This window comes from Miscanthus floridulus, chromosome 13 (assembly GCF_019320115.1).
Source record: "Miscanthus floridulus cultivar M001 chromosome 13, ASM1932011v1, whole genome shotgun sequence".
NCBI lineage: Eukaryota > Viridiplantae > Streptophyta > Magnoliopsida > Poales > Poaceae > Miscanthus > Miscanthus floridulus.
In genome coordinates this window covers 53,945,690-54,017,598 of record NC_089592.1, presented here as the reverse complement: position 1 = coordinate 54,017,598, position 71,909 = coordinate 53,945,690, and the positions used below count along the sequence as shown (strand labels likewise).

The 71,909-nt window shown below is 45.8% G+C and overlaps 3 protein-coding genes, 1 long non-coding RNA gene and 2 pseudogenes across 4 annotated transcripts; 3 read left to right on the top strand and 3 right to left on the bottom strand.

Moving 5' to 3' along the window:
• The first annotated feature begins 4,441 nt into the window (after positions 1 to 4,441).
• Positions 4,442 to 5,232, top strand: LOC136502056 (uncharacterized). Its single transcript, XM_066497538.1, has one exon. It carries the CDS (start codon positions 4,498 to 4,500, stop codon positions 5,230 to 5,232), a length of 735 nt encoding a protein of 244 aa, XP_066353635.1. The 5' UTR covers positions 4,442 to 4,497.
• A 6,846-nt stretch (positions 5,233 to 12,078) lies between these two features.
• Positions 12,079 to 18,375, bottom strand: LOC136498927 (uncharacterized). The gene is made up of 3 exons (XR_010769837.1): positions 18,263 to 18,375; positions 18,105 to 18,153; positions 12,079 to 12,283 (listed from the first exon to the last, which is right to left on the bottom strand). It is a non-coding gene; the product is annotated as an uncharacterized lncRNA (long non-coding RNA).
• Positions 17,308 to 35,367, top strand: LOC136498924 (protein HOTHEAD-like; annotated as a pseudogene).
• On the bottom strand, positions 26,660 to 32,242 carry LOC136498926 (uncharacterized; annotated as a pseudogene).
• Positions 35,368 to 37,131: 1,764 nt separating the features above from the next.
• On the bottom strand, positions 37,132 to 40,704 carry LOC136500717 (uncharacterized). Its single transcript, XM_066496133.1, has 3 exons — positions 40,351 to 40,704; positions 38,306 to 39,275; positions 37,132 to 37,912 (listed from the first exon to the last, which is right to left on the bottom strand). Exons 2-3 carry the CDS (start codon positions 39,253 to 39,255, stop codon positions 37,393 to 37,395), a joined length of 1,470 nt encoding a protein of 489 aa, XP_066352230.1. The 5' UTR covers positions 39,256 to 39,275; positions 40,351 to 40,704; the 3' UTR covers positions 37,132 to 37,392.
• Positions 40,705 to 69,882: 29,178 nt separating this feature from the next.
• Positions 69,883 to 70,845, top strand: LOC136499833 (uncharacterized). Its single transcript, XM_066495346.1, has 2 exons — positions 69,883 to 70,245; positions 70,459 to 70,845. The coding sequence occupies exons 1-2, from the start codon at positions 69,883 to 69,885 to the stop codon at positions 70,843 to 70,845; spliced, it is 750 nt and encodes a 249-aa protein (XP_066351443.1).
• The last annotated feature ends 1,064 nt before the right edge of the window (positions 70,846 to 71,909 follow it).

Genomic DNA, 71,909 nt, shown 5'->3' with positions numbered 1-71,909 from the left:
CCCCGAGCCCTGAGTGAAGGGGACTGTCGCGCTTGGGCTCGGCCAGATTCCTCGGCCCGAGGGTACACGCGAGTGTACCTGATGGGTATAACCCCCGAGCCCCCAGGCGATCCTAGAAGGGTCAGTCAGGGGTCTCTTGTTCGGGAACCCTTGATCCCGAGGCTTACCCATATTGTTAGGATCTCGTCAGTTTGTCTATTAAAATTGTTTTTGTAGTAGTGATGATTGAGCATCATATAAACATATCGTAGCATAAGTAAAAGTAAAATCGCTAGTGTCAATATTTTTGGAATCGAGCAACCAAATTAAAATCACATCGTATTCTTGTGTTTCTTGTTACAATTGTTTGAAAACAAGACCACACTCTCTAGTGTATTTTAGTGACTTTTCATAAATAACTTCATAGCAAAAAAAATGCTTTTGCTACATTACAATTAACTTGCATAGTGGAGTTCAGAAAAAAGTTAGAATATGGATGTCGATGGTGTAAAGAAGCATTAATGGAGCAAACAAAGGGTGAGCATGTATATATATGCAAAAGTGGATAAGCAACGAATTCCCAAATGAGTTACCCAGTTATAATCTATGGGAGAAGCTTTCTCTTTTCTCATCTCAATGGCCAATACCAAATGTCATCTCGGAGAAGAAGAATAGTAAGAGCTAGAAGATGCCCGCGTTGCTGCAGGATTCCCTTAAAGAACCTTTTTTTTATATATGAGTTAAATCATCTACACGTTCTTACATCTATTTTATCAAAATTGGTTGTATTAAGAGGTTGAATGTTAGTGGGATGACATGGCTATTACTATTAGTGGGGATGATGCGGATAGTTAGTGGAAGATGATGTTGATGACTTGTATGTTAAGATAGAACTTGTAGTGGGGATTAGCTTTATAAGAGAGATATAGATATGAGTAAAGTCCACTAGCAATTTTCAAATTTGTTCGGCTGTGTCATCTCGGTTCCTAAGCTGGTAAATCATCCGTTTAGATCATTAAACTTGTTCATATGTGTCACCCGATCCCTAAACTCATAAATCACCTATTTAGGTTCTCAAACTTGTTCGATTATATCATCATGTTTTCTAAACATGCAAATCATCCGTTTAGGTTCTTAGACTTGTTCAGTTGTATCATTCCGGTCACTAAACACGTGAATCGCCCGCTAAGATCCTCAATCTATGTCCAGGTCTGGCTATCTCGAACAGAGTACCCATAAGGGCATCCAAACCTAAAATGGGTCTTCGATGGTAATGTATTGGCCTCCACAGAGTACCCATACAGAAGATCCATTTTAGGTGGCAGTAGAGGCATAATATAACCCAAATATGAACATCATCTCTCCCAGAAACCTATTCTGCAGAGATGGTTCTCTTTTGGATCCTATTGTTGGAGAAGACAAAAAATGAGTATTGAACCTTTTACATGTAGCGCTACCCAAACGTTGAACGAGTTTTGTATTTTGGGTGCCGTTGTTGGAGATAGTCAGCCGATCTAGATGGGTCTTGACCATTATCCGTATGCAAGAGCACTTCCATAGATCCATGGGTTGTAGCACCCCAAGCCTCCAGCCATGCTGCCCCAGCTCGCTACCAGCCCCAACCGTGTCTCCCAAGCTATGTTGGTCCTGAGCCGTGAGCTAACTAAGGCATTGTTTAAATTCAGGATGTAAAGTCTTAGGGTGTCATATCGGGTGTCACATGGAGGTGTCGTATGGGGTGTTCGAATACTAATAAAAAAATAAATTACAGAATCCATCAGTAATCCGCGAGATGAATTTATTAAGCCTAATTAATCTATCATTAGCACATGTGTACTGTAGCACCACATTATCAAATCATGGACTAATTAGGCTTAAAAGATTCATCTCGCAAATTAATCACAAATTGTGCAATTAATTATTTTTAATCTATATTTAATACTCGATACATGTGTTCAAACATTAAATAGGACGTGGAGCAAACTTTAATGGGACGTGTAGTAAACTTTAGAGAGAGGACCTAAATAAGGCCTAAGAAGAGCGGGGAGCTCAGTGGATAGAGAGGATAGACAAGTTAGATGGAGTTGACACGTGGGTGCCACATGCTGTTAGCATACCACATCAGTATATACGGGTATAGATCTAGACCTATTTAAATTGACTATAAGATCCGAACATCGATTGATAATCTAAACAGACAATTTACGATTTCGAGACTCAAATGGCACAACCTAACAAATTTGATGATCTAAATTATATTTAATTATTAAAATTAAAAATATTTAACTTCTTGATAAGCAAGAATGAGATTTTTTTTAGGGATGGAGGGAGTACACGCTAAACAACGGCACCGTTGCATACTGCTTGAGCATCATTTTCAAATGTTTCAGGCTCGGGGGCCAATAAAAAGCTATAATATGGTACTCCTTCCATCGCAAAAAGAATATAAATCTCGTTGCAGATGAGTCAATGGATCTTAAATTTGTCTAAGTTTATACAAGATATTATTTATATTTAGATCTCCAATTAGGTTTATTACCAAAATATATTTTATAATTAATTAATCTACATCATAATCATTAATATTTTTAATATATATTTGGTCAAAGAATCTATGATTTCTTGGAAAGCGAGATTTATAATTTTTTTTGGGACGAACGAAGTAGGAAGAAGGATGTGCCACGCCAACCGTAGCAGTAATAAATTTACGGCAGTGCTAGCCTCCGGACGTCTGCCCATACAACACTCCGTTTTCTGCGCTCGGGCCAGCACGCCCCCGCAAACATGCATTTCGTGCGCCCACGCGGGGCCCATGCACCAGACCGCATGCAGCGACCGCTCGTGCCCCCTTCGCTTCTTGTGCACATTGCAACATGTGTAATATCCGATCTACTTTTGCAACATACAGATGAAACACTTGCAACATACGTCCAAAACAGCTGAAACACTTGCAATATATATTTGAATCACCTGCGGAACACCAGAAAAACTTGAAAACACATGTGTAGCCATTGCAAAAATATACAAACATCAAGATGAAACACTAGCAATATACGTATTAAAACACCTGAAACAGTTGCATATATATGCAACATCATCGTCTAGTTTTGCAACATCCAAATGAAACACTTGTAATATATGTCTGAAACAAATGAAACATTTCGAATATACATTGAGACATACGTGTATAGCCCATTGCAACATGTGCAACATCCCGATCTACTTTTACAGTATCCTTACGAAACACTTGCAGCATACCTCTAAACCTTCTGAAACTTTTGAAATGTACGCTTGCAACATGCATCGTATCTCGATATGGCCTCCTTCGTTGTCTGCTTCGGGGCACCACGGCCGTAGCAGGAGGCGAGACCGGAGGGCTTCTACACTAGGGCCCGACGCTTCTCCTTGCACGGCGGCCTTAGTGGCTAGCTGGCGGCCGAGGGAACAGTTGCCACACGTGGGCGTAGCGGTGCCCGCATTGTCAGGCGAAGTGGGTCGCAGAGCAGAAGCAGCGGGGCGGTGTGGTGGAGCAGGAGATGGAGCAACGTGGGGTGACCGTCGACGGCGGAGGAGGCCGCAGAGTAGGAGCGGCGGGGCGACCGGCAGAGCTGGAGCAGGCGTGGTCGTCGACGTGCGGAGCAGGTTTCTCGTCTCCTCTTCCTTTCTTTATGTAACCGGCATAAAGGAATAGATGAACGCGGATGTTGTAATAAAAAAACACGAGCTAGTGCTGAGCAGAGATCTATTAAGGTGGTTGTTTAGTTCTCCCAAACTCTCAACTTTAGCACTATGTAAAAAGAAGATTCCTCGTCACATCAAACTTGCAGTACATGTATGGAGTACTAAATGTAGATGAAATAAAAAACTAATTGTACAGTTTGGTTGAACTTTACGAGACGAATCTTTTGAGCCTAATTAGTCAATGTTTGGACATTAATTCACAAATACAAACGAAATTGCTACAGTATTTATCGTCACATCAAACATTGTGCAAATGCCGATTCCGGCTGAACTAAACAAGGCCTAAGCTGGTACTCCGTATGCAGGACTAAAAGGGGCGTCCTGACGGAGGACGCCCTGCACGATAAATTTATGATTCAAGATAGGCATCGACAACGCTTCTGTGTTGCTTCATTCACCGTGTGTACGTACTGGTAAGTGAAGCAGACACGTAATTTGGAGCTAAAGCAGCGGAAAACTACGATCCTAATCCCAGGACGAATCTTCTCGGTGGTCGCCATGGTGGCTGCCAGGCCTACTCGGTTGGATTAGACTAGTAGTTAAACTGAAAGCTCGTGTGCCACACATGCAAAAGAAGCGAAGGGACAGCGACGCCAACCTCTGCTTTTGCCGTTCCGAGTTGGGACAAGGACGCGGCGGATCTACGCGGCTTACCTGTCCCGCCCGTTCACACGTTCCGCGGCAGCAGGCTGTCACCGAACATATATATATATCTCCTACGACAACTCACAAACCACAGCTCGCCTGAAGCAATACCAATACTCAAGCAGAGCTCGGATGGCGCTTCTAACGCTACTATCGTGGTGGCCGCTGCTGTCGCCGTGGCTCAGCCCCGCCGCGGCGTGGTTCATCTTCTTCAACGCCGTCGTCGGCGCCATCGCCGTCATGTCTACCAACGGCGCGCAGGCAGGGCAGGCTGGCGGTGGGGCTGCGGCCACGTCGTCGCCTCGGCGCAGGCTCTGCCGCAGCGGGTCATCTATGGTCCTGGATCGTCTCAGGTCCTTCTTCATCTTTCCCATGGGGCAGCTGCCGATCGATGAAAGCAGTGCTGCCTCGGGCTCGCACTGCTACCACTGCTGCTCGAGAGAAGCAGAGGCGACGTCCGGGGCTCAGGTTTGCGCGCCTGAGCGCAATCCACAGGCGGTGGTGATCGCAACAACCGGCGATACGGCAGCGATCAGCGCCGCGCAACCGAGCGCGCCTCTGGCGATGGCAACAGCGGAGGACCACGCGCCTCCCGCGCCACCATCGGAGGAGGAGCACAAGGCAGAGGCAGAGGCAGAGAAGGAGCAAGATCATGATGAGTCCATCAGCTTGGACGAGGCGTACGCGCTAGCCCAGCGGCATCGCACGCAGCCGCTGGCGTCGCCATCGGCCGTGGCAGCTTCTGCCACTGCCACCGCTGCCCCTGCTGCGTTGCCGACGGCGCACAGGAAGAAGCCAGCGAAGGTGGTGGCGGACTGGCGGAGGGTATCAAACCAGGGGAGGCGCTTGGAGGGGAAGGCGGATTGAACGCGCGCGGCAGAGCTGTCATCGGCAGTTCCGGGAGGACTCAGGCTTGCAGAGGCTCAACTCCATCCTCAAGCACACCCACGCCCTGGGTCTCGCCAACGGCGGCGCGGTTAACCGGCCCGCGTGCCCGCCGCGGCGCCACATATAACTTATTCTGTAGCCACGTTGAGTTTGATAATTACTATATTAATTTACGAGATTATAGTAACTCCTTACTAAGTGGTTTTAATATAACGTTATGGTAAATATCCCCATGTTTTTATAGTAACCCAACTATCTAAATATGTAATGATATTATGGTCATTAGTATATAAAATTTAGTAAATGGAGGTGGCTACAGAATAACTTATTTTTTGTAGCCGGCTACTGAATAGCCCTCTCACCTATATATAATATATATATAATATCTATATATATATATATATATATAATATATATATATATATATATATATATATATATACTAATATGAATCTACTATCCTGTAGCTGGCTACAGAAAACTTATTCTGTAGCCACTTTGAGTTATGATAAATTACTATGTTAAATTTATGAGATATTATAGCTAACTCTTTACTAAGTTTGTTTAATATAAGTTATGGTAAATATCCCCAGTGTTATAGTAACCCACTATCGTAAATCATATATGGACACATTATGGTAAATTAGTATATAAAATTATAGTAAATTGGATGGTGGCTACAGAATAACTTATTTGTAGCCGGCTATTGAATAGCCTCTCCCTATATATATATATATATATATATATATATATATATATATATATATATATATATATATATAATATATATATAAGTTGTAGTACTTGACTAGGGTAACAACTTTTATTTTTGGGTCAAGGTCTAATTCAGTGCATAGCATGTTCAAAAATAGCTCACAAGTTAAAAGGAAATGTTGTTTTGTGACCTAGGAAATTTTCTGTGTGGAAATGGTTTTCAGTTTCAAAGTACCTCACTTTGGAGCAGTATAGTTTGTTAACCAGTGAGAATTAGATGATGGTTCTTAAAGAAAAGTTGGAGATCTTACGTAGCTCTACAATAGATATTAAGGAAGTTTTTGCTAATTCGCCACGGATTAGGAGTTATTGAGTCACCAAGTTGCATTGTCAGTCGGTTTCAACGGACTGAATCACGTGGACGCGCGCGGCGTCATGGCCGACCGGCCACAAGCCGTGGCCGCCGCGTGGCGGCAGCACGCCGGCGTTGGCCCGACCGGTCAGGCCAGCGTGGGTGCATAAACGCCACGCACTCGCCGCTCACTTCACTCACCCGCCCTAACCCTTCTCCCTCTCGCTCTACCTCTCCAAAGCGCAGCACCACCGTAGCTCCACCGCAGCTGTTCGCTGCCGACGCAGCCTCGCCGGCTGATTCGTCTCGGCCACAGCTGCTCCGACATCACCTCCACCTCCTCGAGCCACTAGCACCACATACCGACCACTGGTAGAGCGGCATTTCGCCTCGCCGCAGCCGCCGTTGTCATCGGAGCGCCGTCGCGCTTGTGGTTCACCGTGGCCCCGCCGTTCCACCGCACCGCATGCCTTGTCCAGCACCGCGCTAGAGTCTAGAAGCTTAGGCCGGAGTTAGGAATGACGCCACCACTTGACCACGCCGGAACGAGTCGTCGCTCCGCCCGCGTCCGCATTGGCCGCCACGGCACTCGAGCTCGCCGCCGCCGAGTTGGTTCACCGTCTCCCTCCTTTCTCTCGCGCCTTAGGTCGAGTAACCCTATACCTTGCTAGTGGCATGACGAAGACTCGCCTTTCATCGCCGTCTAGCCAGAACAGCGTGAGCACCGTCGTGCTCCATGCGCCGTCGCACGGCCATGCACGTGGCCAAGCTCACCGACGCCACCTCGAACCCTCACCTACACTGTGTAGCTTCCCTAGGTCACCAAAATGGAGTAGCCATCCTCGCCTGAGTGTGCCATAGCCGGAGATAGCCGGCGTACCACCGCCGACCTCCGTCGTCCGCCATGGCCGCCGTCGAGCTTGCTCCGGCGAGCCACCGAGCCAACTAAACCTACCAGTCGATGCATTGGGGTGAGGAGAGTACAGTGGTGAAGACACTACCGCCGGAGACCTCGCCGGTCAGCGCCGTCCTCTATTTTGGTCTCAGCTGACGAGTGGGTCCCCGTTCACCGCGGGTCCTAGCTGTCAGTCGGATGTGATTTGATTTTCTAGATTTATTTCACAGATTTAAATGCATGTTTCAAAAATTCATATCTCAAGATAAAAGTGTCCAATTTTGGTGAACCAAATTTTGTTGGGTTCCTCATAAAGTGTAGTATTTGATAAAAATATGAGATGCACTGTTTTTGGTATTTTCCTAGGAGAATAAAATATATCTATAAAAATGCTTTTTAATTGGTTTCTATCTTGTATATTGCATAACTTGAGCTAGGAAGGTGATACAATTATAATTCTAATTTTTCTAGTCTTGTATTGACATGCTCTAGCTAGGAAAAATATTAAACCTATAATAACAATACTTTGAATATAGTCTTCATGTTTAATCCTAATTAATTGCTAGTTTCTAGTAAAATTAATTAGGGGTAAAAATACATAACATATGATCATGTAAATTTTTTTATAGTATTCTTATGCTGGGAGGAATGTATAAAAAATATTAAATTTGTTGCTTGACACTTTTTACTATGCTAAACTATTTTTGCTAAAATAAGCCTATGTAACTCGTCATTTTTGTAAAGGCAGTTATACTTATCCAAATGGCATGAAAATTGTATAGTAGACTATTAAGGTCATTTGTAGACTGCTATAATTTTCTCAGAATTTATTAAGCACTATAAATATTTATCCTTTAAATCACCTTATTATTTAAGGAAATTAATAAATGGATATAAATAAATTAATTATGTTTAACCATGATATTTTCTATGGTGCTTGTGATGCATATGATCTATTGGTGTTATTAGTTAGGCTTAAAAGCAATTGGTTGTATGCAACTAGTTAATTATTGCTTTATAATTTAACTAGATGGTTGCATGTATAGTTTCGGTTGTGATGATAATTTCGTGATGATAATGGTATTTTCTGTAAAACATGTTAATAAAAAAGTTGTATATAACTTACTTATCTACCTTGTGTTAAATTTTAGTAGTCATAGGCCTTATGGTTTAAGAATTATGGCTGTTGGAAGTCTGTTGTCCGAAATGCTTGCTCTCTGGATAGATTTGAATGATTGAATTGTTTGACTTAGATAACTGTTGGATCACATTAAGATGATTAAAAGAAAGTTGTAGACAAGTTTATAAACTTTCCAGAATGTCCTTAATCATATTATTTTGATGTGCATAACTCCAGTTATGGTCAAAACAAGTGGCTGCTATCTTGTAGCCTAGAAAATAATTTACATAAGTGTTTGTTTAGTTATTAGAGAAAGATAAGCACCTACTCAATAAAATAAGATGCAACTTGTTATTACTTTAATGCAAAACTGTTGAAAACACTTAGAAGGATGCATTCATCACATCATATCATATTAAAATATTATACATGTCAACATATATGCATTCGTGATATCTTATTTCATGCTCATACATATAGGATCGTCCAAAGAAATAACTCTGTTGGAGTTCAACAAAGAAGAGGAGGAGGATCAGCAGGAGATGCCTCAGGCCGCAGCTCTAGGAGAAGAGGAGCAAACTCTCAAAGATCTCCCTGAGAGCCTAGATCACCGACCAACCACTTTCCTCAAAGGCAAGCCCCGGAGCATTCTAAGTCTCCTATATTTTACAAAAACTTCACTTGAGTTTCTTATGTTTGATGCATTAGGTTATAAGAGTTGAATTGAAACCACTTGATGCATAGAACTACCTTGTCTAGATACATACACCTTTAACTCTGTGTAGGTCCAGGATCGAATATATGCTTAGCCATGCTTAGACCGGTAGAAATCGAGTGATTTCCTATCACCTGCGAGATATAGGTGGATACCGAGACACGGTTGGCTATATTTGCTATCGTAAAAAAGAACCATGGGGTAATATAAATGGAGGCCGAGCGGAGTCTATGTGTAGGTTGACTCATATGATTCCGTGTGTACCGATTAAGGACCGTATTGTTATTGGGCACTTCTGACAAGATTGAATGCATGCCTCTCACTTAGCTGGTCGGATAACTCGTTCCGACCGTGAAGCCGAGTAGCTCAACTCAGGCCAGGCACCGTTCTGTAAAAGTGCGCACTCTAGATGATAGTAAGGATGTGCGGGGAGCCAAACGTGAGCCCAAGGGTAGGGTAGTCCTGATCGTCCTAGCAGCTGGTTGTTCCTGATTGTGCGGCGCTAGTCGAACCCGCGAAATGTATACCTGAGTTATACCAAAGATGACCTAAGGTGATCGTTGATCTAGTCTGTCTAGGTTTGTGTTAGGAATAAATTCACAGCTGGTTGAAATCTATTCGAATCGCCATCTCTCCCGGACAGTGAGAAAACTTGGCTAGTACCAACATCGTAGTAACCGTGTTATGAAATTTGATGGTTCGGATGAACATAGAATTACTACACCGGATATGGTTACTATTGTATGCTATTAAATGATATACTACATGTTTGACACAGGTTAGTTGCTAATCTAAAGATGAATAGCTATAATTAACTTGATGACCGAATTATAATTATATCACTGAAATAGTCGCTTTTATGAAAAATATTATCAAGCTACCTCCACTTATAAAGCCTTGCATAATCCTTGGAGTCACCTTATTTTTTGTTTATGACGGGTAAGTCTAGCTGAGTACCTTCTCGTACTCAGGGTTTTATTCCCATTGTTGTAGATGGTACAGTTTATTACGGCTATTGCAAGAACTGCTTCTGTCCCGCCGTGGACGAGGAGTGAGCCCTGGGCAGGCATCTCTTATTAATCCTTCTTATATGCTTTTGTGGGAGTGTGATCACGAGTTGGCACTGTATTTGAACTATAATGGCAGATGATAGTTTTAAACTTTAAATTGCTTCCGCTACTATTTACTGAACTTGATTTGTAATAACCTTAATTCGTACTCTGATGAATGAACTGTATTTGTGAACCTTATGTAACATGTGACATGTATGTTGAATCATGTACGATCTTGGTTGTATGTTGATGGTTAATCGAGACCCGTCGTGGTACTCGATGGACTACCGGATTTATATGGGCTCAAGTATGACAATGTGATCGTTTACGGACTGCCATTGTACTTGTGCTATAATAAATTGGTCGGTTCTGCTACAATAAATCTTTAATTTCAAGTTAAGAAAGATAAAATAGAAAATCAAAAGCAACCATCACTCCAATCGACATTCTAGATGCTGATTACCTGAAAACATTATTCTAAATTTGATAACTTAGATATTACTTAAAATTAAATTCCCTAAAAAATAGGCTAATCCAATAGTCTCTGTAGAAATTGCTATTTAATTAAGATGAGCCCACTCTGTATCGTCAAAATAAAAAATCCCATGCATCTTTCCCTTTCTCGAAAAAACACAAATTTTATAAACCTCTTTTTTGAGATTCACAAATTTTATAAACTTTGATCCACTTGCGTAGTGTGGGCAAGCGGCAAGCCTATGGAGGACTTCATATCCTCGCTCTTATAGAGCCTGCAGCACCCCCTGCGGCCTAGATGACGACGACAGTAATTAACATCAATTCAAAAAAGAAAAAGAAAAAAAGTAATTAACATCAATGGGAAGAAAAACAAAACATAATATGAACAACAGTAGGGATTCGAACCCGGGTCAGTGGCAGGGTACTATTCTTCCACTAGACCACTGGTGCTGATTTTTTTTTCGAATTGTAAGATTTCTATTGTAAAACTATTTCCCTTTGGGCAGTCAAATGCCGTTTTGGGGAATCAAAAACGAGAAAAGCTCCGTTCTTGAAAGAAGCTGTTCGTCTGCTAATCCCATGAGTCTAATTTAGAACGTAGACATTTTCCCTGTTTTTTTACATAAATCTGTGTTAAATTCGTATAAAAAGCCAATGCTCCAATTAGAGGCTCAATTAATTTATAACCAAAAACTAAGTTGCTCTTGCCGTATTCATTGACTGGACCATTGCATGTGTTTTTTACCTGTCATCTTCTGGGCCGGGCAATCTCAGTACCGTGGAGTTCTCTTAGTGTTTTAGCATTTAATATTTAGTATAAATTTTTCATGTCAAATGTCTTCTAGTGAGGATTTCTATGTGCTATGACTAATGGTAGTGTCTTATCAGTACTTAAAATATCAGTACTTAAAAACAGTATGAGATCTCCACTATTTTGGCAGTGACAGTTCTAAATTTGAGCCGCCACTAGTTTCTATGTAACTGGTGATGGTTCTATGTGGCCACTCAATTTGCCAAGACATATCACTGAACGGAACGAGATTTAAGTGTTAGGATCATGATTTTGCACATCTAACATTTGATTTAGTGGAACAACTTAACATGGATGTATTAGCAGGCAAGAAAGCTTTGCACAAGTCCGTCCTAACAGGCAAAAGAAACTTGGCAGGAGACAACTCCTCTACGTTTTCTGATTAATAAGAACATACGGTGTTTCCATGGAACAGTGATGACTTGTCTCCAATCAACCTTAATTCACATGGATTAGGGGCCATGTTTGGCTGCACTCTGATCCATTTCAATCAGCATGCTCCTAATGTTTTAGCATTTAATATTTAGTATAAATTTTCCTTGTCAAATGTCTCCTAGTGAGGATTTCCTTATGCTATGACTAGTGGTAGGGTTTTATTAGTACTTAAAAACAGTATGAGAACTCCACTATTTTGGTAGTGACGGTTCTAAATTTGAGCCGCCACTAGTTTCTATGTAACTGGTGATGGTTCTATGTGGCCACTCAATTTGCCAAGACATATCACTGAACGGAACAAGATTTAAGTGTTAGGATCATGATTTTGCACATCTAACATTTGATTTAGTGGAACAACTTAACATGGTGTTTCCATGGAACAGTGATGACTTGTCTCCAGTCAACCTTAATTCACATGGATTGGGAGCCATGTTTGGCTGCACTCTGATCCACTTCAATCTGCAAGTGTTGGGATAGGAAACTAGTTATTTTTTCACTCCAACCACCATAATACATGATGATTAGGATGAATTGAAGTGCAGCTAAACAAGCCCATGTGGAAATTAGTCTTTATTATTGATGTGAGGAATAACAATGTTGACACAAACAAGTCAAAAACTTCTCCAAGAGCCTTTCTAAAATCTACTCTCTAAATCATCGTTTGGAGAGTCATTTCAGTAAAAATCGTTTTCTATATTTTTATACTCTCCAACAGCTTTTCTAAATCTTGTGCGCAGTCTAGAGAGCCATCCTCGCTCTCCATCTTTGGCTAGCGAGAAATCCGAAACGGATGATATCTATATTTAGATATTCAATTGAAGAGGCAGTTGGAATGTGTTTTTTCACCAAAATCTCTATTCCTGTAAATTAAGAAAGATATAAAAAGTCACTTGAGATGATCTTAGGGGGCGACAACTTTCTCTTTAATGTCTAGATCTCCACTAGTGCACTTCTCTAGTCGCTTCCGCCGTCGCCCAGTGAGCAGCTGTTGTTACCAGTGTTAGTGAAATCACCTTTTTCTCCCCATCCCTTCTACCTCCCTCTCATATCTAATTTCCTATTTTGATCATGGGTTCAGGAAGAGGCATGCGCAAGGGGGAAGAACGTCAACACATGGGCTCCTTTTCGAGGTCCTATGCCTCCCTCCCAGGAGGGCCCCATGTGCAGTCCATCTGGAGCATGCACCATTAAGGATGATATGTAGAACCCTATCGTCATTGCGAAGGGGTTGGGCCTGAGAGCTTCATGTGGCATGGGGTTTGTATTGCCGGAATTGGGGTCAGTGGATGTGTGAGTAGTGTCCACGGCCTATGGTATGTAGTTCCTAGTTTTCTAGATCCTATTGCAGGAGGCCTTCTCAACTGGAATCTCTCTCTATCTCTAGGTCTTCACCGAGGACTGACATCATTCAACGTTGGTTTCCTTTGCACATGAGGGTTTGGTGCTATTACCATATTTTAATATCTGAAGTCTCCAATGGTGATGGTATTTTTCAGCTTGATGGTCAGGGTTCAACAAGTGTTTGGAGTTGTTCTTCACCTATGGTTTTTTTTTTTTTTTTTTTTTTTTTTGCTTGAGCACCAGTTCTATTTTCTTCAAAAATGTGGCGAAACTGGTTCTTTTGGACTCTACAACAAGTGAGAATGCTAGAAATGACTCTACAAGTTGCTTGTTGGTGATGTTATTTTCCTTTTGTGTCCTTTGTTGTTAGGTGCATCAGTGTTGATTTCGCGGTTCCAAAAAGATTGTACTCTTATGTTTGGATTAAGTCAAACTTTTTAAATTTAACTAGATATATAGAAAATATATATAGTATATATAAACGTCTATACCGGAGGGAGCACGACAAATACAGATTAGGCGTGGTGACAAAGAACCGGACTCTATTTAGATCCAGAACAATGCAGTGGTCCATGTCCATCCATGGCATACTACGTGATGTCCACGGAAAAACATGCTTCTCTGAATCCGATGTAAAACCTGGCATCCAATATTTTGATTTTTCGCATGTGCAGTGGTAACTCGTCCATGACCATGAGCCCAGTTCTGACACACCAAAACTTCCACGGGAAGTACAGAGCCAAAAAAAAAAACCCGAGGCATCCGCTTGACCCACAGGGCACATGAATGGCCTCCCCGGCCACATACTAATAAGAAGCTCAATTGCACCGCTTGAAATTGAATGATTTGCTGGGAGAGGTTGCTGCTGCAATAAATGGATAGCCAACAGGGCCAGATCACGCTAACTATGCGTAGGCCGGTACAGTCTTTCAGAGGTGCTCGTATAGCTCGGTTGGGTGGGTAGGCACTGCAATTCGCAAAAAAGAAAAAGGTCCAGATCACCACCTCAATACTTTCATGATTTCTGTCTCCTCATGATTGTCTTGCCTAGCGCTTATATTACTAATATCAGCATCACATTAACATGTGTATTTTATGGTTGTGGAGGGTGTTAAACTGCAACCATCAGCCCCAGTGCAGAGTCCACTTCACAATCACAGGGAGATCACCTCCTAACAGAATTGCTTTCTTCTAGACGAAAAAGGAGGATGGACGGCCACCCAAGGCCTGCTGAATTGGCGGGTGGAAGAAGAGTTGTTGCTGTGCTCACTTGAACTTTCTTGCAAGCTGGCATTGCAGACAGAATATTAAGTGCACAATGAATATCATTTGAACTCTAAACTCTTGCTGCCTACAGTAAAGTATTTTGACCATATCTTTTCCTTAGGTTTATTATGAAGACAGTCAAAAAAAAGAAAAGAAAAGAGATTTTCAACAGCAATGCAGTTTTATGTGGTATCATACTGGGTCTCAGAACACTATTAATCCCTTCAGCAAAAGAAAGTAAGAAAACGACTGCAGTTTTATGAATTCTGTTGCAAAGAAAGTAAGAAAGTAAGAACACTGTTAATTCTATTGAACACTTGAATCATTGTGCAAGAAACTGTAATTCTGGTATGGACACTTGATTAATGGGGCACAAGCTAAACAGTTTCAGATCTTCAAAACCAACCTTGCTCATGATATGCTAACTCCAGACCATGTGACCTGCCCTTTTGGTTTAAGGATACGTACTGTAATACAGCTGGTCTTCTTTTCTTTTTCTTTTGTAAGGGCTGTTCTGCGCTGTATATGTTCTAGGACTTGTGACAAGTTGAGAAAGAGAGGTCTAGGCATCCAGGTTGTATGGGCTAGGAGGTCCTCTAGGTCCCCTACACATTTCAAGCCATTTAATTCAAAAACGGGCGGAGGAAGTTGTGATCTACCCACAGAGGTTCAGAATGGGGTGGTCTACTGGTCTATACACAGAAACAAACTGGGACAAGAACAGCTGACCTTGCAAACTACCTACTCCAGTAATTCATACCAGTTCCCCTGGAAAGACTGATTCCTCGTCTTACCCAAACTTTGTTCCTGCCTACAGCAGAAACCTCAGAAGGTAGCAGGGTAATTCTTGGCCGCCTGAGTCCTGATAGCTTGACCTATGAACTAATCCAACCATGGTTTAAAAGGATGAGGTGGTAACTAATTGGCACACAGTTAAGGTATATGTGAGATTAAGATTTTGCTTAAAAAATCTTTTACTTCTCTTGTTATTTGGCCTGTTCGCTTATTGGTTTCAGCCAGCCCAAACCAGTCAGTCAATAGTGTTTTCCTCTCACAATAAACCAGCACCAGCCAGTCCAAACTAGCCCAGAAACCAATCAGCGAACAGGCTCATTGAGCATCCCTGTTTTGGCCATTGATGTGACAGCCACAAAAGATATATATTTCTTTTAAGAACAATTGTTATGCAAGATCTCTTGTTGGATCCAGAGCCATTTAGAGCAACGGAAATCACTATTACTATGTTTATTATCATTTGGTATTTCAGTTAGTTTAAGGGCCTATATTAGAATTTGGCACAGGGTCCATATATATATATATATAATATGTTCAACCAATGCCGTCCCTCCGTCCATTGCTGTCAAATTGAATTTCCTAGGCAATCTAGTGTACCCTCATCGGCTACCCGAGAGACATAAATACCTTACAATGACAATGCATTAGCAGTACAGAATCATAATAATCTGTCCTTGAACCGTATCTAGGCCACATGATTGGATTATTCAAAGAAGGTTTGTTTTGATCTCTCTTTCGTGTAAGGTATATGTCTTGTTGCATTTATCTGACTGGTATGGGAAACGATGTTGAGATATGTGGCTCTTCGGGCCTGTTTGGCAAATATGTTTTTAGCTTCTACCAAACAGATATTTTGAAATAGCTTCTCTCTAAAATCTGTTTTTCTCTCACGTGCACAGGAACCTTGTGAAGCTGAAAATACTAGTTTCTCCCAGCTTTTTCTCTGCTACCTTCCCTGAGAAGCTGTTTTACCAAATGTTTTTTTGAAAACAACTTTAGCTTCACTGGTAAAGCAGAGTTGTACCAGGCCCTTATTGTGTCTCGTTATCTTCCATCATGTTGCCACCGCCTTGTAGACGTTCCTAGTCAATACCAGTCCGATGGTCATTCTATCTATCTGCCAAAGAGTCTGTTTTCCACACCAACTATGCATTTCGCTTTCTTGAAAACATCTCCAGCCTTCAACAAACAGTACAAGGTAACATGTCTAGGGTAGAGATATAGCCAAGGTAAAATGAAATTGCATAGGCTGGAGAAGATTGAGCACAAATTATTTTCCTTTCCGGTATATATGCTCCTTATTTTGCATCTTTTAGATACTCTCTGAATTATGTTGCCATGTAACTGATATTCAGATCCCTAAAATGCATTTATTCAACTCAATGAATTTGCTAGTACGTACTTTCTTACCTTATATATATAATTGTTATTATTAAGATATGCTAGCTGTATCCCCGAGTCATCTCAAAGATGATTGTATCCGCCTCTGTTACATATGGGTATACAATGCCCGTATGCGTATTTGGGCAACATAGACAAAGACTACTTTCACTTCATGACCAATAGTCCAATACCTATGCACCTACGGAAGGTGCAAGGAAAAAAAACATTTTCCACCATGCATTGTACTTTCACCTATTTAAAAAGATGCTCGGTTAGTGCCTTATGCCTAGTAGGCTGTTTATTGGGACAGAACGACAGACTAATCTTCTTTTCCATAAACCCTCTATGAATGCTAATTAGCTTGCATCCAGGCACTAACATAAAAACGACAATGCTCTAAATGATGCAAAAACGTAACTTCGGTACTTGCGAGGATTAGTACCACTATACCAGGCATTATCTGCCAACAATATTTCGACGTTGTTGAATGTGGCAGTGACTAGTGATGAAGGACGAAATTGCACTGAAAAGAGGCTCTTCTAGTTGACAGCTGCCAACCATACAGGCACAAACATTGGGAAAGCACTCAGAATTTATATAGAGAGACAAAAATGAGAGGAAGCACGCCTGTCATGCCTGTAAATCAGGGCTGGTGGGTATATTCACAGGAGTTTAGTTGTGGTTTGTTGGCTGATGAAGTTCATAAATTTGAGTTGTACTAGAACAGTGCCGCCTGTGCATTGAATGGCATTTAAATGGTGTGGGTGAGCTCTCTTGAATGTGTGGACAATGGCACCCCCCCTATCCCCCAATTCTGTTGCCTACAAAAACCATTGGAATGCACTCATGGTTGTGCGGCGGACGAAATCACAGGGAAACCAGGAAGAAGGAAAGTACAGAGAATCAGAGCTGTCTGGGTGAAAGGGCAAAGGGACTAAGGGCAAAGGCAGGTAGAGGCCAACTGGCTGAGCTCGGTGTCTCCTCCAGGTTCCTCTCGGGGCTGCCATGGATTTGATCAGCAGAGGGGCTGTTTTCAAGGCCCTGGTGTTCCTCTGCTTCATCAGATCATCTCATGGTACATTTCGCCTATCCCATTCTGTAATCTTCACAGAGACTTGAATCATCTCCCTTTGAAACACTTTGTTCAGCTCCAGTCTTTTGGAAGGGCCTTAAGTGATCAAAGTTTCCCCCTCAGCCATGTTAGAGTTTGATAATTGACAACTTTCTTTCATTATTTCTGTCTGTCTGTCAGCTTTTTCTGTTTCCCAAGGTTTAACTTGACATTTTGGTTTCACTCAGAAGTCAGAAGTTAAGACTTACCATGCTGCTTGGCATCAGTACTGCCTTCTTTTCCCCTAAATTTTACTATTGTTTCTTAGTCCTTTAAGTGACACATGTTTATAACATCTTAATTTAAAATAATGAGACATACAAAATTGTTAAGAAAAAGCACAGAGAAGTTGGAGAGGGAAAAGAAGGGCAGCAAAAGGCGCACCTTTTTGGCATTTGTAACCTGTAGAATGAATAAGTAATAACCAGGGGACCTAAAGAATGGTTATTAAGTGTTAACATAACCAGAAACAAATAGTAACAGTTCAGAGAATAAAGAGATTGAAATCTTTACTCTGGAACCAAGCAGCTTCAGAAAATAACCTGGAACACTTGAATTTGCAGGAAGAGATCATTTAACCAAACTGAATCTCCCTCCCTTCCTGAAGGCAAGCAGGTTTCCCACGTTTCAGCATGAGGCATATGATTATATCATTATTGGTGGGGGCACAGCCGGATGCCCATTGGCAGCCACGCTGTCCCAAAAGTACAAGGTACTCCTGCTGGAGAGAGGTGGGTCTCCATATGGTAACCGCAACATCACGTTACTGGAGAACTTCCACATTTGCCTGGCCGACGTTTCACCACAATCGCCATCACAAGGTTTCATCTCCACTGATGGCGTGATAAATGCCCGTGCAAAGGTCCTGGGTGGTGGAACCTGTATCAACGCCGGCTTCTACAGTCGGGCAAAACCAAGGTACACGGTTCTCATGTGCTGCTTTTACAAACAAAGTCAAATGACAAATAATCTATATGGAATTATGGATAATGAAATACAATAGGCCTAACTAGATTGTAGGTGTGGTGATGTCATATTCTCTAAACAGTGTGCATATCTTCTTTCTTAAGCAAGATTGCATTGAATTCTAGTCTGTAAACTATAAAACATAAATTGGCCAGCGGAAGAAGCCTAACTTGGTCTAGTAGACACAATGTTTCATACTTCCAACATGTTTAATGGAAGAAGCCTAACTTAGTCAAGTAGACACACTTCTTCAGCATGTTTACTCATGAACTAACCAGTCCTACATCAGCTGTTGTTTACACTATAAACTACATGGAAGCCATAATGATCATACCAAGATGGATCCAGCTTCCAGATTTCACACTTAGCATAAGAATATTTATCTCTACACCTGACTGGATCTCTACAGAACTTTTTCATATCACAATTTGAAATTTATTAGGAATTTCAAGAAGCAAAAATACACAGTGATTGTGGAATAATATAGCATATAAATTTCCATGCTGGTAGTCAGTTGAATGGTTCAACTCGTCTGGAGGAAAGTAGGTAGGGCTGTCTTGCCATGTGGAAGCATAGATGAGGAAGAATCTAGACAAATTTTGGTAAAATCAAGTATGAATGACTTCCCAGAATTCCTTACGATACTAAAAGTTCTGATGAATTTTTTTTTTCTCGAACAGCGCAGGAGAACTGCGCGTCATTTCATTAAGGGAGAGAAAAAAATTACAAAGGTCCAAGTGACCCAACACCCACACCCCACTCCCCAGAACTAGGTTACAGACTCGCCACACAAAAAGGAAAAGGACGACCAAACTTCTCCAAGCATTAAGCTCCAGAAGGCATCAACCTGAAAACCAGCTCCTGGAGTTTGGAGGCCCCGGCCGAGCACCAGAGCCCACCCTCCGAGCTAATAGCCCTAAGGACTTCCTGAACACTTGACCTCTTATTATCAAAGACACAAGAATTGCGATGCTTCCAAATCTCCCAAGCCACCAAAATTATCAAGGAGTTGAGGCCTTTACGCAAATCCTTAGGGACAGCCGCAGTTGTTCTCTTCTACCACCCTGAGAAACGAATCACAGTAGGCTGTGGTGCCAACTGTAGCATTCCCAACTGATGCAAAACCAGGGCCCAAACTTGCCGGGCAAAAACACAGCCCACTAGCAAATGGTTTATTGTTTCATCCTCTTGATCACATAATGGGCAAGCCTCAGGATGGGGTAGATTCCTCCTTGCAAGTCTATCGGCTGTCCAGACCCGGTTGTGAAATACCAACCAGATGAAGAACTTGCAGCGCGGTGGAGCCCAAGTTTTCCAGATCCTTCTCCAAGACCCAAACTTGATGGTTCCCTCAAAGAAGGCTGCATAAGCTGATTTACTGGTGTAGGAACCATCCTGAGTTAATTTCCATCTATATTGATCTGGAATCTCCGGATGCAAAATAAAACCATCCACAATGTCCCAAATACGAAGGTACTCAAGGATGACCACAACTGTACGTGCTCCTTTAAGGCTTTAATATCCTGAACCCAACTATTATGATGCAAGGCTTGCGCCACCGTCCTTCTCTTGGCTGTTCGATTTGGGACTGCCCTGAACAGGTTAGGAGCTATTTCAGCCATGGTATGCCCCCCCAGCCATCTATCTTTCCAGAACAATATCTCCTCCCCATTTCCTACTATGGCATCGACTGCAACATTGAAGAGAGCCTCGGCTTTATGAGGAACAGAGATAGGAAGGCCGGCCCAAGGCCTTTCAGCATCTGTCTTTTGCGCCCACAGCCACCAAATCTTCAGTGCACATCCCACAAGTTCAAGATTATGAATCCCAAGACCTCCATACACAAGTGGTCTTTGCACCTTTTCCCAAGCTACTAGGCAATTGCCACCATTGGCCTGCTGGTGACCCTTCCAAAGGAAGCCTCGCCGTTTTTTGTCAATAGCCTTAATCACACATTTTAGAAGGTCCAGGGCAGTTAAAAGGTATATTGGGACAGCAGTCAGCACAACCTTCACCATGACTAGCCGCCCAGCTCTGTTCATAAGAGAAGCCTTCCATCCAGGGAGATAATCTGCCACTTTATCCACTAAAGGTAACAACACCTCTTTAGTTGGTTTTCCAATTGAGAGCGGGAGGCCAAGATACATGCAGGGAAAAAACTTTATAGAACATGAGAGGATGTCTGTCGTGAGAGCCAATTCCTCATCAGTACAGTGAATAGGGGAAACTGAGCTCTTAGCTAGATTAGTTCTAAGCCCAGAAACATGTCCAAACAGATCTAGGAGGTGCTTGATGGTGATCAGATCCAAATTATATGGTCTCAGGAAAATTACCACGTCGTCAGCATAAAAGGAGACCCGATGCCTTGCTTGCTGAATGACTAGAGGCTGCAACAAACCCATCGAAGTAGCGTGATTGACCAAAGAATTTAGGACATCCATAACTAGAATAAACAACATTGGTGACAGCGGGTCACCCTGTCTGAACCCACGGTGATGGAAAATAGAGTCCCCAGGCTCTCCATTAACCAAGACTTGTGTCGAAGAAGTGGTCAGGATCAGACAAATGAGGTCCCGCCATCGCTGACCAAACCCCACCTTGCACATGACCTCCAAGAGAAAGACCAAGACACAGAATCAAAAGCCTTGGAGATGTCCAGTTTAAGGAGGATATGTGCCTCTTTCTTCTTATGCAGGGTTTTAACTGTTAGTCGCTGAATTCTCACTCTTGGTAGTAGGAGAATTCTTACTCTCATCGAGAGAGGATGACACTAGGAGTGGGGCAATTTTCTTGTCTATTTCTCACACAAGCTCACACAAATGCCATACCAACCTGAGGGGTTGGGGTTACATATTTATAGGCTGCTAGCCAGCCAAGCATATGCCAAGATGCTAATCTAAGATGCTAATATGCTGTCCTAGCTAAGATGCTGTCCTCTAGTCTAAGATGATGTCCTAAAAACAGAAAAACAGCCACAAGGACCATGACCATGTGAGCATCATAGCCCCACAAAGACCAGCCACACATGAGACTTATCCATCATTCTCCCCCTAAGTCTTGTGCGTCGTCTTGTGGGAGAGTTGAACCATCCCGGTCCTGGAGCAGAGCTCAAGGAACTTGATCCTCCCAAGGGGCTTGGTGAGCAGGTCCGCAAGCTGGTCCTTAGTGTTGATGTAGCTCGCCTTGATGCTCCCTTCCTCCAAACAGCCTCGGATGAAGTGGTACCTCACCCGGATGTGCTTGTTGCGTTCGTGGAACACAGGGGTTCTTTCGCCAGGGCCAGAGCGGACTTGCTGTCCACCCTGAGCTCCACCGCTCTAGTGTCTCTGCCGAGGAGATCACCAAGCAGTCGAGCGAGCCAGAGCGCCTGAGTCGAAGCGGTGGAGGCCGCTATGTACTCGGCCTCGCAGCTGGACAGGGCCACCACCTGCTGCTTGACCGAACTGCCAGCTAACGAGGCACTTGCCAAGGAAGAAGAGGATCCCGCTCGTGCTCTTGCTGGTGTCGATGTCGCCGGCGTGGTCGCTGTCGCTGTACCCGACGAAGTGTGCCGCCCCAGGGCACCTCGGGTAATAGAGGCCGTGGTCGAGAGTCCCCGCAACGTAGCGGATGATCCTCTTCACAGCCTGCTGGTGCTCCGTCGTCGGTCGCTGCATGAACCGACTAACGTAGCCGACGGAGAATGCCAAGTCCGGCCGTGTGTGGGCGAGGTAGCGAAGGCTCCCCACAAGACGCCGGTACTGTGTAGCGTCCACCTCCTCCGTCGTGCTGTCGCGGCTCAGCTTCAGCCTCTCCTCCATCGGATTGAGAGCTGGGTTGCAGTCGGTGAGCCCAGCTAGCTCAACGACGCGCTTGGCGTAGACGGTCTGTCGAAGCGTGATCCCAGAGTCATCCTGGTGTACCTCGATTCCCAGGTAGAAGGAGAGAGGCCCCAGGTCACTCATCTGGAAGGTGGCCTTCATCTCTTCCTTGAATGCCGCCACCTCCGCATCCTTGGTGCCGGTGATCACCAAGTCGTCGACGTAGATACCCACCAGCAGGGCATTACCTCCATTGCCCCGTCGGTAGATGGCCGCCTCGTGCGGGCTTTGCTCGAAGCCCATCCCCTTTAGCGTGGAATCCTAGCTTGGCATTCCACGCCCTCGGTGCCTGCCACAAGCCATAGAGGGCCTTGCGCAGGCTGGAGCACCTTGCCCTCCTTGCTGGGGATCGCAAATCCCGGCGGCTGGTGCACGTAGACCTCCTCCTTCAAGTCGCCGTTAAGGAACGCCGACTTGACGTCCATGTGATGAACACGCCAGCCCTCCTGGGCAGCTAGCGCAAGGAGGAGTCGCACGGACTCCATCCGTGCCACAGGAGCAAAGGCGTCGTCGAAGTCGACCCCCTCCTGCTGCACGAAACCTCGTGCCACCAAGCGAGCCTTGTGGTTGACGATGGCGCCGGCTTCATCCCTCTTCAACTTGTACACCCACTTAAGGGTGATCGCGCGGTGACCACGAGGAAGGTCAGCAAGCTCCCAGGTGCGGTTCTTCTCAACCGCATCCATCTCCAACTGCATCGCGGCGCGCCATGCCGCGTGTCTCTCGGCCTCTGCAAACGACCGAGGCTCGCCGTCGTCACACGCAAGGTGCAACTGCGCCTCCAGGTCGTGAGGCACCGGTCCCGGCACCGGCTGGTCGCCGAGAAGGTTCTCCACCGTACGGTACCGCAACGGCTCGCCGTCGTGGTACGCGTCGACGCGCTCCTCGTCGTGAGAGAGCGGAGTAGCGAGCTCAACCGGGCCGTGCTCGACACGAGCTGGTGGTGGAGTAGACGTGCCCGGAGTGGTGCCTGTCGGTGCTGGAGTGCGTGGCGTTGCCGGCTGTGGTGGAGCCGGCGAAGAGCTCATCGCAGCCGAGGTCCTGGCTGGAGAGCGTGGTGCTGTCGGAGTAGCAGGTGCCGGGGTCGGTGGAGGCTCGGAGACTGGGGTAGACGCGCTCGCCGAAGAAGAACTGCCTACTCCCCCAGCTCCCTCGAAGTGGACGTACTCGACAGTGAAGTCGTCGTACGTCGGAGCCGAGCCGTCGTCCACTGCCTTGTCCCACGCCCATCCTCGCCCTTCGTCGAACACAACGTCGCGCGCCGTGCGCACACGCTGTGTCTTCGGGTCGAGGATGCGGTAGGCCTTCGAGCCCTCCGCGTAGCCGATGAACACTCCCGGAGTGCTCCTGTCGTCGAGCTTGCTGATGTGGCCAAGCTTCCTTGGCGAATGCGAGGCAGCCGAAGACCCGCAAGTGGGAGACCGCTGGCTTGCGCCCATGCCAAGCCTCGTACGGCGTCCTGCCGTCGAGCGCCTTGGTAGGCAAGCGGTTGAGGATGTAGACGGCCGTCACCACCGCCTCTCCCCAGAAGACAGCCGGCATCCCCCTCTGCTTGAGGAGGGCCCGAGCCATCCCCACAACCGTCTGGTTGCGCCGCTCGACTGACGCCGTTCTGCTGCGGGCTGTACGGCGCGGAGTAGTGGCGCTGAATGCCCTCGTCAGCGCAGTACGACGCAAATTCAGCCGCCGTGAATTCGCCGCCGTTGTCGGTGCGCAGCACGCGCAGCTTGTGGCCGCACTCCGCCTCCGCAGCAGCCTGCGCGCGTCTGATGGCGTCCGCAGCCTCTCCCTTGCTGCCGAGGACCATCACCCACATGTAGCGGGAGAGGTTGTCGACGAGCAGCAGGAAGTAGCGTCGTCCTCCCGGTGTGGCCGGTGTCACCGGGCCACACAAGTCCCCGTGCACGAGCTCGAGCCTCTCTTTGGCTCGAAAGCTCGCCCGCTGGGGAAAAGGGAGTCGCCTCTGCTTCGTCAACACGCAGACGTCGTAGAGCTGCTCCACATGGTCGAGGCACGGCAGGCCTCGCACCATCTCCGTGGCATGAGCCGCTTCAGGGCCTCAAATTGAAGGTGCCCGAAACGCTCGTGCCACTGCCACGCCTCGTCGTCCCGACGAGCAGCGAGACAGAGGGGTTGTACCACCTGCACGTTAAGGACGTAGAGTCGATTTGCGCTTCTAGATACCTTGGCAAGAAGGCGACGACGACGATCCCAAATCCTCATGACTCCGTCCTCAACCACCACACGCGAACCGTTCTCATCCAGCTGTCCCAAGCTGATGATGGAGTTCCTCAACGCGGGGATGTAGTAGACTCCGGTGATCAGCCTGTACTCACCAGACACGGCGGTGAAGATGATGGAGCCGACGCCCTTGATCTCCATGCCGGAGGCATCCCCAAACTTGACGGAGCCTCGGACGCTAGAGTCAAGCTCGGTGAAGAACTCCCGTCGACCGGTCATGTGATGGGTGGCGCCGGTGTCGAGGCACCACCCGTCAGTCTTGTCGTTGCCGGAGCTGTCGCCGAGGAGGGCGTGTGCTTTTGGCTCGTCAAGGTGGAGGAGAGCCGCTGCGGCCGGTGCCGCTGGAGGTAGCTCGATGCTGGCATGTGCCATGAACAGAGCCGGCTCCTCCTCCTCCGCCTGTGCGACGTGGGCTGGCCGCGTCGTGGCTGTCGACAGTCCTTGGCCCAATGGCCAAGCTGGCCGCAGTTGCGGCAGGCGTCGTCTCGTGCCGGCTTGTGCCTGCCGGCGGCGCCGCCCTGAGCGCCTCCGCGGGCATCCCCCTCGGCACGTCCTCGCACCCCGGCCTGGGTGTCTCTGCGCGCCTTGCGTGGCTTGCCACGCTTGCGGCCGCCTGTCGCGGAAGAAGGCTCCCCCTTCCTCCGGTCACCTTGGCTGGCAAGCCACTGCTCCCGAGTAAGGAGGAGCTTCCCGCCAGTGGTGATGGGCCCCGAGAGGGACTGTGGCTCATCGCTGTCGACGACCTTGAGGCGACCTATCGCCTTCTCGATCGACATCGTGGAGAGATCCAGCAGACACTCGATCGAGCGAGCCATCTGCTTGTACTTCTCAGGGACGCAGCGGAAGAGCTTTTCGACAGCTCTCTCCTCGCCGTAAGTGTCGTCGTCGAACTGCACCATCTTCTGCAACAGAGTGTTGAGACGGAGAGCAAAGTCATCAACGTCCTCACCTGGCTTGAAGGCCAGGTTCTCCCACTCCTTGCGAAGTGCCTGCAGTGTGGACTTGCGGGCGCGGTCGCTGCCGATGCGTGCCGCAGCGATGGCGTCCCAAGCCTCCTTGGCAGTCCGCTTGCTGGTAAGCGAGAACTGCATCTCGGGCGGGACTGCAGCGATGAGAGCATCCAGCGCCCGTCGATCTAGGTCGTAGTCGACGTCGCCATACCGGACTGCCTCCCACATGTGCCGCACCTGGAGCTTTACCCTCATCACCGCAGCCCACTCGACGTAGTTGGTCTTGGTGAGGTTAGGCCACCCACCGCCGGGACCGACGTCCCTGACAACAGCCTGGAGCCCGTGGTAACCACGGTACCGATCCGGGGAGAGAGAGCCACGCTGCCTGTGAAGGCCGCGCTCTCCATCGACCCGTCGGTACCGATCCGGGGAGAGAGAGCCACGCTGCCTATGAAGGCCGCGCTCTCCATCGACCCGTCCGCCACCGTTGCCGTGCGCGCCTCCTCCAGGAGCGCCGCCGCCGTGCGCGCCTCCTCCAGGAGCACCACCGGCTGCGTCCGCGCCTGTCTGGGCTGCCGCCGCGCTCGTGGGCGTGCGCGGCTACCCCAGGAGCGCCACCGCCGTGCGCGCCTCCTCCAGGAGCGCCGCCGGCGCGTCCGCGCCTGTCTGGGCTACCGCCACGCTCGTGGACGTGCGCGGTTGCCCACTGCGCCGCCCGCGCTCGCGCTGCCTCCCTCCCTAGCAGCTCGAGGTCCGCGTCGGCGGTGTCGTCAGCGGAAATGGAGCTACCGCCGCACGCACTGCATTCGCCGCCGCCGCTGCCTCCGCTTCCGCTCTGGCTGCTGCCAGCTCCGCCGCTGCCAGCCTCGACGCCCTTGCCGCCGCCGCAGCGGTCTCTGCCGCCTGCTCGCTCGCGTTCCTCTGCCGCGGCAAGTTCGGCCTCCTGCCGACGCCGCTGTGCTCGAGGCGACCGAGCGCTGAGACTGCCCTGCGGACATGACGCGCTACCGGGGGCCTGCTGCGTGGGGAGAGGGCTGCTTCAGACGAGCTAGGAGAGGAGTGAACAGGAGCGGCCGGAGGAGCTGCTGCTGCCAACAGCTGGGGCTGTTGTGGGGCTGGGAGAGAAGATGAGCAAGAGATGCTTAGGCCACAGAATAATACGGCTCTGACACCAGTTGTTAGTCGCTGAATTCTTACTCTTGGTAGTAGGAGAATTCTTACTCTCATCGAGAGAGGATGACACTAGGAGTTGGGGCAATTTTCTTGTCTATTTCTCACACAAGCTCACACAAATGCCATACCAACCTGAGGGGTTGGGGTTACATATTTATAGGCTGCTAGCCAGCCAAGCATATGCCAAGATGCTAGTCTAAGATGCTAGTCTAAGATGCTAATATGCTGTCCTAGCTAAGATGCTGTCCTCTAGTCTAAGATGCTGTCCTCTAGTCTAAGATGTTGTCCTAAAAACAGAAAAACAGCCACAAGGACCATGACCATGTGAGCATCATAGCCCCACAAAGACCAGCCACACATGAGACTTATCCATCATTAACCATCTATTGGACCAGCATGAAATTGTCATGGATTTTCCTCCCTCTCACAAAAGCGCTCTGATTTGCAGAGATCAAGGAAGGCAGCATAGGGGCTAGCTGATTAGCCAAGATCTTCGTCACCAACTTGGCAAAGCTATGAATCAGGCTTATAGGTCGAAAATCCTTCACTTCCACTGCATCCACTTTCTTTGGTAGCAGGCTTATAAAGGCTGTGTTCAAGAGCCGAAATTTGAAGACATGGCCTTGTTGGATGGCCTCCAACGCCCTCATCACATCACCTTTAACAATGCTCCAGCAGGATTTATAAAACCTTCCTGTGAATCCATCCGGCCCTGGGGCCTTATCCAAGGGCATATCCTTTATGGTAGCCCACACTTCCTCCTCAGAGAAAGAAGCATCCAGCTCAGATAAATTATGATGTTGAATGTTCAAAATATCTAGATCAATAGTGTAATCTCTTTCTTCAGCTGTTCCAAGAATGCTCTCAGTAGAAATCGTCCACTGCTTTCTGTTTCTCATCTTGTGTGACAACCACCTGATTACCAACTTGCAATTTTGAGATGAAGTTCTTCCTGTATCTAGCTTGTTGGTGGAAGAAAGCAGTATTGGCGTCACCTTCCCGGAGATAAAGAAATCTAGAACGTAGCCGTGCAATGGTTCGCTCAAGGGAAGCCAGACCGAGACAATGAAGTTTGAGTTTCTTTCTGAGCCATTCCTCACGATCAGAGAGTGCCCTTGAATCTCTTTCAATTTCCAAACGGTGAAGTATTTCCTTGGCCAATTCTAATTGGGCTTTAATATTCCCTACTTTTCGTTGTCCCCATTTTTGCAGCCCCTTACTGAGCCGCTGCAATTTAAGGAAGATGCACTCCACAGCACAAGTAGACTGCACTGCAGCCTCCCAATTCTGTTTAACAGCATCAAGAAAGCCAGGCAATTTGGTCCAGAAGCTTTCAAAATGGAATCTTCGCTTGCCAGATGTACACACCTTCAAACCAAGGATAAGTGGGCAGTGGTCTGAAACCCCGGCTGCTGTGCTTTGGAGTACAGCATCAGGAAAAATATTTTCCCAATCACCACAACAAAAAGCCCGATCCAGCCTCACCAAAGTAGGCGATCTCCTCTCATTGGACCAAGTATATTTACGACCCAAGAGCGGAATCTCCTTGAGATCATTGTCATCTAGAAAACGCCTGAATCTTCCCATCATAGCTCTATCTAAATTTGCATTATTCTTGTCAGCAACCTGATAAATCAAATTGAAATCTCCGCCTAAGAGCCAAGGACCATTGCAAAGAGCCCTGATATTCCTTAATTCTTGCAAGAACAACACTTTCTCATCATCCCCTTGTGGCCCATAGACGCCAGTGAACCACCAATTGCGACCCTCTTGCTCCGCAAACAGAACAGAAGCTGAATAAGTGTCAATTCTTGATGCAATTGCCTAGCAAGAACACCCCTTCCATGCAATCAGAACCCCCTCTAGTCCCATTGGCCGGGAGCGCGATGAAATTATCGTACACAGAGCCACAGACCGAAAGGAGAAGATGTTGGGACATGTTAGCGACCTTGGTTTCTTGTAAACAGATGATGTCAGCATTACTGGAAATAACAACATCTCTGACAGAATTCCGACGATCCCTGTTATTAAGACCTCGGACATTCCAAACTAGAATGGTAGAAGGATTCATTTGAGCAAAGAAATAAGACGACCATAACAAAGAGTCTAACCTTACAACATTGTAAGGACATCTGCAGCCCGCACCTGCTCACCCTCTCCCACTTCCTAGCCAAAAATAGCAGCTAAAGCACAGACGTGGGAATCAGAGAGTAATGGCCCGAAGAGCTTACTATAAATGTCTTGAGCTTCTGGCTGAATGATCTCCCTTTCTTCAAAGCCAAGGTGCCGCATCACCCTCATCTGAGCCACTGAAAGCACCGGTCCCGGCGAGCATGGAGCGGCACCAGCGACCCGCCTGCTGCGCCGCGGTAGAGACCCCGGAGGAGCGGCCTTTTTTCGCCGCTTCTGGATTACAGGCAGAGGGACGAGTCTATCCACCGGCTTGCGCACCTTGTCGAGATTCTGGAGCCGGGACTTCGCCCCTGAACCCAGGGAAGGAGCATCCGCAACGGCCGGGGAAGCTGGGGCAGGGGACCTAACACGGCGCCGCCGCCTGGAGTAAACTCGGACATGCGCCCCCCCAGCATGTAGAGGTTGAGCAGGCGGCGGGGCAGGGTCCGACGGAGCAGCCGTCGACAGGCGCTCCCCAACCAGCGGCGTAACAGGCCTTGCTTCAGATATTGGGAGGGGGAAATCCAGCGACGGCAGATTGAATTCCGGGATGACGGGCGCAGGGGAGCGTTGAGGCGAGCGTGGCGAGGCCGGAGTGGGAGCTTCATCCGTCGCCTTGCCGACCGGCGGATTCGAGCACGCCACAGTCGGCTGGCAGGGGAAGCTCCCTCCCGTAGCCTCACCAAGACCAATGTGATCCATAATAGAGTTACAGCCCAGGACCGGGGAATCCAGAAACACACAACGGGGGCCCAATTCCAGCCCCGTGGGTGCCACTTCCACTAGGCCAGAAACAACCGATGACCCAGAGTTCTCTTCAAGCAGCATACCAGTAGGAGAGGCCCTCGAGGAGATCAAGGGCTCCCCAAGAACATGCTCGATAGCATCGGTATCTGAAATCGCGGCATTAGTTGTCGCCACCTCATCAGATGCTGGGACGTCCTCGGGACCCCGCGACGCCCCAACGAGGCCCGGGCGGCCAACGTCCCGCTCCTGCATGGCCGACTCGGACCCCAAGGCCTCGGCCAACAGCAGAGAGCACGCCGTCAGAGGATGAGACGCGTGCGACTTCCCAAGAACCGATTACATCTCCTGCCCCTGGACCGATCGCCGCCGCCATGACTGGAAAGCTCCCCACCAGCCGGTCCTGAGGGCGGTTGCGATGGGGAACGAACACGATGCCACCGTCTAGCATAGTCACCATCATCATCATCCCCCCCCCCCCATCAGATGGAGGAGGATTCGGCGCCTCATGTTGGAGAGCGACTGAATACCGTATGTTGACAGGGTAAGATAAAACCCTCTTGACCGGAGGATCCTCGATGACAGCCATTGGAGGCTCAACCACCCATAATTCCTTTGACGAGGGAAGAGCAGACGGGTCTGAACACCAGGCCAAATACCGAAAGCACGAAAGATCCACGAACCCTAGGGTGTCAGGATGCACCTGCTGAACCCAAGCGTGGGGACTCAAGAAACGATCCACCGTAGATGTTTCCCAAACATGATTTGGAGTGCCACGCAGCTCAATATGAAGCAGAAATGGTAGAACTCGACCTTGGGCACCAGCCAGGCGGCTCCATCGCTTGCACAGAAGGCGAAAATTGAAGCCGGAAGAACTGATCAGTTGCCGCAGCCCAACCAGACTGCTCGACCAAAGCTATGTCAGGAAGGATCAGTAAGTAACTTGAGGAGGAAGCTTGACGAAGCACCAAGGAGCTGGCAACAACATCAATTCTGTCCGCGATCACCGCAGCAACCTCCTCCACTGCAGCCAATGGTTCATTGCCGATCACAGACACCGTAACTGCATTTGCCAGGTCCTCCTCAGCCCTTGCCACCTGCTCGATCCAATCAATGATGCACGGAGGAGGCTTCAAAGCTTCACAGGCCGTTTGCGATGAAGCCATGTCCGGCAATGGATCATCGACCTGGTCGCAGTTGGACTCCTGCACAGGGCGACGCCGGAACCGCGGACGTCGACGACGACGCTGCTGCCCTGCCCGCGTACCTTGATCTTGGGCCTGCACCTCCAAAGGGCCCTACGTTGAACCAGCACCACCAGCAGCGCCCGCCGGAGAAGACCGTTGCGGGGTGGCGGCACTGGTGGCTTCATGGCCGGAGAAATCCGTCGCCACACGGGGACGCGGGCAGGAGTAGGTCGACTAGAAGCGTTCTGCATTATACCAGCGCCACCAGCAGCCCCCGCCGGAGAAGGCCGTTGCGGGGGAACAGCGCCGGTAGCCTCATTGGCCGGAGATATCCGTCGCCAAACATAGATGCGGGCAGAAGCAGGACGAGCAGAAGCGTTCCCGCCGCGTATCACCGCAGGGCACACATAGGAACGGTGGCCCTGGGATCGGCAACGGAAACAGCGAGTCCTCTGGCGACAATGAGACGCCGTATGCGAAGTCGAGAAGCAGTTGAAGCAACGACCAACCAGGTCCGCTGGGATTGAACGGCGCAGAGGACGGACTACACGCCTAATCCGCCGCCGTGCGCCGCGTGACAGCGCCTTCTGCCATCCCTCCGAGTTTGGACGCGTAGCGCCGGTCGAGAAGACCGCACCCCACTGCCCAGGGTGATCCCGCCGGAGAAACTGTTATCCTAGGAACCCAGGAGGTCGCAGGAACCATGGCCGCCACAGAAGTCGTCGAGAGAGGAGTGCCTGCCACCACCACGGCAGCCTCTCCACCGCCCGCTGCCGAAGACGCCGCACAAGAAGCCCGCGAGGAAGAGACCACGACATCACGGAAGGATGGCGGCGAGCCGCTAGGACTAGCGGAGGAGCTCGGCGAAACAGAGCACCAACGCTCCTGCTTGGAGCGTCCGCCCAGAACCAGCTGCTCCGCCTGGGAGGGAACAGGGGAGGAAGAACCCACCAGTCTTGGGATGGAGAGGAGGCGCGGGCGCCGTTTTGGTGGCTGCCGGATTCGGGATGAACTCCGGCGCGGGGCTGGTGGGAGGCGAGACGGTGGGGGAGGGAAACGAGGGGTCGGGAGCCATCTCACCAATGGATACCACCAAAATTTTTTTTTAACGTAAACGGCGGGAGCTCTGCCTTTCATTTAAGATGAAAAGAGTCATATGTACAAGAAGGGGCAAGAGCCGCATACCACCAAATTGGAATGTTCAATACCAATTGTCTCTGAAATTTCTTCTCTAGGTTAGTTGTTGCTGAATGTACAATGATTTCTGAACCTGTCATGTCAATAGTGCTAGCAGAATGTTACTGTTATAAGTTTGTAATCAACATTTATGTGCTTGTTCTTTCAGCTTCGTGCAGAAGGCAGGCTGGGATGCAGAGCTGGTCAACCAGTCCTACCCTTGGGTTGAAGAGAGGATTGTTCATTGGCCCAAAGTCGCACCTTGGCAAGCTGCACTACGGGATGGGCTTCTGGAAGCAGGGGTCTCACCATACAATGGATATTCTTATGACCATCTCTATGGAACTAAAGTTGGGGGCACCATATTTGATGAGACCGGGTACCGGCACACGGCTGCCGACCTCCTTGCTGCTGGAAATCCTAACAACCTTAGGGTGCTACTTCATGCTAGCGTGAACAAAATTGTTTTCAACACGGAAAAAGGTAACCATTGTCTAAGTAACAACTAACTATTGTAATCCCCCAGCTCAACAGCAAACAAAAATTATTAGTATAGCTGAAGCAAAAAAAAAAAAAAGTGGGCACCGTAAAGACATATTATTTACAGTAACCTCATCTCTTACACAGGCAAGAGGAAGCCAAGGGCTATTGGAGTTCAATTCAAAGATGAGAATGGAGGGCACCACCAAGCCTTCCTCAAAAGGAACAGGGGTAGTGACATCATTGTTTCTGCCGGTGCAATTGGCAGCCCACAGCTATTGTTGCTCAGTGGAATCGGACCGAAGAATGAACTCGAATAAGCACAATATTTCTGTAGTACTTCGCAATGAACATGTGGGTAAAGGAATGTCAGACAATCCAATGAACTCAATCTTTGTACCTATGAAGAATCCGACAAAGCAATCTTTGATTGAAACTGTCGGAATAACGGATGCTGGCGTGTTTATTGAAGCCAGCAGTGGTTTCAGCCAGTCAGATGATAGCATCCATTGGCACCACGGAATCATGTCTGCTGAGGTTTGGCATCTTTTTTTCTTTTACTCGCATATGGTTTTCTAACTTCTTATATCCTTACCAGCAACCTGATGCATGACAGCTAAATATTTTTATGCAGAAAACAACACCCTACAGTATTGATTTTAAGAAAATAGCTATTTGCATATCTTGATGAGAGACAATTTCCCAACTTTTTCCAAAGCTGCCGTTCCTTAATCTTAAGTTTATGGATGCTCACGATAGGTATATAAAAAGAACCAGGAAACTGATTACATGTACACGGAAGTTCATATTATTCAGCAAATAGATGTTAACTTAGAACCATATACCTCCCAATTGTTAGCACATAAAGTGTATATATATTCCGGCACTTTCCTGTTATAATATTTTCAAACAGAGTAGGGGCATTAGCAATATTTTTGTTGTAAGCATAAGGCACGAACAAGTTTCCAGAATATTGGATGTGTGTTGTAAGGGTTCTTAATCACGCCCCTCTTTTTTCATCATAATACAAAGAAGCTCAGCTTTCGTACGTGTTCGAGAAGAAAAAAATATTAAAACAGAGTTTTCAGGAAGTGAGCCTAGCTCAAGTGGTTGGGTGAGAGGTGTGATCATGCACCCAACCACCTAGGTTCAAGTCCTCTCTTGGACTGAATTTGGGTGCTTATTTCTCTTCTTAATACAAAACCACCTAGTTCCTCCTAGGTTGGATCTCATTCCTATAGTGGGGGCCTCCCCTGCTGTATTTTCTGCTAAAAAAAAAGGTTGGATCTCGTTTTTATTAAAACCAGAGTTTTCTTTGTGAATTATGTGTAGGCAATAAGTTGCAAGGAACAGAACAAAACTCTCTTGAGCTAATATAAAGAAAATAAAAGGTTTAGCATATGCTCACTTCCCCATTTTGAGAAGCATGGTAGCTTTCAAGCTTACCACTAATGAGTTTTGTAACTTCATTGCAGATTGGGCAGCTATCAACAATTCCACCAAAACAAAGAAGTTTTGACAAAATCCAAAAGTATGTACATAACAAATATAGCCTAACCAAAGAAGTATTTGATGGAGGATTCATTCTTGAGAAGATCGATGGCCCACTGTCTACTGGCAGTTTAGTACTTGTGGACACTGATATCGATAGCAACCCCAATGTCACCTTCAACTATTTCCAGCATCCACAGGATCTCAGACGATGTGTCTATGGGATAAAAACAATCGAGAAAATATTGAAGACAAACCATTTCAATAACCTTACTGCCAATGGTGCTGGATATCCAATGGAAACGCTGCTCAATATGAGCATATCAGCTAACATAAACTTGATACCCAAGCACACAAATGACACCACATCCTTGGAGCAGTTTTGCAGGGACACAGTAACAACCATCTGGCACTACCATGGTGGATGCCATGTGGGTAAGGTGGTCGATCAACACTATCGGGTGATTGGCATCTCAGGCCTCCGTGTGATAGATGGGTCAACCTTGTTTAGTTCACCAGGAACGAACCCACAAGCGACAGTCCTAATGATGGGCAGGTACAGAACAAAAACTACATATAGTTCTTGTCTAGAATCAAACGGATTCTGACTACACGCGCTGATATTCCTTTTGTTGTATTTGATGATCAGATACATGGGAGTGAAGATTCTAAGGGAAAGATTAGGACGTGCAGCTGGAGTATAACAGATTCATGGACTTTATCCAGTTCATTAAGTAAGAATGTGACTTAGGAGATAAGTACATAGTAATTTTTGAAGCAATTCATTAAATCGCCAAAGAAAGAAAAGCTAGGGGCTCAATTTGTATTGTTATTAATTGTTCGTATATAGTCTATCACAATTCACAACGGTGTATTGGTTCCACAATCATAGCCACTCTTGCTTAATCTCACAAATGCTCATATGGCAATGACAATGTTCTACATTTTGGACAATACTGTAAACGCATAATCTGACAAACTTGGACTCATCAGAATTCAGAAGACAATGGGCAGAGATGGCGGCAGGTCCAAACGAGGACCAAAGTTGAACGTATTTTCATTCTGCAACCCTCTGACATTTTGGCTGAATGGGAATTTCTGAACTAAGGAAAGGCTTAACCAGTCAAGAAAACAGGAGCAACATAAACAACAGACCAATGACGTGTGCTGAAAGTCAAAGGGTACTTGAGCAAGCAAATCATATAAGTTTAAGACGTGGAAGAAACATGATACCTAATTTAAACAGGCAGCCGTGCTGAGAAGAAGGTCTCCAGTCCACACTTCAAAATCATGTCACTCCATTGAACTGGTACTCTGACGGCTTCCCCAGAGCGAGACCCTGACACAGAAGGAAAACGACAGTGTCACGGCATGGTTATGAACCCATCGATCCACGACCACGAAACCACGAGCCACAGTAAGATTGACAACGCGTACGGCGGTTCCTGGACGCACCCGATATGGTACGCCTGTGTGTGATCCACGGAAGGCACAGCGGAGCTGGTCTGCGGGAAGGGACGATTCGTCAGCTGATATGGCGTGGCTGCGGCATTACCGTGAACACCTGGTATGCATTGACGTTCAGGTAGACACGACGCTGTGGTCGACCATGTCAGGACTAGGCGGGAGAAGAGATGCCTGCGCAGCGCCGAGAGGCAGCGGCAGAAGGTTGGTTCAGGGTAGACTTCACGAATCCATAGCTGGAAAGTGGGAATGACGGCGCCGGCGAGCCCGTCGTGGGCTCGTGGCGAGCACCTCAAGCTCTCGACGTAAGGAACGGTGAACCCCGTTTAACTTCTACTTTATCCCGTCAAAATTACTCCGGCGGTCCGTCCGGGCTAACATGGGAAAAAAAAAAAAAGGGTCCAGCGTATCAAAGATTTGTAATTTTTTCTTTCTAGCTATTCCTCCTAAATTTAAACAACACGGCTCTAACTGGGACGCCGTTTGGCATACCTCGAAACAACTCTGGTTACTTCTGTGCATAACCAGTGGGCAAGATAGGGGTGGGCCGAGCCGGCTTGCTGAAAACGGATTCTACCCAAACATCCATTTTTTCTACTGGGTGTAAAGGCATAGATATACATGTAAACTTATGATCCCTCCGTCTCATATATGTTTAATTTTGATTAAATATATATAAGAAAATATTAATATTTATAGTATATAATTAGTATCCTTAGATAGATCATTGAATATGTTTTCATAATAAAGTTATTTAAAGATATAAATGTTACTAATATTTTATATAAATCTAGTCAAACTTAAGAAAGTTTAACGATGTTTTTATGGGGACGGAGAGAGTAAGTTGGATCTGATTGTAACCGAATAGAGCACCACACCGGTCTCATGTGCTACTTCATTGATAGATGTGATATGCCACATATTCATCACTGGCGATAAAAACACTGGCATAAGAGCTTAAATTAATCAATATGTGTGAATTGAAAAGGAAACAAACACCCATGTTTTCTAGTAATTTGGCCAAAATGTTTATTTGGTGCACTTATGTCAATACTAACTCACGTACAGCTAAATCTTCAAGATATAACTCCTTAAGCATGTCAAGACCTACGCCGGAACTAAATAGGATGTCCACGAAGAACATAGCGCTTCTATGGCACAACTAAATAGGTTGTTCCACCAAGACAAGAGTCGATTAGTCACACCATGGTCCATGGACTTTGGTTGCGGAGGCCCATGGCATACTAAAATGATAGAATTAAATAGGTTAAAAAAGTGGCAAGATATTCTATGAAATTTCTTAAAATGTCATGTTGACATCCTTTCTATTACAACCATCCTGCCAACAAACCCTGCAGTTAAATCTATGAAATTTTCATAAAAGCACGGTTTAAGTAAATGCATAATCTATTGTGCGATATTCAAGGAATTCCACAACATCTTTACATTACCAAATATACTGCTGAACGCAGCAAGCCTTTTTTTTCCTCGAATCACGCAACCCAACAGACGACAAAGCTTCAATTTAAACACCGATTCATAGGTACAATATTCAGAGATACCAACACCACACATATTTACAACAAACAAAATATTTGGGGAAAAAAAGCTCTTGGTGCAGTGTGGACAACTGGACATTCATTTAAGCCATTGCACCATCATGGTTTCCAAATCAACAGATGATAGGGTTTAACAAATTTGATCATTTGACGCCATTTTGGCCTTCCATCTACGGATCCTACACAGCAAAATATACATGCCTAGCTAGCTACCCCCAAAGAAAAATAACCAATAACTCTACAAGCTTTGGCAGCAGCCACCCAAGAGCCCACCCAAGAAGAAACCCAGCTCCAGCAAGACCTAACCCAACAGCAAATAAGATTGCGTCAATGAACCCGCCTCCCTTCTTCTGCCTTCTACCTTTCCTCCTAGTCCAATCTCTCTGTTCCTGACCCTGTGTAGGCTTCTCTTTTAGGGTTAACCATTGAAGTTCAGGTATGATGGCTGCTATCTGATGCTCTTTGTGCTTGAGCTGCAGGACAATATTCTCCAGCTGCATTATTTTCAGCCACTGATTGCAAGCAAAGAGATGTGAGGCCTGTCGGAACAAAAGCTTGATGACATCGTCTTTCTCATCGTGCGCTTTCTTGGCAGCCATATCAGCTTCTCTAGCACGGGTTTGTGAATGGCGGAGTGCCTCCAAAATCTTGTCTCGCTCTGAAGCATTCCGGAGTGTTTGTTTGCTTTCCAATGTGGTTGTGCTACTGCTAGAAAAATATTGAGCCACGCTGCACATAATGAAAATGAGATGAAATGAGTATGTGACCACGATACTAAACAAAATTATAAAAAAGGGAAGACATTTGAAAGTCTTCAAACTCTGAGGAAGGGTGTATATACTATATATATGTATACTATATATATGTAAACTCTGAGGAAGGGTGAGGCTTGATAAATTTTGAACAAATTAGACTGCATATCCCACCACCAGAACCAAAGTTATCAAGCTTTATTATCTTCTTGCATGCTAAATTATACTTGTAATATGCTGTTGATGAATCTTCTATACCTCAGATATCCATATATGAAATTAAAACAAAATAAGCTGCAAGTCCAGCTACAGTTAGGAAAAAGTACACCTAATGCCATGGGGTAATGCAGCTAAGCTGAAGAATTCACACCTATATGTATCATTCCTTCCATGCTGTTCCCAAACTCCATTACCATATAACAAAACCACCTCATCTGTACTTCCTGTGCTATAGCTACACTCGATATGGTCACAATGTCCAGGAACAGGATGTGACACTCTTCCAGCAGGAGATGAAGGTCCCCCATAGTCACCTATATGTTTGCGAGTATGTGGTTCTGTCCTGTTAATACGTACTGTCTGGGTAGGCCTTGGTAGATCACAATTCTCAATGTGCTGTGTTGCTCTTTCTGCAACCAGTGAAGCCAGCTGGTCCTCATCAGCAATCTGCCACCATGGTCGAGTCTTTTCACCTTTCCAAGGTGCATCCATATCAAAGTTAGCCTTATCTGGGTTCTTCAAAGGTGCTCGGTCAATACATTCAAAATCTGGGGATTCATTATCCTTGTACAAACAAGTGCTGAGAGTTTCTATGCACTTAGACACTTGAGAATAACTACCTACAGTCTTCATCTCTTCTAAGCCTGTTTCAAGGGAATACTTTGTGACGGCTGACGAAACCATCCATGGAGGATCCAAAACATCCCCAATCTTTTCAGTGCTGGTGTCAACTGCTTGACAGAGTAATGTTTCCTCATGTTTAGGTGGTGGCGCTGAATCTTCCACTTGCTTCTCATGAATGTCCCTGCCCAACGAACACAGCCGCTCACTAACAATATCCTTCTGGATCCCAAAATTTGGCTGTGACTGAACCCACCATCTGAAATCTGGTGGCAGATTAGAATGCATGGGATTCCATCTCAAAGGCACTAAACTGCAGATGGGACGATCTGCAGAATTTCGACAGTTCCCATTGTTTGTACCATGTTGTTCAGCCGATGGTGGACAGCAAGCTAGTTTTGGAGCTCTCTTCCTGTCCTCCTGAACCAGGCAACGGTTTGCAGCACGTTGCCAAGCAGCCCTTGCTTCAGCAGCAGCCATTAGTTTCACCGATCACAAAACTGTCCACAACAACAACAAATTGTCAAAACCTGATAAGCAATCGCCCACCGAAATAAAACAAGAAATTGGATGAAGATCCATCTCGAAACAGAAATCACACTATCCAAGCGATGCATAAGTCTTTATGTTGATAAATACTGGCATGTAAGCATACTTCCTTGACAATACGAAAGAGGCCAAATGCCCATGAAACAGAAAACTCACTATTACTTTATTACATCCTAGATCAAGACATGCAAGCGTCAATGAAAATGTAAGCTGGGTAAGATTGCATGGAGCACAAGCTGTGGCCAATACTGGCAATACATAAGCATCGAAGCTTAGGATACAGATACTAGACAAATAATTAGCTTATGTTTCTGTCCGTCCATTGAGACAAATAAGCCATAAAGCAGTAGGAAGAAAAGGATGCATAGCTGAATCAACAAGTTATTGTGATTTAGCTCATCATTTTTAGCTTGTTGCAGGAATTTAGGGTGATTAATGTAACATGAAGACAAAACAAATCAGCTGAATTGACTGGCAGTAATGCAGTACATTGTCAAGTTTATTGCCTCCCACTCCTCCAATGATTCAATCCAATACACAATATAAGGATGCCACTTGCCACCATTTGGGTTTTAGACAATATACATTGGATCATTTTGCTAATAATTTGCCAACCGGTTGTAATGATTCCCATGAGTTGTGCTAATGTCAAATGCGTTGTGTCTATTGGAAGTTCTGGTTAATCAAGAAAGCCATTCTGTTTCTTCGAAAAAAGAAAATCATTCCACGAGGCTGATTGTAGACTCGTTGTTTTCAGATAGCATTACTGAACAAACAGGCCAATTATCAATCTGCCCTCCGATGTGTCATTTTGGTTTTGGCACTGAACTCTGTGGATGGCTGGACCCAGTAATAGAGGACATCGGTGTACACATGTACACCCGATAATTTTTGCTATCAAATCGAAGTTAGTAGCCATAATACACTTCAATCACTAGATCGGATCCTCCGAATACAAATATATGAAGTTAGGGATTGGTTGATCGGTTTCGCACGGCAGGAAGTGAAGAGAAGGGGAGGGAATACCTGGTGGGTGCTCGCCGCAGGAGGAGGGCCGACCAAGACCTGTCTACCTGGCGTTGAGCGGCGGCAGCGGTCCCCCAATCGTCGCCAAGAGAGAGAGCCGCGCGGGGTGAAGGGAGAAGCAAAGGCAGCGTTGAAACGCAGCCCGCGACGGTGCTGGCCGGGAGAGGCGGCCGTCGCCGTTGCGTTGGCTCCTCGTGTTCTTGGGCGTGCGGCGCGGGGGAGCTAACCCATCGGCTTTATGGGTGGGGCAAGGCCGCAAGAGTCGAAAACAATGGATGGATGGTGAGTGAATCCGACAAGTCCCACAGAAATGGAGGAAATCAAGAAACGATGGTCGATGGCAAGCGGATTGGGTGGAGTGGCAATGCACCATTCTTTTTGTTCCGGCCTGTCGGTTTCCGAGCCCGGGGATAATGACTCGTGCGCTTTTTAGTTTTGTTTTGTCACACATTTAAATAGCATCCTCCTAAATTTTCTTACAAATTTACCATTTGCCATCAGGATGAAAGGATTTCTTACAAGTTTACCAAGCACGACCACTTTTGCTTGTGTAACGTGTCAGGTCATGGCGTCAACATGCAGGCGCATAGGCCCCGTTCGCTTCGCTGAAAAAATAAGCCAAAACACTGTTCCGGCTGATTTGTTGCGAGAGAAAACGCTCTTCTAGGCTAAAAAAAATAAGCTGAAAAGTATGGATTATAAGACAAGCGAACAGGGCCATAGCGAAAAGACCAAGCTGCCCCTGCTCTCAACACCATTAACCCAGGTGACTCTTTTCTCTCTCCCGCGCCCAATCCTTTCGGTGGAGGCCACCTTTGCCTCCTCGGTTTCCCATCCCGGTGCCGCCAGCCGCCATCGCTGATGCTTGCGCCAGATGCAAGGTACGTGAATGTGCCCTCATCTCTCAACCCTATTTGCTGCTCGGGTTTGGCTATGGTTTTTAGCTAGGGTTTGCGGATTGATTGACTAGGGTCTTTGTTTGATTCGATCCTGCTAGAAGCAAGTTCAACCAACACCTACCTCACTGCCACCTGAGCCATCATCACCAGCGTTCCTCAATTCAAGAGCTTCCTACTAAGAAGATTACACCAAGAAGAAAGAAGTGGTTGGCCACCAAAGTAAAAAAAAGGCCTCAACAAAGAAGTGAAAAGGTGAAACTCTTGGTTGTATTTTGGGCACTATGTTGTATTTTGGTAGTTGCTAATGTCAAGTTGTAATAGAAAAAACTGATGTTGTCTTTTTGGGCCTGATGGCCACTATGTTCTGTAAGGCACTTACCATCTTGTCCTGGTACTCTATAAATTGATGGCATGTTCTGTTATGTTGAACCTGTTAGTCATGTAACTGTCATGCATCTGGCATGTTTTGTTTTTAGTCATGTTACACTACATTTCTGCATCTTGTAGACAACACGCTACAAAACATTCACTTCAGGCAACATACTGCATCTTGGAAACAACACGCTGCATAAATTGGACACCATTTCATTAGGGAAACATACTGCATATATTGTTTTCATTCATCAATGCAAAATACATTGGTCATCAGTTAACGTCCAAGAAGATTACTGCTACTTCCTAACGCACACCAGCACTACTACTGCAACTACCAAAAGGCAACATCTTCATTACCCAGGTCAAATGCTCTATCTTTCCTTCCAATGTAGGATTCCCCAATGTAGATGTCTGAACTGCTTCATCAGAAACACACAGGGATTTCCAATAGAATTGACTTCTTCAATCAGCTCATCTGGTGACTCTTCCACAACATCCAAGTTCATCACAATAATGCTCGAAAGCATCAGCATTTTCAGGTAATCCTTCTGTCACTCATAGAAGCCACACCTGCCAGGCATCTACAAAACAACCAACCAAAATGAATACATCAAAATCATGGGTTAAAGCTATTTTGTGAAGACAGACAACCCAACTTACCAATTCTATATTGAACATGCATTTGAAGAAAACACGGCCATAGTTCGTCTTGACCCTTAGCTCAATCACCCTTGCCCTTCTACACCGTGGGCACATGACTAGAGGGAGCCTTGTCTCCTTCCCCAACGGTAATCGAACCAACGACAACTCCATTGCAGGGGTCCTCCCCCTAGAAGCATCTAATAAGCAAACAAAAACCATAGCTAATCAATCCACAAAACCTAGCCAAAACCCACAGCCAACCCCACGTGGGAAATAGGGTTGAGAGATGAGGGCGTATTTGCACACCCTACATCAGGTGCGGGGCGCAGGCTTCGGCGATAGAGGAGGAGGCCGATAGCAATGATGATTGGCGGCACCAGAATAGGGAACAGAGGAGGCGAAGGCGGCCTCCACCGAATGGATTAGGCACGGGAGAGAGAAAAGAGTCGTGCGGGTTCATGGTGTTAAGGGCAGGGCGACTTGGTCTTTTAGCAATGTACCTTCACATTGGCACTATGACCTAGCACGCCACCCAAGCAAAAATGGGCGTTTTTAGCAAATTTGTAAGAAATTTTGGGAGGGTGCTATTGGAATGTGTGACAGCCGAGAGAGTGGCAAAAAAAATAAAAAGTCAATGACTTGTAGGCTGCTTGGAAAGGGAAAGAGGCCGAGAGGATTAGAATGGAAGCGCATGCTAAATCCAATCTTCCCTTCTTTCTGAATTTACCTGAGGCCTACGGAGCGTCAATTAACAATGACCTGTCACTTCTCGCTTGGATCTCCACTCTTCACCTTCCTCATGAAAACGTTTGGATGAACTTGATTTACCTTTTTGTCTAAAACAAAGGGATGGATTTGAGTTGACAGTAGTGTTATAAATAGCGAGCTACGGTGTCTAGTGGAGTCTTCAGAAATATACTAAGTAAGCTATAGCGGTGTAATTGTGCTAAGTCACTTAGTGTTTTCTTAAAAAAACATATTATTGCTTGGCGTTTGCTCATTTGCATCTGTCTCCGGTGCCAACTATTACATTCTCTGTTTGTGCCAGTGCTTGATTGCTTGTACTACCATTTGGCAGTGTATTTGTTGCATATATAGGCAAAGGAGACGGCCACAGCCGTGACCTCTGCAGTCACTGCATGCAGCCACCTCTTGCAGTTACTCTCAGCCCCTCATACTCGTTGTTCGTAGTTTAATGGCCATTGTTGCCTAGACACACATGATCACCGCGCCACCATAAAAGTTTAGAACAAATAGCATAGCCTTGGAAAATACAGAGGGGAGAACTAGAGATGCTAGGTTCTGTGAGCACACTTACACACCATGTATAAATAGGTTAGATTTAGGTCAAAGGAAATTTTGTTGGGGATAAGTTTGGCCGGCTGCACATTTAGCATGGCTAAATTAAGTGTTTAGGTCGCTAATGCCTGAAATAGCGCTTATAATAATAGCAATAGTAGCTATGTTGTAGTCCGCTATTTACAACACTCCTCGACAATGGGGTGACGACGATTTTTCCTAGTATTTACTTCTTCGGTAGGAGTATATGATTTTGAGTTAAATACACTAGCGGCCCTTAAACTTGTGGTCCGGTGCCATTTAGATCCACGAACTCTCAAAACCGAAATCTGCCCCCTGAACTTGTTGAGTCGTGCACCGCAGGTCCATACCCCTTCGAGAGGTGGCGACTAGGATAAAATTTTGCACAAACCACCCTATGTAGTAATTTTGTACCTCTAGCAGTCCTTCCATGCAAGGGCCCATGATGCCCGCGTCGCCGAGTGGCCAAGCCAGCCTCCTCCTCCGACCGGGCACACCAACAGGTCGCCAGCGCCCACCAGGCCACTCGTCGCCATCACCCCAACGCCAGCCAACCGCTGCGGCCGCTCGACGCCAACCCGCCGCCACAGCCGCTCAATGCCAGCACGCCACGACTGCCGGCTTTCTTTCCCTCCACGCCGCCCGATGAGCTTCGTTAACGCAAACGGAGCTGTCCGTGATGCCGGTCCGAGCCATGATGCTAGCCACGGCTGCTGCTGGACAACAGGAGAAGCTTCAAGCTGGTGGATGAGGAGTCCATCCCGATGGCCTGGCAGTGAACGTGACGGGTCTGGCGCCGGGGATGAACGCCACGAGCTGGACGACCCAGCCATACACGCGCAAGGGCGAGGCGCGCGTGATGCATGGCATCGCGACACTGTCGGTGCGCGTGGTGCTAGCGTTGGTCAGCTCCTTGGCGCGTCCGACCTCAATGCCTGATTCGGTGGCGGCCTGTGCTGCGAGGAGGCCAAGCTATAGGCCGGCAAAGCCCAGGCAGGCGCCGAATGCAAGCGCCACCCCTACCGGCATGCCCACCAGGTTGATGCATGCGCCGCTGGTCGGGCGGGCGCTACCGTAGAGGACGCCACAGCTGGCCATCTGTGGGCAGTTGCCGAGCTCGCAAAGGCCCATGATGGGGAATGCCACGGCCGTGAGGAAGAGGATGTCCATATCCGACGTGAACAAGCGGCCCCAGTGGCTGCGGACGGACACCATGAAGGTGGCGGCTGCCAGGCCCATGCCCACACCGATGGGGAGGGCAGCGCCGGCGGTGCGCCGCATCCCTGCGGGGTGGCCCGCGCCTAGCTGGTGGATGACGCACATGGACGCGCCCTGGCCCAGCGAGGATAGGGCAGGTAGACGAGCGATGTGGCCTGGATGAGGATGCCCATGGACGCCATGGTGACACGCGGGTTAGCCAGGAGGGAGGCCATGATCTGTTGAGCTATGATCCAAATTCAAGTTTGGGCCGAAGCAAAGCGGCCCATTAGCGTTAAGAGGGACTACACCATCTATTAGTTCCGTATTGCTAATAGACGAGGGTGTGGGGTTTTTTCTCCCTATATATACGGACCACCTCCCTCATAGGCATCATAGACTTGTATACGGGAAGGCCCCTAGGTTAGGGTATCCCCAAGTTGTAAATCTCTGGCGTTTGTAACCTCACCCGATATAGTGAAGATTTGTTGGCTAGTGCCCGTGGTTTTTCCCTTCCACCTTGGGAGGGTTTTCCACGTTAAAATCTCATGTCTCCTGTGTTTGATCTACTGTTCTTTGTCGTTTATATTGCCTATCATTTATAATAAGTGGTACCAGAGCTTGGTTTGACCTTAGGGTTTTGCGATGGCATCGATGAAGTTTGATCTTGCTGGATTACAAGACGAGATTTGCACTGTGGCAAGTCAAGATGCGGGCGATTCTGGCACAATCTTCGGATCTTGATGAGGCATTGGACGGTTTCGGAGGAAAAGGGCAGAAGTCATGGACCGCTGAAGAGAAACGGAAGGATCATAAGGCTCTGTCTCTGATTCAACTTCATCTACATAATGATATTTTGTAAGAAGTGCTGCAGGAGAAAACTGCCGCAGAACTTTGGCTCAAGCTGGAATCGATCTGTATGTCCAAGGATCTAACCAGTAAGATACACGTAAAGATGAAGTTGTTCACGCACAAGCTGCAAGAAGGTGGTTCGGTGATGAACCACTTATCGATCTTTAAGGAGATTGTTGTCGACCTAGTGTCGATGGAGGTAAAATATGATGATGAAGATTTAGCTCTTCTACTGTTATGCTCACTGCCTACTTCGTTTGCAAATTTTTGAGATACCATACTATTAAGCCGTGATGAACTAACTCTTGTGGAAGTATATGAGGCCCTCTAGACGAGGGAGAAGATGAAAGGTATGGTTCAGTCTGATGTGTCATCCTCCAAGGGTGAAGTGTTGCAGGTTAGAGGCAGGACCGAGTAGAAAACCTACAACAACAACAATAATCGAGACAAGAGCAAGAATGGTAAAGGCCGTTCGAAGTCTAGAGGCAGGGATAAGTTCTGCAGGTATTGTAAGAAAGATACTCATGTCATTGAGGATTGTTGGAAGCTACAGAATAAGGAGAAAAGAAACGGTACGTATAAACCAAAAAATAAATCCGATGGTGATGGTAAGGCCTCTGTTGTCTCCGCTATTGATAATTCTGATTCAGGAGATGTTCTGGTTGTTTTTGCTGGTTGTGTTGCTGGTCGTGATGAATGGATACTTGATTCTGCATGCTCGTTTCATATATGCTCTAATAGAGATTGGTTCAGTTCTTACGAGTTTGTGTAGAGTGGAGATGTCGTGCGTATGGGAGATAACAACCCCCGTGAGATTGTGGGCATTGGCTCCGTTCAGATCAAGATGCATGATGGCATGATACACACACTAAAAGATGTGAGACACATACCAGGGATGGCCAGAAATCTCATCTCCCTCAGCACACTTGATGCCAAGGGGTACAGACACTCCGGTTCAGGTGGAGTGTGTAAGGTATCAAAAGGCTCTCTCATTTATATGATAGGTGATATGAACTCTGCAAAGTTATATGTTCTTAGAGGAAGTACTTTACATGGTTCTATCACTGCTGCTGCCGTTTCTAATGATGAACCAAGTAAAACTAATCTCTGGCATATGCGTCTTGGGCATATGAGTGAACTTGGTATGGCAGAATTAATCAAGAGAGACCTGCTGGATGGCTGCACTGTGGGTAAGATGAAGTTCTGTGAGCACTGTGTTTTTGGTAAGCACAAGAGGGTAAAATTCAATGCATCTGTTCATACCACCAAAGGTACACTTGATTATGTACATGCTGATTTGTGGGGGCTGTCTCGTAAGCCCTCTTATGGTGGTGCTCGTTACATGCTTACCATTATTGATGATTACTCTAGAAAAGTATGGCCTTATTTTCTGAAAAGTAAAGATGATACTTTTGCTGCTTTTAAAGAGTGGAAAGTTATGATAGAAAGGCAAACCGAAAAGAAGGTAAAATTGCTTCGTACTGACAATGGCGGTGAATTCTGTTCGGATGCTTTTAATGATTACTGCAGGGAAGAAGGCATTGTTAGGCACCACACCATTCCGTACACTCCTCAGCAGAATGGTGTGGCTGAGCGCATGAACCAAACGATCATCTCGAGGGCTCGTTGCATGTTATCCAATGCTCGTATGAACAGGCGTTTTTGGGCTGAGGCTGCTAACACTGCCTGTTACTTGATCAACCGGTCACCTTCTATCCCACTTAATAAGAAAACTCCCATTGAGGTATGATCTGGTATGCCTACTGATTATTCACAGTTGAGATTTTTCAGTTGCACTGCTTATGCTCATGTTGATAATGGAAAGCTAGAACCTAGAGCCATTAAGTGTCTATTTCTTGGTTATGGTTCTGGAGTTAAAGGATATAAGTTATGGAATCCTAAAACTAAAAAGACTTTCATAAGCAGGAGCGTTGTTTTCAATGAATCTGTTATATTTAATGACAGCTTGTCCACAGATGTTTCACCAGTTGGTTCTGATGAGGAGCAGGAACATGTTAGCGTGCAGGTGGAGCACGTAGATGATCAGGAAAATGAAATTGTTGATAACAATGTTCATAATATTGTTCAGCACTCACCTCCTGTTTTGCAGCCTCAAAATCAGTCTATTGCAGATCACAAAACAAAGAGGAGTTGTGGACCTCGTCCATGTTTAATTGAGGAATGTGATATTGTTCATTATGCCTTTAGTTGTGCTGAACAGGTTGAGAACATTCATGAGCCGGCTACGTACATTGAAGCTGTTGTTTCTAGTGACCGCGAGAAGTGGATTTCCGCTATGCAAGAAGAGATGCAGTCACTTGAGAAAAATGGCACATGGGATGTTGTGCGCTTGCCTAAACATAAGAAGGTCGTTCGTTGCAAATGTATCTTTAAGAGAAAGGAAGGTTTGTCTTCTAGTGAGCCTCCAAGATTTAAGGCAAGCTTAGTAGCAAAAGGTTTTAGTCAGATTCTTGGTGTTGATTATAATGATGTGTTTTCTCTAGTTGTAAAGCATAGTTCAATTCGTACATTTTTTGGTATTGTTGCTATGCGAGATCTTGAGCTTGAGCAGTTAGATGTAAAGACTGCGTTTCTTCATGGAGAGCTAGAGGAGGAGATATACATGGACCAGCCAGAAGGGTTCATAGTACCTGATAAGGAGGATCATGTTTGCAAATTAAAGAGGTCCTTATATGGTTTAAAACAGTCTCCTCGTCAATGGTATAAAAGGTTTGATTATTTTATGATGTCACATGGTTTTAAGAGGTCTGAATTTAATAGCTGTGTGTACATTAAATTTGTTGAGGGATCACCTATATACTTACTGTTATATGTTGACGATATGTTAATTGCTGCCAAGAGCAAGAAAGAAATCACTATGTTGAAGAAACTGTTGAGTAGTGAGTTTGAGATGAAGGATCTTGGTGCTGCTAAGAAGATTCTAGGTATGGAAATTACAAGAGACAGAAATTCTAGTTTGTTATTTCTTAGTTAGCAAAGTTACATTAAGAAAGTTCTTCATCGTTTCAACATGCATGATGCAAAGTCTGTTAGTACTCCTATTGCTCCTCATTTCAAATTATTAGCTTTACAATGTGCTAGTACGGATGAGGATTTTGAGTACATGTCAAGAGTTCCATATTCTAGTGCTGTTGGTTCTTTGATGTATGCCATGGTTTGCTCTCGTCCTGATTTATCGTATGCTATGAGTTTGGTTAGTAGATATATGGCTAATCCTGGTAAAGAACATTGGAAGGCTGTTCAGTGGATTTTCAGGTACCTTCGTGGTACAACAAATGCCTGTTTGAAGTTTGGCAGGACTGATAAGGGACTCACTGGCTACGTGGATTCAGATTTTGCTGTTGATTTGGATAAAAGGAGATCTCTCACAGGTTATGTGTCCACTATTGGTGGTTGTGCTGTGAGTTAAAGGGCAACATTGCAGCCCGTTGTTGCCCTGTCTACCACTGAAGCAGAATACATAGCTATTGCTGAAGCATGTAAAGAATCAGTTTGGTTGAAAGGTTTGTTTGCTGAGCTTTGTGGAGATGATTTTTGCATTAATTTATTTTGTGACAGTCAAAGTGCTATATGTCTCACTAAAGATCAGATGTTCCATGAGAGAACGAAGCACATTGATGTCAAATACCATTATGTTCGTGATGTGGTCGCGCAAGGTAAGCTGAAGGTATGCAATATAAGCATACATGATAATCCTGCTGATATGTTGACAAAACCAGTTCCTGTTGCTAAGTTTGAGCTTTGCTCAAGCTTAGTTGGTATAACTGTTTAGTCCAAGAGGCTATTTGGCACCGAAAGTATTTCTTTGTTGTTTCAGGGTGAAGGTTCGTTTTATGCTACAAGAAGGAATTTGTCTCAAGGTGGAGTTTGTTGAGCTATGATCCAAATTTAAGTTTGGGCCGAAGCAAAGCGGCCCATTAGCGTTAAGAGGGACTACACCATCTATTAGTTCTGTATTGCTAATAGACGAGGGTGTGGGTTTTTTTCTTCCTATATATACGGACCACCTCCCTCATAGGCATCATAGACTTGTATACGGGAAGGCCCCTAGGTTAGGATATCCCTAAGTTGTAAATCTTCGGCGTTTGTAACCTCACCCGATATAGTGAAGATTTGCTGGCCGGTGCCCGTGGTTTTTCCCTTCCACCTTGGGAGGGTTTTCCACGTTAAAATCTTATATCTCCTGTGTTTGATCTATTGTTCTTCGTCGTTTATATTGCCTATCGTTTATAACGTGATCATGAGGTTGCGGATGGGCCCGTGCAGCAGCACCGAGAAGAGGGAGCACGCCGTGATGGGCACCGTCAGGTTCTGCGACCCGAGGTAGACGCGCAGCGGGTGCAGCACGGCCAGCACCGCGAGGATGGCCAAGGCGTACCGCGTACGCGGTGAACGTCTGCGCCGCATCTGCCACGCCCTTGTCCTGTCCCAGCAGCTTGACCATGCAACCCGTGGTGGTTACCCACAACAGGGAGATGGGCAGCGCCACGGCGAGGAGCAGCAGCACGCTGCGGTGCAGCGCCAGCGCCAGCAGCTTGCCGTGGCGCCGATCGCCACCTGCAGGTGCCATCCAGTACATGTAAGAGCTAGCTAGCTAGCACAGATACGTCTCCAGCGGGGACGGGATGATCTGCCATTTCCAACAGCCTGGGCAAGGATGACCGGAGGTACAAGATTACTAGGGCAGGGTGGTTTTTGCAAAAAAAAAATATATATATCCTAGTCAGCACCTTCAGAAGGGGTATGGATCTGCGGTGCACGACTTAACAAGTTCAGGAGGGGCAAATTTCGGTTTTGAGAGTTTGTGGACCTAAATGACACAGTGCCACAAGTTTAAGGGCCGTAGCGTATTTAACTCTATGATTTTCTTATAGGACAAGCCTTATCGACATTCCTTTATTAATACTTGACCTTTTTAACATAAAATTGTTGTCATTAGATTTGTATTGCAAACACTTACTACTTTTCATGATACATACATCATATATATATAAATGACATATTAATAGAGTATATATCGGTCAAAGCCTTTTCATAATGAAACACAATCGAAGTGTCCATACACGTTTGACAACACGTGTTGTCTCTGACCGAGCAAAGAAGGTTCTTTTTAAATCTATCATTGCTGAATTTCAAAACAATTAGGTTTCCTTGCCCAAATCATCTGGGTTATACTACAGTTAAAGAATAGATGGTATAGGAGGCCTATCTCGATGACTAGCTTCCAAGATATGCTTAACGCTGGTGAGGTTGAGAGTTCTAAGAGTGTTAACTTCTTTGTGTGAGCCAGTGTAGCATGGGCTGTGTGAAAGGCCAGAAATGATTGGGTCTTTAATAACAGACTTATCAAATCTCCCAAAGCTCTTGCTTATAAGGTTTTGGCTCTATTGAAGCAGTGGAAGAAGATTCTCAAGACGAAGGACCAAGAGGTGATGGAGGACACTCTGCTGAAGCTGCAGGAGGGATTGCGAGCGACCCTTTGTTGGCGGGCGTGGCAGGCCCCTACCGGTTTCTACTTTAGTTTAGCTCTTTTTTATGTTTGCTGCGTGTAATCTGGACAGCCTTTACTTTCTCTAGACCTTCGCAGTTATGCGCCGTTTATTGTAAGCTGAAAACCCCAGCAAAACCTTTGCTTTCAATATAAGCAGGCCAAAGTGCCTTTGGTCTAAAAAAAAAGACAGCATTGGCCTCGAGTCCGGCGACGCAGCTCCAGCCGCAAGTGACTATCTGCCTATCCAAGCACCACCCCGTAAGTGATGTCCGCATATCCATCTCGATATCCAATATACAGGGTAACTAAGGGTCTATTTGGTTCCAGGGACTGGAGATCAGAGACTAAAACATGGACTAAACTTTAGTCTATTTTCTGTTTGGTTCAAAGGACTAAAGACCATTAAGATAGTTGAACAAAGATCAAGATACCCCTATTCAATGCACTAATCTGCTACGGGGTTGTACCCCTGTTCCCGCGTTGGCCCTTGTTCCTACACTGGCCGTGCTTGCCGCGCTGGCGCAGCGTGCAGTGCTGCCCTGCTTGCCTTGCCAAGCTGCTGGCAGGCTTTGCACTCCCCGGATTATTCATATATTCAAAATAATGTTCATGCAATACACAAATCTTTATTATTATAAATCATCAGAGCTATGACCTAAACAAACCATCGGCTATCAATCAGGATTGTAACACCTCGGTGTTAAGCGTGCATTCATTCCATCTCATGAGCATAATCATCATTTCATTATGCATAAGCAGCATCTATGCATTCCATTCTAGTGAAAGAAGTGTCATTCCATGTGGTGCTGAAATTAAATTGAAATTCATCATGTTTAAACTATTTGAAATGCCATGCTCATGTTGGGTGATATGATTTCTTGGTTTGAACACTAAGATAGCTTATAAATATTTAGGATACAATTTGGAGCAAAGTTTATATTTAAATTTTTGCCAAATTTTGCTTTTAAAAATAATTCTTCAAAATTAGGGTTTTGAATTAATATTGATTTTTATTTTGTAATTCAAAATCTATTTGGAATTTGACTTTGGTCATAAAAGCAAAGTTGTAGAGAATAAATTTTTGAGCAACTTTTATTTTTGGGCCAAAGTTTAAAACTGCTTTGAAAAAGTTCAAAAATTCGTTTGAATGAAATAGGAATAGAAAATAATTTGAAAATTCACATTTTTGCCTTATTGGACCGCCACCTCTCTTTCGGCCCAGCCACGTAGGGCGGCTTGGCCTGCCTCCGCGCCGCGCCTCGCCCGTTCGCCACGCCCACGCCCGACCAGCGCCAGAGCGCGCACGCCGCGTGGCGGCCATGCACCGGCGAGCACGCCGCGCGGCACCACCGGCCTGCGCCGTTCCGACCGGCCGTGCTGCTTCATGGCTGTCCGACCGCGCGCACGCCACCCCACTCCACACTCCATCCTGTCTCCTCCTCCTTCCTCTCTATTTCGAAGCTCCGCGGGAGCTCTCACCACCGAGCGCCGCCGCCGCTCCGCCAGCGACGTGCCCCTCCACCCGCGCCTCTTTCTTCAATTCCTCTGGCCAACAGTTCCGCCTCGTCAAGCTCCTTCGTTTGCGCCCGCGTGCGGCTGCCGTAGTCGAGGTGAGAGGCTATGGTGGCCGATCTTCTTCTCCGCACCGCCATGGCTGAGCTCGCCGGAGCTTGTGCCCGCGCAGGCGACCCGGTCCGCCTCCTCTATTCCCCTTTTGCTCAAGCGCTTCGGCTTCTCTTTGGCACCGCAAGGCGTACGCGCCCCTCGCCTAGGCTTGCCGCGGCCACGAACGGCGGTGAGGCCGCCATGCAGCTCCGCCGCTCGTCGGCGTAGCTCACCGTGGTGGTTAGCGCCTTCCACGCTGCCCTTTTCTAGCTTGCCTGAGCTCGCGCTGCGAAGAGGAGTCCGTTGGTGCCGGTGGCACCACCGGAAGGCTCGCCGCCGGTGAGCTCCGGTCGGCGGAGCCTCTTCCCCTGCTTCCGTGCGGCTGACCGGTGGGACCCGGTCGGCTCTCGGGGCCCAGTTGCTGCGTCTGGTTCTGGATCGAGGTGCACGGAGCTGGGTGCCCGTAGCATTTTAGATCCGGTTTTAAAGAAAAGGATTTCTAAAATGATTTCAAAAATGGATTAAAAATCTTGTAAAATGTATATCTCGAGTTATCTTGCTCCAAAATTTATGAATCAAATTTTGTTGTGTTCCTTGTCACCTAGATCTATATGATAAAAATATTGCAAGTCATTTTTTAGATACTTTAATGTAGAGCTTTATTTAATTCTTGATATTGCTGATATCTTGTAAAATGTTTAGTAAATCCTATATATATCAGAAAAATATGATTCCAATTTGGTTGATCTATTCTTGAGATGTACTTTCTGTGAAAAATATATGCCATGCATGTTCTGTAGAGAAATATTGAGGTGTAGTTCAAGTGCTTTTAATTGATGATTTTTGTTATTTTAATAGAGAGCAAAAATTGTATAGAACATGTGTATGATAATTTTTGTACAATGATTGTTTACTGTGTAGAACATAGGAAAAATACTAAATCTGTTGTTTGACACTTTTCATAGTACAAAGTATTTTCATGCTCATAATTATGCCATAACTTGTCATTTTTGTGTAGGCTATTTTACTTATCCAAATGCCATGAAAATTTTATGCTAGTCTACTTAGAGTAGTACTATGCTACTGTAATTTTCTCAGATTTTTATGAGTACCAGAAATATATGTTGCTGTTGTAGCCCTAGTTTAAAATGAAATAAACAAATCTTCTTTAATGCATGATTTGTTAATAATGTTTGCTTTGGTGTATCTTTGAAGCATCTTAGATTGCTATGGTGACTTGGCATGTTAGTACAGTGGTTGTAGTAGTAGTATAGTAGTACATGTTGTTGGATGATGTTGGCTACCTTGTAAAAGAGCTTTACTTCTACTATGTCCAATAAAGTTAAACATGTTCATCTACATTTCATGCATCATGATCATTACAGGTCATCTCTTCGATGCACCTATGCATTAGCACTCATACATCTGCATCATACAGGATCGCAGGAGGAGTTGCTAGCGGTAGTTCAGGAAGAGCAGACCGGGATAGATCCACAAGAAGTCTAGGCACAGGAGGTGCCAAAGGAAGAGGAGCCGGGAGAGGACTTGCCCGAGTGCGTGGATCATCAACCTAGTTCGTTCGAACGAGGCAAGCTCCGGAGCATTATAAGTCTCCTACTTTATAAAAGTAATTCTTTCTATATATATATATGAGTTTATATATTGTTGCATTAAGTTGTAGGAGTTGATTGAAACCGTTGATGCATTTATTACTATCCTTGCCTACCTTATTACCTTTTACCCTGTTAGGTCAGGATCGAATAACTGCTTAGCCTTGCTTAGACCGGTAGCGATCGGTGATATCCGGTCACCTACATTATAGGTGGTTACTGGAAGAATTTAGCTATGAAAAGAATGATATCCTGGAATTAACCATGTGTGATGGATAATTGAAGACCGGACGGAAAAAGTTTGAGGCAACCAGACAGGGTTCTGGGGTGCTGTTAGTTTCCATCTGTGTCGATTAAGGACCGATCGTTGCTCGTCCCTCTTGTCATGTTGAACGCATGCCTCACATTTAGCTGGCCGAATAAAGTACCTTTTGACCGCGAAGCTAGTGACACTATTTCGAGCCGGGATAAACTCGGATTGGCAGACTGGTGCTGAAGAGGGTATGACGGGGACGCGAAAAGTGAGCCCAAGGTGCGTCCTGGCAGTCGGGCGGTCCCTGGGTAGTGCGGTCCATGATTGTTATCCCGCGGCTACTTGGAAAGTGTCAGTGTCATTGGTGATCTAAGCGACCCTGACGGGGGAAGCGTGGTTTGTGTGAGGAATAAATCACCAGCTGGTTAGGAATCGATTCGAATCGCCATCGCTCCTGGATAGTGAGCACTTGACTCGAGCTATAGCATCGTAGTAATTATGATGGAACAATGATGGTTATCTGGATGATATGAGATATGCTAAATCTAAGTTGGTAACTGGATATTATTGGTTAATCAAGTGATTGCTATAGTACAGGTGCTTACCTAGATGGATAGGTCATAATAAAGATGATGCAAAGTACTTAAAATGGTTCCTTCATGATAGCTTATGCTTTTTGCAAATAAGTCAGCTAGCCCACTAAAGAAAGCCTTTCATAATCCTTGGTGTCTCTTTATTTTGGTTTAAGACGGGTAAGTCTAGCTGAGTACCTTCTCGTACTCAGGGCGTTGTTCCCATTGTTGTTGCAGATGGTCAAATGTATTACAGTTATTGCATTAACTGCATGTACCCGGCGATGGGTGACAACTAGGACCAAGGGCAATGGTCACTCTGTATCTCCCATCTGATGCTTTTGTTGGAGATGACTACCTACTGGCACTGTATCTAAACCAAAAGTGTGTGTGGCTTCAAAACTATTTGCTTCCGCTATTTCAGTTTGAACTTGGTTTGTAATAACTTTATGTTCTTAACTCTGATGTATCCAACTGTCGTTGCGAACTTTATGTAACATGTGACAATAATTGCTAAACTTGTACGATCTTGGTTTGTATGTCGATTGGTTTGAAATCCTTCATGGTTTCACGGACTACCGGGTTATACAGGCTTAAGTTTGCTAAATTATCTGCTTCGGCGGAAGATTTTCTTACTTAATCTCGTATAATTGGTCGGTTCTGTTACAAGGATCAGCGTCAATTGTACCATCAGGTCTTTGGCCTAATCCTGTTTGTTGATTAAGCCACAACGAAAACAGGTATAGGGTCTTGCAATTTTCAGCCTGTTCTTCAATTGTTTGGTATCATGCCTGAGTTTAGTTATCCAGTAATATTTTTCTGGAATTATGGTAAAACCTCGAGTTGTCATTGTTCCATTATTCCAATTTCCATTGTGTATTTGCTCAACAAAAAGTTCACAGAAAGTGTATATGTTTTCTTCAGTCCAATTTACCTTGTCAAAGTGGTTCTAGAAAAAAAAAACATCTGAAATCAAATATCTAAGTTCACATATCTAAAATGACATCAGAACAAATCACATGTGTAAAATCACATCAGATGAAATGAACTCAGGCAAACACACAAATGCACGGATCTGGATCTTACCGCCTAAGAATGGCCATCAAAGCCGTTGTCATCTTCTTCTTCGATGTCGTCCTCGCCTTCGACATCCTCTGGAGGGGCGAAGTTGTTGCCGACAGATGTGGATCCACAACCAGCGCCGATGGCCACCCTTCCACCGCGGCCGCCCCCGCCTAGTGCGTCGACTTCGCCGGAAGCGGGACCTTGGGGAACGGATCCAGTTGGCCATCCGTCGGATCCCGCTCCAGTGGTCAGAGACCTGGAACGGCTTGCTCCTAGGTGCGTAACCTGGCTTCCTCCACAGCCAGATCTGGGTTGAACTACGCTCGGGCGTGGATGCTGGAACTGATCGAGACTACCTCTACCACCAGGGCGAAGCGAAGGCAGCCCTTGGCCGCCACGACCTCCTTCCGATTGCAGCTGTTCCTAGTTGGGGAAGACGTCGAGGTGGGGGAAGGCATCAGCCTGGGTTCAGATCCAGGCTCTCCATGCGCATCCGGGGAGCAGACGGGCTGGGGGCGGCGTAGGGAGAAGACGGGGCCTGGGAATAAAGGCCGAACTTGTCAGCGCCTGGGAAGGAAGGGTAGACGGAGGAGCTGGGGGCGGCGTAGGAAGAAGATGATGCCTGAGAGAAGTAATCCCGGTAGTTGTTCCCGTGGCCGTCCATGGCGGATGCGGTGTGGGGAGGAGTGGGAGCGGCGGCGCCGACGTGGGGAGGAGCGGAGGCGGTGTTGGCGTGCGGGTGAGCGGGGCGGCGGCGGGGAGGAGTGTGAGCCAGTGGGAGGGCACAGGAGGGTTCGGAGGGGTGGGGGTGGGCAATAGTTGAGGGGGCCCAAATACCCACACCTCAAGGGACTACAGGACTAAACAATTTTAGTCTCTATTTTAGTTTCCATGTTTAGTAATTTAGGGACTATATAAGGCCCCGTTTAGTTGTCAGGGAATGGATCCCTGGAACCATTCCCACCTGAAATCGTTCATTAATTTACATAATCTTGATGAACCTGGAATAGTTCCTGCCCCATTCCAGTAGAACCGAACTAGGCTTAAATGGGACTAAAATGAGGGGACTACTTTGTAGTCCTATGGATCCAAACAGGCCCTAATAGAACTAGAACCAAAACGTAGTGGCACAGATAAGAGAGATGGCAAAGAAAGATGATAACCTTGTACTAATGCACTGGACATGCATGCTGGGAGTACTTTATAAGCATATAAGCAGGGGGGCGGGGCCAGGGTGTTAGGTTAGGCTAGGTTTGGTTTGGTGGTACTAAAACAGCTGAGTATTTATCTGTTGCCAGATCACGTCGGGGCGATGATGACAGTCGAACGGCTGGGACAGTAACGATTGTTAACGACCGACGACCGTTGCTGGCTGATGAGCCGTCCAAGCGACGCAAAGCAAAGCAAGCCGGTTGGCCTCACCAGGCCCAGGCGTCAGCAAACTCAACTGCAACAGATGGGATTTGTGCTGGTCATGCTCACGGCACGGCAGCAGCGAGTGACGACCTTGACAGTGAGCGGGCCGCGGCCACTAATCGCTCTGCAAAAGAAGGGCTCTCGAGTGGAGTCAGAGTCACCCGCCGGATCCCACCCAAACCGTGGGCGTTCAACAGCCGGGGTGACGTGCACGGCGCGGTCGTCTAGTATCTGCTTCGCTTCTCTCCTTCCTGCGGGCAACTCAAGGATAATTGAGTAGCTAACTACAACTGTCACCAACTGCGGGCTTGTTTTAGATGAGTCTCATATGTGTTTGATGTCTCATTTTTCAAGATTATCATATATTGAAACAGTATAATTAATATATACAAATTTCATCCTTATAAAATTTATTTCAACCTATGATACTCTCTTTTTCGTGTATAATATCATGTCATGACCTCTTATTTATTGCCCATGAAACTCTCATAAATCCACCCCCACTGAGACTAAAACTTTCACCGACATTGGCCTCACATGCAGCGATAAACAATACTAACTAATGAGCAATCACTACCGGAGGCGGCTTCTTTGCCGAGTGCCTGGGCACTCGGCAAAGGCCAATATACACTTGGCAAAGCCGGCAAAGGGCGCTCGGTAAACATTTTATCGGCAAAGATCTCTTTGTCGAGTGTACTTTATCGGACACTCGACAAAGACTTTGCCGAGTGCCAATTCAACACTCGGCAAAGAAAAGTGGCCATGACGGCGAGCGCCACCGTGACGGTGGCTTTGCCGAGTGTCAAGGTCAAGCACTCGACAAAGATACCCGTTTTACCGAGCGTCGTTGACTTAGACACTCGGCAAAGGTGACCACTTTGCCGAGTGCCGCCGACAAGACACTCGACAAACAGGCGACCTTTGCCGAGTGCCTGGCCCGTGGCACTCGGCAAATCTGTGATGTTTGCCGAGTGCAATGGCTATTGCACTCGGCAAAGCATGTTCCCAGGTAGTCACTTTACTGAGTGTCATGGCCATTGCACTCGGCAAAGTGACTGAAAACAACCTTTTTATTTGTTTTTTACATCCCATCCAAACAAACAGAAGATATATATAACAAACATCACCAACATCACATATATATCATCAACAACACATATATATCACCAACACCACATATATATCACAAACATCACATGTCTCACAATATATCACAAATAAGTTCACAAGCAATCCAAGTGCTCCATCATCGTCAACCACAATTGCAAATAGAAGTACCATTAACAACCACAAGTATCATCACTGATTTGGTGAAGGATTCGCTGAAGCATGAGGATCGTTCGATGCCGCCGATTGATTCTGCACAAAGAAGAGATTGCATGTGTGAGACAAGATAAATATATACCATACATGAATAAAACTTTCATACTCCACTAGATTTGACCGTAAGCATGAACATACAAACTAAAACATTTATACTCACAGGAGTAGAATAGTGAGGAGTTGGAGGTAGAGGTGGAGCGAATAGCGAAGGTGGCGGAACTACACCCGTAGCGGCATCAAGACTTTGCATGTACTGAAGAATCTTCGCCATCCTCCGCTGCTCGGCCTCCCGCTCGGCCTCCACCCTCTCCATCTTCACCTGCATCTGCCCCCGTATCCTCCTCTCTTGTTCCAGCTGGGCCTACAATATATTCACCCCAATGTTACAATAATGCAAAGGAAATGTATGAAAAAACCAATGAACGACGAATAAAACGTGGACAATTCGAAATAGATACGGTTTTAGATATGGAAATATCAGTATATTTCCAACCGTATCTCTTTCGAACGGGAGACGCCTAACTGGGTTACATGATCTACGACCATGATACGGAAAAGAAGGGTTATACCTAGGGTGACGGTGGAGTCAGCCTAGCGGGGCCATGGCGGGTCGGTGCAGTAGTGAGGCGACGTGGTGCAGGCAGACCCGCAACGGCGAGGAAGGCGATCGTGGTCACCGAGGTACTCTAGCTCCGCTCCGACGGGCTCTTCTATGCAAAAAAAGAAACATAAAACTGTCAATACAAAATTTCAGCAACACCTCCCCTGCACGGTGAGGTTTCCAAAACCTGCAAGAAAACCAACGGCACGATGGCCGACATGCACATATATATGAATGACACGATGGCCGATATGCACAAGATTATGTAAGGAACACCTAGCAACGTAATCAGGATAAGCAAGGATCAGGGATTACAAATTCAGGATTTGTATCCCATTACTAATATATTCCATAAGCTATATTAATTTATGACAAACATCAATCCATACATCCACGATCCATCCATGCTAAACCTCAGATTTCTAGCTATGCACCATAACCTGCGTCCATGAAGGCACCCTAACCAGGACATCTTAATCTATTCATGCATCCACATCCATCAGGCGGAGACGGCATAGGGGCTCACCACTGTAGAATGACGACCGAGATGGCCGGATGCGAAGGCGGCGTTGCTTCGGCGGCCTCCTTCTCTTCCTCCTCCTCTCTTTCTCCTCCTCCGGCGGCACGACGTGGGGGGCGGCAGCGGCGGCGGCGCAGACGCGTGCGTGTGTGTGTGCAGTGTGTGTGGGTCGGCCCAGCCGACGGGGTTAAATCCTCCCTTTGCCGAGTGCCCCCGATCTGACACTCGGCAAAGGTTTTTTTAATTCTTTGCCGAGTGCCACCTGGCCTGGCACTCAGCAAAGAGGGGTTTTTTTTTTAAAAAAAATCTTTGCCGAGTGCTCCCGATCTGGCACTCGGCAAAGTATTTTTTAATTTTTTAAAATTCTTTGTCGAGTACCAACCGGTCTGGCACTCGGTAAAGAGGGTTTTTTCTTAAAAAAAATTAAGAAATATGTGCCGAGTGCCAGCCGTCTTGACACTCGGCAAAGAGGCTCCTTTGCCGAGTGTCATTTTTTGACACTCGGCAAACCTTTTTTTCACTTTTGACCTTCAAATTTTTTCTGTAGTCCTCGTACAATACCTGGTACTCCATGTTCCAATGTGGCACATTTCTTGGACTTTTTCTATATTTCTTTAATTTATTTCATTTAATTAAATTTTCTTGGATAATTCAAATTATAATTGCTAGTCGAATAATGAAAAAAATGAATGGAAAAATGATATTCATGTTATTTAGTATAATGTGATGCCATATTCAGGAATAGACCACCAATTTTGAACATCTTGTTCACGAAACATGACCATGAACTTAGCTGTTTTTAAATTCTATAAAAAGCAAACAAAGTCCAAAAATCATGAAACTTGTTAAGATGTCAAGATATCATATGTGGAGGCTGTGATAAAAAAATCGAGGAGATTTTGTGCAAGTTTGTCATGAACGATGCTTACCACATCGTCGGCCTCTTCACGAAATCATGAAACTTCTTCGGAGATTCTTCGGTTTGCAAGCATCATACGTGACAACTTGCGCGAAACCTCCTTAATTTTTTATCACAGTCTCCACATATGATATCATGACATCTTGACAAGTTTCATGATTTTTGGACTTCGTTTGCTTTTTATAGAATTTAAAAACAACTCGACTGCAAGTTCGTGGTCATATTTCGTGAATAAGATGTTCATAATTGGTGGTCTGTTCCTGGGTAGGGCCTCACATTATACTAATTAACATGAATATCATTTTTCCATTCATTTTTTTTATTATTCGAATGACTAGCAGTTATAATTTGAATTATTCAAGAAAATTCAATTAAATGAAATAAATTAAAGAAATATAGAAAAAGTCTGAGAAATGTGCCACATTGGAACATGGAGTACCAGGTATTGTATGAGGACTACAGAAAAAGTTTGGAGGTCAAAAGTAAAAAAAAATATAGTTTACCGAGTGTCAAAAAATGACACAGAATAAGACACTCAGCAAAGGATTAACGGTGCCTGCCGGCCATTAACGGAGGCGGCCCTTTGCCGAGTGTCTTATCCTGACACTCGGCAAACCACCTCTTTGCCGAGTGTTATTGTTTGCCGAGTGCTCGGCACTCGGCAAACCACCTCTTTGCCGAGTGCCAGTTGTTTGCCAAGTGCTTTCTATTTGGCACTCGGCAAACAACCTCTTTACTGAGTGCCCGATAAAAAACACTCGACAAAGTATAGGACGCTCGGCAAAGAAGCCGTCTCCGGTAGTGAATCTTTCAAAGTTAGGTCATTGTCAGTGAAGTGAAGAGTTTCATAGCGTTGTTTTCAAGACTGCAACATTATATAGAATGAAATAAAACACGGATGTAACGCCCACTCTCAATGCATAGTTCCATTCTATTATTTCATAGATATTTAATTATATGACTTGTATAGAGTGGTAATAGTGCCAAGAGCATTTCATCGCCATGAAACTCGCTTCTCCGAAGTGAAGCTTGAGCAGCTGGATGAGGTCGCCAATGGAGGCTGGGATTAGCCCCGTCAACCTGTTCCCCTGCAACCGCAGCTGTCAGGTTCTTGATATTCCCAATCCCGTCCGGAATGGTGCCGTCGAGGAGATTGGATTCGGCGTAGTCCTTCGCTAAGGGAAGCTCCCCTCCCCTCCATGCCGGTGGCCACCCTGGCACCGCCGATCACATTGCCGCCATCTACGATAGGAAAGTCTAGGGTATCCATCGCCGTTCCCGTGAGCTGCTGCTGTCGGCGGCCGTTGGCCGCCGGAGGACGCAGGGGCGCGCCTTTTTTGGAGGCTGTCCCCCCACAATGTGATGAGCCCATGGCTCCTCAAATTATGCTGTTTGGTTCATTTTTATTCGATGCAAAGAAAAGCAAGCTGAAGAAAAGAGTTTCTAGCCAATGTTTCAGCCTCAAAGACCAAACTTATTTTTCAAGGAAATAGCTTTTGCAAAGAAGAGAATAATCAAAATAATAAATCAAGCAAATATATATTTATTGGCACCATGCAGGTGGACATCACGTGAAGTTCATTGGCGGTGGAAGAGTATTTGCTAATCTGGTAATCTGAGTACACGTCCACGCATGCTGCTAGTAAGGAAACCAGAGATTCTAATGACGTGATTTGTATCCAAAGCCGGATTATTAAATAATATGTGCTAGCTTCATTATTTGTGCATCGGCATGGTAGGTAGGCAGGTGTGTCTTTTTGTTTATTAATATGGTTGAGTCCGAACCAAATATGTTTGGCGGGTTTGAGTCAGGGTCTGGTCTAATTGGTCTAGAGTTGGCTGGCCTGCGTGCTATAAAGCCTGGGCGATGGCCATGTAAGATTTAGACTGAATTTTATTCGTGGAGTTTATTCCTTGTCGAGCCGTCGCTCGTGAAAGCCTAGATGGTGTTCCCGTCAGCGTCAGATTCTTCATATCGAAGATTATCTCCGGATCCTTATGGATTTGTGTTGGCGTGTAATCGGGAGTTTGACCTTCTCGGGCTCGCATTGATTCCCGTCGGAATCTCCTCTCTGGATCGTGCCCTAATTGTGCACGGGTTGGAGAACTCTTGCGGATTGCAACTACTTTGTAAGCCGAGTTGTATCTTCTATCTACTACTTCTTGTGTCACAGTCATCAACGGAACAAGTTCGGCAGCTATTTTGTTCTAGTCTGAAATTATTGCGTGCTTGTTGCTACTTATGTCTGCCCTCGATTAAACTAGTCGCAACTTTTGACCTGTTGTAAGAGTACTCGATTGGATATCAGGTGTTCGTTTCATTAATTGGCGTGAATTCCTGCTGCTAGTTTTTCTCGTTAAAACAAGGATCCCTGTGTTTGAGTTCCTGATCACTATTGCCGTCCGAACACTGGCTCAGTATTCTGTGTCTTTAGGCTCTTATTTCTTCAGTTAGAAATCAAAATGGCAGGGACGTGCTCTTGGGACTAATTTTGCATAGATATATATCATACATAGTTTCAGCCAGGATGAGATCAGAGCCACTTTAGGGAAGCCGGTGTCCTCCTCCCTCTCTAATTCTTTCCTCCCTGTTGCTGCGTTTGGCCGCTGTAAGTTCAGGCTCACTGAATCTTCGGTTGGCCTGATCCTGCAAGCTACCATTGCGGCGCGATCCCCTGTTTCAAAGTGTCTGCTCTGGGTGATCGTGTGTTCAAGTTCGCTGTGGCCACCAAGGAAACGGGCATGTTCATTCGTCGTCTGCTTTGCTTTGAATGTGACCAATACAAAGTTTCCTTCCATCTATGGGGTAATGGAGGACCTTACTGGCGTCGTGAATTTGCTCAATTCCTGGATGAGGAACGCAACTCTTAGCACACTGCGTCTTCCAAGCAGTCACCGTCGCCTTCACCGCCGGGCAGGCCTTCATATGCCGCGGTGACCCGCTCTACTGCTGCTAAACCCCGCTCTCGGGTGCCAATGCCATCCCTTTGGGCAATCGCCCCCCTCCCATCTCTGTTTTTCATCATATTGCTTTTCCCAGGTAACCCGTGTCAGAGCGTTTATAATTTTATATCCCAAACCTCTTCGTCCTCCTCTCTGGCGCGGCGGCGCCACCATTGTTACACCTTGTTCTAGGTGTCTTGCTCATGGCCATGACAGACGTGATTGCCGTTGGCCAATCAGGTGCCACGCGTGCCATGCCTCGGGACATGTCTCTGCCTCATGCCCCGGGTTGGGAATTAAACCGTGACAAACTGCCCACAAGGATAAAGAGCTAGCGGCGCCATTTGCCTTAATTCTTTGAACTGGTTCAACTCCACGATTTGCTCGGGCCTCTCACTGCCGCCTATGTTTAATTGTTTTGGGGGATGGATCGCGGCCCTTTCACCTTCTTGGGCCAAACCGAAACTTGTGCCGGAGTTAATTGTCCCTTGGCAAGCCCGCCCAGTGCCCCCTCAAGTGGGCCAAGAAAGGCTGGATCTCAACATTCCTGCCAATATAGATCCCTTGGCATGGTCCTTGGCCACCCCTTCGCCTTCCCCTGCTACTTGTGTGAGCGCGGCAATCACTGCACCTCCTAAGAGAGAAAACCCCAACTCTGAGCTACAGTGCTCTGCTTCGCTCACCGGTGAACCTCCGATCGACATGGCATACCCGCGAGCGGACCCAAGACCCTTCGTCCTGAGGACCTTGGTGTGGCAAGACGTTGTCAATCGCCTAATGATGGTCAGAGCGGTGGCGTCGAGAAGGGCCCAGTGAAGAAATGAGGACCTCGCCATCGTAACCATCGACCCACTGCGGGTAATGTTCTTGACTTTGAGGTTGTGGATGAAGTTCTGAGGGAGTTTTTTGGTGCTAGAAGAGTGGTGATTTCAGATATACAGTCGTGCAGTCTGGGATAGGCTTATGTCAGGTTCGACCGAGCTCTGGATAGGGATGCTCTTATCCAGCAAAGTCCCATCCCGTTTGACAACGTCAATCTGACCTTTGTGAAGCACAATGAAGGGAGAAACTGGAGACGAGTCCACTTCAACACAGAGTGCTGGCTCATGCTATTGGGATTTCCCTCTGATTTTCAGGAAGAGGAGTTCTATCAAGATGCTATTGGCTATTTTGGAAAGTTCCTTTTATGGCAAGAGGAAGAACGGAGACTGACAAGGGTCATTATCAGAGCATGTGTGAACAGTCAGTGCCACATTTCATTGTTTTTTCTAACTCTGAAGGATTCGACAGTGACTCGTGGACAGTGCAATGTGGGATCCTGCAGCATAACCTGTTAGGTGGTGGACCACCAGATGAAGAGCTAGTACCTGAGTTGCCTGTTGGGGATGGGACACCTTTTGCTTTTTTGGCCTTGGATAGCCGGGGGCAGGGCCAATTCATCAACCACAGGAACCAGAATAGAATGGGGAACAGGACCTGGGAGAGCAGCAACCTCAGGACCAGAATTGGGATGATCAGTCAATTGGACAAGCCAATCCTTGGAATGGAGCATGGGACCCTTGGCCTCAGCCAGAGCAGTAGCAGCAAGCTCTTGCTGTACAAGACCTGAATCTGCAGTCAATGCAAATTGATCTTAATAACCCAGCTCTGCAGGATGATGATAATCCTAGGAAGTGCTGCTTCACCCTGCTCAGCCACAGGGAGACGTTCTTGAGTTACATGACATTCTGGAAGGCAACCATGTGGTTGAAGAGGTTATCAATAACATTCTACCTCCACATGTGCCTGAAAAACAGTAGCTATTTCAGTTAGCAGGTGATATGCACGTGCATGAACCTCTCTTGCTAGCTAATCCTATCAATCTTGTGGATGAAGAAGTCCCACTTGATTAGTTGATAGATGTCAATGAGTTTGACCTACCTAAGGATGTCATGACAGAAGAAGTGGGCAACATCAACCAACAAGATGGGCCTAACCTAGCCTATGCCGACTGGGAAAGAAGGAAGTCAGCTGAGGCCACCAGGTATGGGCCCAATTCTTCTGCACAGGTAATCCTACTTGCCTTAAAGTAAGTATTTCCTGTAGAATGGTCCAATTTCTTTACAGTGATGTTAATGAATCTAGATAACTACTGCTAGGCCAAGGACTTCTTGTTCTCCAATGCTCTGGGCCACCTTGACAGTAAGTGGGGTGCCATTGATTTTTATTTACCTAGAATCTGTCCTTCTAAACATGAAATTCAGTGTATATGTGCCTCTGACCCGTCATAGAAAAGGAAGGCTTGCCCCACCTGACTCTGGAGGAAATTCAAGAGAAGCAAATCAAGGACACTACAGAGGCAAAGAAGCCTGGGAAAAGGAGAACTCCAATAGTGGACAGTGAGGTAAGGAGAAGTCCAAGACTTAAACAATCTAATAGTAGTGCCAAGCCCGTTGGCTGCCCTAAGAAAAAGTGTCTAGCTTGTTCTCCTGCCCCACTCTTGACATTTCTTAGCGTCGCTACTAAAAATAGGGTTTTAAATCTAGTCCCTAGCAACAGCGCCAGAAATGCTTGTTGGTATTTATTAATGTGTCACTTTGTTTTTAAATAGCCACCTATTATAAACCTATATCTCCTAATTTTACTAGGTTGTCATCCCTAGTGATGATATCAGAGATACTTGTTGGTACTACATAGCATTACTACTAGAATAATACTAAGCAGTTTTTTATTAATTATGTGACTAGGATAAATACATAAATATATGAATGAAAAGGATCTAGAAACGCACAGATAATATACCATTGTAGCATTTTACCCAAGAGTATTTTTAGGTTTCGTTATTTATATTTTTACCACAGGGAAGGTCTAGCATGGACATGTATTGATAACTATATTATTGAAGGAGAAATAAACCATAATCAATATTCTACTTATAACAGGGGTAACAGGGGTAAGTCATATGATAAGATATATATATATATATATATATATATGATGAGTATTGATCAATGATAATGATAAATCACTCAGAGTACTTCTTTCTATGGCATTAGCATGGTCAGGTAGAATATTATAGAAATAATTCCTAAGTCATTCTTAATTACAAGTCAAAGCATACATTGATTAGTCCAATTATACCTAGTAATCATTACTAAGATCATCGTCATATCTACACATAAGGGATATTACTAAGGAAGATTAAGAACAGAGCCTGCTCTTTCTTTGTAACCGAACCCTACGTGCACCTATATTCGGGGAGTGAACTACAAAGGACTCAACGAGAGTGTCATGTTCGCGATCTACCACATGACCCAGAATATAGGGTGTATCCGCAGGTAAACAATGTATAAGCACCACGCTTACACAATGTCAGCCACCCACCCATGGATCCTTAGAGTGAGCGCTATACGAACTTATGCATGAACATAATGATAATTCAACTATACTAAGCATATAATCAAAATATACCATGAACATTATAACAAAGAACATGAATAAGATGAATACTGATATTGTCATAACAATCGTAAGTAGCATATAAAAGTAATGGAGATGCAAAAGAGAGAGGGGTACAAAGATTATACCAAATCACGCTCTTGACAAGATCAGGAATCCAAACGAAGTCTACTTACCTCCCTCTAGACCTAGCCTAACTAGCTATGCCCTAGAATATGGTGGAGCTCTGAGGATGATTAGGGTTTCTGTCTTCTCAAATGACTTATGTCTTCTGGGGAGCAGGGGCTCATATATATAGGCCGAAGTGTCCAACGTGAGCCCTTGGATCAAACTGACTTAAAGGACGGCGTAGATGCAACCTAGAAGGCGGTGGAGAACCGATATAACAACCAGGGGCTAACAGATGGGCCCTAGGGGCCAGGCGGCTTACAAGTGGGGCCAAAGGGAGGAAAGGAGGAAATCCTAGAGACTAGGAGACTAATGAAGAAGGAGGCCAGCATGGGGGACCTAGAGATAAGAGCCAGGCCAAGGATCCCTAGATAGTTGTCTAGGTTTGGCTTCTGTTGCTTTTGAGTCAGTTCTTTTGAGTGTGTATCTAGTCATGATGTCATGAACTAAACATAGCTATGCTGTGGCTGTTAACTGTTATCTGATATAGTTTTATCATGGAGACAAACAATGGTAGAAAATGGAATGTGATGATGTGGAATGTCAGAGGCATAAATGCCAGATGGAGATGGGATGCTGCCATAGATAGTTACTTAGTCCTTTTGTGACATTGTGTGTCTGCATGAGACTAAGAAAGATGCTTTTGATAGGCAGTTTTTAAAAAACATTTGTCCCTCTAGTTTTGATGCTTTTGAATTCTTGCCTTCTATGGGTGCTTCTAGGGAGATTCTGATAACCTGAAAAAGTTCTCTTTTCACTGGGAACAAAATTTTCAATAATGGGTTCAGTCTGAGCATGGAGTTCACATCTTTACACAATGACATGAGCTGGGTCCTAACTTATGTTTATGGCCCTTGTACTGCTAAAGGCAAAGGTTTGTTCCTTAGTTGGCTCAAGGAAATTGAGATGCCAGCTACTGTGAACTAGCTAGTTCTAGGGGATTTCAATCTCATTAGAAGACAGGACGACAGAAACAAGCCTGGGGAAAACATTACTGACATGTTTCTGTTCAATGAAGTGATCAGTCATCTGGGCTGGACTAAAATTCCTCTGCAGGGTAGGAAATTCACTTGGTCAAATATGCAGCCGTCTCCCCTCCTTGAGAAGATTGATTGGGTGTTCACTTCTGAGTGCTGGAATTTGTCTTTTCCCAATACAAATTTGAGGGCCTTGGATATGGCTCCTTCTGATCATACTCCTTGTGTGGTCACCATTGCCACAAATATTCCCAAAAGCAGATTTTTTAGGTTTGAAAACTACTGGCTCCTGGATGAGCAATTTCCTGTTATTTTGACTGAATGTTGGGCTAATACAAATCATCACACTGATTGTGCAAAAGCTCTCACTACAAAGTTTAAAGCTCTAAGAAAAAAAGTTGAAAGACTGGCAGGCTTCAAAAATAGGTCTAAAAACCATAATTGCCAATACCAAAACAATTCTATAATTCTTGGAGGTGCTGGGGGAATTCAGAGATCTCAGTGTTGAAGAATGGAATTTCAAGGAGCTTTTGAAGGAGCACTTGATTTCTCTCCTTAAAAAGCAAAGAATTTATTGGAAGCAGAGGGGCACTATTAAGTGGGTAAAACTTGGGGATGCTGGCACCAGTTTTTTCCATACAAATGCTACCATTAGACATAGAGGGAACCTGACTACTGAGCTATTGACAGAAGATGGGACTGTTGTTTGTGGACATACTGAAAAGGAGCAGGTTTTGTGGGATGATTTCAAACTCAGACTTGGAACTTCTGAATTCTCAGGTTTCTGTGTAGATCCTAATTTCTTCATCCAAAGGGTTGATGATCTCAGTTGCTTGGAAGGGCCCTTTTGTCATGCAGAGATTGACAATATCATCAAGGCCTTGCCATATGAAAAGTCTCTAGGCCCAGATGGGTTTAATAATGAGTTCCTAAAAAAATCCTAGCCAATCATCAGGCAAGACTTTTATGACTTATGTGATGCATTTCACAATAATGTTGTCTGCCTAAGAAGTATAAACTCATCCTATATCACTTCAATTCCCAAGGTTGAAGGGGCAAGATCTGTCAATGAATTTAGGCCCATCTCTCTGCTTAACTCTTCTGTCAAGCTGGTCACCAAGTTGCTTGCTAATAGATTACAACCTGTCATAACAACTCTAGTTCACAAAAATCAGTATGGTTTTATAAAGAGAAGAACAATCCAAGATTGTCTGGCCTGGGCTTTTGAGTATTTACACCTTTGCCATCATTCAAAAAAGGAGATTGTAATTATCAAGCTTGATTTTGAGAAAGCGTTTGATAAGCACCAGGCCATGTTAACCTTGATGGAAGCAAAAGGGTTTGGACAGAAGTGGTTAGACTGGATGAAAGCCATCATGTCTTCAGGAACCTCTGCAGTACTTTTAAATGGAGTACCTGGAAAGACATTTCATTGCAAGAGGGGTGTCAGGCAAGGGGATCCCCTATCTCCTCTTCTCTTTGTCCTTGCAGCAAATGTTCTTCAGTTAATGATTAATAAGGCAAAGGACATGGGGCTTCTACACTTACCAATTCCAACATCATCCACATCTGACTTCCCTGTAATTCAGTATGCAGATAATACACTGATCATTGTGGAGGGAGGCACCAAACAGTTATTCTTCCTCAAAGCTCTGCTGAACAATTTCTCCCTCTCCACTGGTCTCAAGGTAAACTTTAGCAAATCGATGATGATCCCAATAAATGTATCAGATGAAGGGTTGGAAGTGCTAGCAAGAACATTTGGTTTCTCCATGGGAAGCTTACCTTTCACTTACCTTGGGTTACCTCTGAGTATTGCCAGGCCTAGAGCTCATGACTTCCTACCAATGGTGAATAAATGTGAAAGAGGACTGTGTGGGCTTTCCTCATTTCTGAATCAGGCTGGTAGATTGCAGATGACAAATGCTGTTTTTTCTGCCTTACCAACCTTTTTCATGTGCTCCCTTGCTCTTCCCAAGGAGGTCATCAAACAAATTGACAAATACAGGAAAGATTGCCTCTGGAGAGGATCTGATGCCAATGCAAAGAAGCCCCCAAAAGCATCCTGGCAAATGGTATGTGTACCAAAGGATGAAGGTGGATTGGGTATTATTGATATTGAGAAACAAAACAAAGCCCTGCTTGCCAAGAATTTACACAAGTTCTTTAATAAGGAGGATTTGCCGTGGGTAAAGCTTATCTGGAAAAAATACTACAGAAGTGGGAAGCTTCCAAGTCATATCAGAAAGGGGTCCTTCTGGTGGAGAGACCCTCAAATTGTTGCCTGATCTCAAGACTATTGCCAGACCACATGTGAGAAGTGGAGAAAGCTCTGTTTTCTAGCATGACAGATGGGACAATCAACCCCTTGCAACAGTTGCCTCTGAGCTCTTCTCCTTTGCCAAAAATATGCAGATTTAAGTTTGTAAGGCTTTCAACGAAGCAGATTTTACAAAACTTTTTCAGCTACCTCTGTCATAGCAGGCTTTCCTTCAAATGCAAGAAGTTCAGCAGAAAATACATCTCCACCCCCTCAGCGAAGGGAATGATAGATGGATATATTCTTGGGGATCCAATATTTTTGCATCTGCCAAAGTCTACAGAATCCTAGTTGGCCATGCAAACGTTCACATCATTTTTAAATGGTTGTGGAAGAGCCAGTGTCAGCGCAAACATAAAGTGTTCTTTTGGCTTTTGATCAAGGGTAGACTAAGTACCAGAAACATTCTAAGAAGAAAAAACATGCATCCAGACTCTTATAATTGTGCAATATGCTAGTGGAGGAATCTGCCTTTCACCTCTTCCTGGATTGCTCTTTTGTAATGATGTGCTGGGATATTCTGAACATTGACATACCCTTAAATGATGACTTCCTAGATTTAGCTGTTGAGCTAAAAGCACAGTTAAACACCTAGTTCTTCATGGAGGCAATCATACTTTTGTGTTGGATCATTTGGACAGCAAGAAATGAGCTCATATTTAAAGGAAACAACCTGAATTTGGTAGGCTGTCAAAGGATTCTTTTCAGTGAGTTGAATCTTCTGAAGCACAGGATAAATGCAAATCAACAAGAACAGTTTTCCTCATGGATTCAGAATCTAGAATAAGCTGTTGGCTGATCTTTATTTTCTTTGTCTCTTTTTTTGTCTCCTGATTTAGCTGTTTCCTTCCTTCCACCACTTTGTTCAATTCTGCTTGTAGTGAACTCTTTGTTTGCTTCCCTTTTAAAAAAAATAAATTCCTGTAGGGGCCTTGGCCCCTCCAGTTTTGTCAAAAAAAACTCGCTTCTTCTCCCTCTTCGTTAAAACATTACCAAGTGATAAAAAATGCGCTTACGTGGCACACCATTAAA

What these genes read in the sequence shown, in the direction of transcription:
- LOC136500717 (XM_066496133.1), bottom strand. Translation starts at nt 39,255, where the DNA reads ATGGCTGCTGCTGAAGCAAGGGCTGCTTGGCAACGTGCTGCAAACCGT. An exon ending in GGAAGGAATGATACATATAG is followed by an intron (nt 37,913 to 38,305) that starts GTGTGAATTCTT and finishes CATTATGTGCAG; the next exon opens with CGTGGCTCAATATTTTTCTA.
- LOC136499833 (XM_066495346.1), top strand. Translation starts at nt 69,883, where the DNA reads ATGGAAGCAAAAGGGTTTGGACAGAAGTGGTTAGACTGGATGAAAGCC. An exon ending in CCCTCTCCACTGGTCTCAAG is followed by an intron (nt 70,246 to 70,458) that starts GTAAACTTTAGC and finishes TTTCTGAATCAG; the next exon opens with GCTGGTAGATTGCAGATGAC.
- LOC136502056 (XM_066497538.1), top strand. Translation starts at nt 4,498, where the DNA reads ATGGCGCTTCTAACGCTACTATCGTGGTGGCCGCTGCTGTCGCCGTGG.